Genomic DNA, 72,089 nt, shown 5'->3' on the forward strand with positions numbered 1-72,089 from the left:
TCTCTTCTCTGGTTCAGCTCGCCTCTGGTCCGGGTCTTTCTGCTCCGGCTCCGCTTGCTTGGGTGATCTCTGACATCCGGAATAGGGCTCACCCGAACCCATCTTCCGGTCTTCTCGAGCGTGCTTCCCTCCGGCTTCTCGTCCCTCGGAATTACCGCGTGTCCCTTCTCGTCCACCAGCGTACTCATCCGCAGACTTCGTCCCTCGGTCGCACCCCGTGCCGACCTTCGCGCTAGCTGCGTCTCTTGCTCCCCGAGCAATCTTCCGCTCCGGCTTTCGTACCTCGGAACCACCGCGCGCACTTCCTTCTCGTCCGCCGGTGTACTCTTCCGCAGCACCTCGTCCCTCGGACGCACAGCGTGCCGTCCTTCTCGCTAGCTGCGTCTTCCGCTCGAGTACCTGTGCTCCTAAGCTCCTGCACACTTAGACACAAGGTTAGAAACAACGCAGGACCTAACTTAACTTGTTGATCACACCAAAACAAACTTGGGGTTCCAACAGGTAAAATGTGTCAAATTTGTGTGTGTGTGGATCAATAAAAAATCTCCAAACCCTTTTTATTGCTTTGTTTATACTTTTTTCGTTTTGTGGGATGCCGAGAATTCATTACTTGTATCCTATTCTTTGTAATAGATATACAAACAAAGAGAATACAAGGGAAGGATGTCAAACTATAACTCTTTTGTTTAGATTGACAGGAAGTTGTGGACAAACAAAAAGAGAGAAAAGATTATAGGGGAATAATTGATTGAGCAAATAGAACTTCTTCTATTAACTTAAACTTATAACTTAGAGAAATTATTCAAACAAATTTAAATTTCAAATTATATTATAGAGTAAGTTCCATTAGTAGTTTACTATGATAAATGAGATTGAGAAATGAGAACAAATTGTTTATTTATTGAAATAAAAACATTTCATAATTTTTTGGTTTGAATTTTATGGTATTTTATACATCATATGCGAAAAAGTCATGTCTTTCTATTAAAGACAAAAGTTGAGAAAAAGATTCTATCATATATTAAAATAATATTTTAAATTTCCACAAAAGATAATTTTTTATTTTAATACTTATTCCTAGTTAGTTAACAATTATAATGCTTAGATTCATATGTTTAATTCTGATAGTTAAGGTCAAATGATCATTCATCAATTTTTTTTTATTTTCATTAGATAGGAGGTATTTCTATGATCAAATGGCAATAGAATTTTGTATTTTCCAACGAGAAGATAGAATATAGGTGTGAGTCAAGTAAATCAATAGATAGTGTTGATAATACTAGACATACAGATATAAAAAAATTCCTAGTTGGAATCGTATTAATAATTATAGTTTTAATAATGTTGATTATTTTATTAATATCAGGAATATTTAGAGGTTCATCTTTGATGACATTTTTTTGTTAGGGATAGTAATGGTGATCATTACTCTATAATTTTTTATATTACAATACCAACCAAGTTTTATCCTACTAGATAAGGTCGACTATATGAATCCTTTTATGTCATTGAACTCTATCTTCTACTATATCATCATCTATATTTAAATAAATTTTATTTTATTTTATTATTGCTAACCAAGTCTTTTTTGGTCTTCCTCTTCCTCGTTTGATATGTGTATTTGTCATAGTTTCAATAACCTAATTGGAGTATTTATTGGTCTTCTAAGTACATATTCATACCATCTTAAATGTGTCTCTCAGAATTTTCTTTCAATAGATGTAACTCTGACTTTCTTTCTAATGCTCTCATTTCTTATTTTGTCCATTCTCGTATGTTCACACATCTACCTTAACATCCTCATTTCTACAACTCTCATCTTCTACTCATGTGGTAAAGTTATAGCCCAATATTTAGTTCCATATAACATAGCAAGTCTATTTACGGTTTTATATAACTTTCTTATACGTTTTAAAGGTATTTTACAGTCACATAAAACATCTGACATACTTCTCCATTTCAATCATTCTGCTTATATCCTATGTAAGACATCACTCTCAATCTTTCCATCGTTTTACAAAAATGATCCTAAATATTTAAAGCTTTTTGTTCCAGATAACTCGTCATCTCCTATCTGAATAATTGTCCGATTACATCTAATATTGTTAAACTCAAATTCTATATATTCTGTCTTTATTCTATAAACCTAAAACATTTCCCTTCTAGTATTTTATAAGATTGACAATGATAGTTCCTTTATGAGTGAACTACAAATTATTGTTTCTAGTTATTTGAATAGGGGGTCTAAGTCTAAGAAAATGAAATCATTCATCTAATGATACTGAATTCAATTGGGAAAAGGAAGGACATTATTAGTAGCATTGATAGTTATTTTTGTTTTAAAGTCAATATTAATAGTTCTATTTTGTGTAGTACCAACAATTACAGTAAAAGTTATATCACCAACATGATACGGGCTGATGCTTGTTTCAAATTAGCGTTGGTACTGGTTTGTAGAAACCAACATTATCTTAGTGTTGGTTTATACAAATCAACACCACCTTACATGTATTAGAGAGAAAAGAGTTGGTTGCATGCAAGAGAGAGAGAGTTGCATGCTGATGTGAGGAAAAAAAAATCAATTTTAGTCACGTCAGATCATCCAAGTTAGATATTATCCACTGTTTCTTACGTTAGAATATGCAGAGTATCATTCTTATGTGTCTAATATATATATAATATTTATGAATAAAATTATAAATTATTTATAAACAATGTTTATGAACAAGTGAACTATTTTCGTTAATAAAATTATTATCATGATAAAGAAATAAATAAAATAAAGAAACAAATTTATATTATAAACTCACTAACTAATTAAACAAATTTAAAATTATAAATTTTTCAACAATTAAACTCAAACTAATAAAAAAAAAAATCAAATTTGAATATATATATTTTTTCAACCGCTTGAATTTATTTTAGATTCGGCCTAATTTAACTTAATTATTTTATCAAACAAAGCTTTAAAATATTCATGTATGATGTTTTATAGCACCCATAGGTTGGTATAGTTAGTACATGCATTAGTAGTTGCTTTAATAAATTTTGATAAAAAAAATATCTCATTAGGTGTCTGACCTTTCCTATGCAAAAGGTCGTTGCACTAGGACAAAGTTCCCCATTATTTACCCCTTCCAAAAAGTATATATATATATATGCAACAATTTTTATCTTTTTCTTTTTAAATTAAAATAAAATTCTATCTTCTATTTTCTTTAATTGCATGCAACAATTTAGCACCACAACTTAAATATACCTGCCACCATTGTGGTATATTTTTAAAGACCAACACCAAGGATATTAGGTATTAGTCTTTGAGATCAACACCACCTCCATAGCAGTGGCTAGTGTGTGTATATATATATACACAATACAAAAGTGTTGCATTAAATAAAATGATATCAGTTAAAATATCCAAGTCAATTTTCCTAAACATTGAATATATCTTAAATTTTAAATAAATTTTTTTTTCATCAATTATTCTATTTATTCCCTAAATTAAGATTTCATAAATAATATTTTTCTAAATTTAAGGAATGTAATTCATTTTTTAAACATTCAAATATCATTTAATTTAGGATATTTTATTCCCTAAATTAAGATTTCATAAATTATATTTTTCTAAATTTAGGGAATGTAATTCATTTTTAAATATTAAAATATTATTTAATTTAGGAAAGAGAAAAAATTAAGAGAAAAAATTGACTAATAAAAAAAAATAGAACGATCGAGTTATAAAAAAATATATTATATAGGAAGAGAGAAAAAATAATAAAAAAAGTGGAAGAAAAATTAAAATAATAAAAATTTTAAGATAATTGATGTAATGTACAGTAAAAAAAAATGATGATCTAAATTTAATAAAGTGGATGGTTTAGATATTATAAGAAAATTGGTGTGAATTTCATTTTTAAAATATTAAAATAATATCTTATATTTAAAAAATATCTTTATTCTAATACTATTATAATATTATTATAACATGCACATGATAGCGGCTATAACATATAAATTTTAACAGCTGCAACATAACTCAACTTAATACAAATTAGTACATCATTATTATATTAAAATATTTTAAGCTTGTTAAAATGATTCAAAATCAAAATTATTTCAACTTGAATAGAATCACTTTAAAATTATTATAATAGTTATATAGTAGTCATTACAAAGTATAACATTTATATATATAATTGCTAACGATTATTATATAGTTGGTAACTTGGTATAGATATATAATAGCTTTAAATTAATTTTAATTAAGGTAAAATAATTTTAATTACGTTTATTTATTTATTTTGACAAAATTAAAATAAAAAGATTTTGATATAAAAGTGCTCAACACATAATATTTTTAATAAAATAAAAAAAAAATATTGACACAGTAGATATTTTTAGCATGAGAAATATATTAGGTTATTATTTTAACTTTTAATTTTTTTAAAAAAGACGATTCTGATAATTAGTGACACTCTTTTATTTCTTTTCCTTTATTTAACTCATGAAAAATTTATAATTTCATTTTCAGAATATATAAATTAAAATTTAGAAATGGGAAAAGTCACAGAATATATAATCATTATACATTTTCAGCTCGAGGTACTTTAGATTAAAAAACATGTGAGGGGCTAAATGAAATTTGTCGCCAAATAGCTATTGAGTTCGCCCTAACCCCCTTCCCGCAATATCGACGCGTCGCTGTTTCTCCGTCCTCTACCTCACTCTGCTCCTTTCCCCCTAAACTTCTCCTCTCCCTCTTCGATCTCTTTGGTCTCAGGTAAAGAAACAGCAGATCGGTCGACTTTGGATCACAACTCTTCGACGATCAGTTACTGGAGGTTTTCACAGAAACAAGTATAGCCAATTTCAGGTTGTCATTTCGCAGCTCCTTGAGTTTTTTTTTTTCTTCCTGTTACTTTGTAATTCGTTGATTGTTAGAAGAGGAATGATCTCATTTCGGAGTGTTTTACATTTATTAATTTTTTTGTTTTGTATGATGATGCCCTTTGGCATAGCTTGACAATCTCTTTACAATTCCGAGAAAAAAGGCTTGATAGTGACCCAATTTCCAATTTTGATGAAGAGCTTGTTGTGGTTCTTGTAGACGTGTGATACCAGCAGAGTAATTAACTACATTGAGAAGACAGATATTAGCATTGCGATGGCTGCAAAAGTTGATCCAACAAATACTGAACCACGCCGAGCACAAACTAGTGGAACTATGCCCACTTCGTCTACTGTTTCAGCAAGCAGTCCTAAGGTTTCCTTTTTTGGTGCAAAATCTGGATTTGTGATACCAAAAAATAAACACTCTGGTTCATTGGTTCCTATCTTTCGAGCTGGGGGAAAATCAGATGGTAGTTCTGCTAAAGAAGAAACAGCCAAATCAGTTCAAAGAAAAACCAAATGGGGTCCTGATCCTACACTGGATGCCGCCGTCAGAAAAGGAAGGGTGCTAGCATATCAGGTATGGTGTGACTGAGATAATTGATTGTAACCCTTAGTTGCTTGATTTTAACTTTTTGATTTTTGTTTTTTTCATCCTTATTGTGAAAATATTAGAAATTTTACTATTATATATCTCTATTTGGTTTAAAGTGATACCAGGCACAGTCTCATGTACATGAGATGCTATTTGAGTCCTGCCACAATGTAAATACATGCAAACATAATGATTCCACATGTCAAAAAAATTCTCAACTATTTCAGCAGGAGACTTTCATTTTCCCTCTAGCTACTAGATGGAAGTTTCTCATAAGAAGCTTCAAATTCCAGGTTACATTAAGTGATATTACTTCCTGAGCAGATTCGTTTGGAGCAAATTACCGAGCAACTGAAATCTGGAGTTCTGGAAACCACAGATGATCAAAGTCCTTCCTCAATAAAGCAAGATTTGGATGATGATTCTGGCAGCCACACCAATGGCAAGGAGGTAGAATACATGATATTGTTTTAAGGAAAATAATTTTGATTATTTCTAAGCATATTTTACTTATTCTCTTCATAGACATGTTCAGGCTATGCTATTAAAAATCTCTCACTATTTTACATGTATACTGATTATTGTGTCCCTGTACCTTTCTAGTTACCTCTCCTGGGAAGTGATAACTACATTCATTACTAATTGGTTTAACCTTCAACATTAATATGCAGTCTTCAAAGATACAACGTTTGAAGTTGGAAAGGCGAGAAGTTATTGGTAATTATCTTCTGTTTCTCAGCTTATTTCTTTCCCATATGCTCTTGTGTCTGAGGAATTGCATTTTCATTGTAAGTGGCCTCTATAAATTTGAAATACTGAATTTATAGGTGAAATTCTTCGGTTGAATCCTTCCTACAAACCTCCATCTGATTACAAACCATTGTTGAAAGAGACTGATATTCCCATTCCTGTAAGTTTATTATATGGTTCTGTCATCTGCTTTCTTTGTTTACCATGCTGCATATTCACTGTTCTAGGCATTTGTGTGGATAGCTTCTGTGTTTTATATGACCAACAATACTTTTATCAACTTGCACCTTTTTCAAAAAGTTGTTTTATGGGGTTAGATTCTTAAATTTAATGTTTTGATTTGCATTTCGTGTAAATATTCTATAAATCCTTTGTAGTATCACTTTTGGATTTTAGTTGGTAAAAGTTATGGTGAACTAGAGGAAGACTTTTAATATAGCAAATTTTGACGGACAAAATAATATTGGGTTAGCCTTGTTGTGGACAATCTTTAAACCCCTCAAACATAAAATTTTGCATGGTGCCAAGAGTGCCTATTATTAGTGGTGTCAATGGGTTGTGCCTCGGCTGGGCATGACACAAGCCCGTTAGGCTTGTTTGCTTTTTGTGTTGTGCCATTGTGCCATTTCCCCGGACCCTGGGCCAATTTGAACATCAACTCCTTTCCAGGGATCCCAACCCATTCAATGAGTGGAGTTTGTTGGATCTTCCATGGACACAGATACAAAATAGGTTGAGATCCTTACTTGCAAATCCTAGAGCATCTAACATTTTCAGCCTCAGAGCTAGAGAGTCGTGGTTATCCAATACCAAAACCATGGCCTTCCATTATATCTTAATATAAATTTTAAAAATTATTAATTGTCTATATGATAAAAAATACTCTTCTAAATAAATGCATTAGTAAAAATTTTAAATTAATATCCTACCTCGACACAAAGAGTTACGCTATCAGGGTACTGGTATGCTTACAACGTTGATGGTGACCTCGTGAGGAATTAGGGAGATTATTATACAACAACAACAACAACAACAATCAAGCCTTTTCCCACTAGGTGGGGTCGGCTGTATGAATCCTTTTACGCCATTGAGCCCTATCTCCTATTATATCATCATCTATATTTAAATAAATTTTATCTTGTTTTATTGTTGCTAACCAAGTCTTTTTTTGTCGTCCTCTTCCTCGTTTGATATGCATGTTTATCAGAGTTTCACATCGTCTAACTGGAGCATTTATTGGTCGTCTAAATAAATTAGGGAGATTATTATAAAATAGATAATATAAAAAGGGTAGTTCGCTGCTCGAACTCTCATCAATGTGGGGTCCTGGATAAGGATCTATTGTACGCGATCTTACTTTGCTTTGCAAGAGATTGTTTTCAAGACTTAAACATGTGACCTAGGTCACATGGCAACAATTTTACCATTGTGCCAAGGCTTCCTTTCATAAAATAGATAATATAATAATAAAAAATAAAGAGATTGGTAAAGATCAGGGATTTAGAGAATGAGAATGAAGAGAATGCAAGCTGTGAGTTGAGAGATTGACAATGAGAATTGTGAATTGTTTATAAGGGGTGGGATTATCTATAGGGAAAGTTTAGAAATTTTTTTTGAGGTAAAATAGTAATTTTAATCTTAATTTGACCCAAATACCCGCAAACTAACTAACCTTTATTTTGAAAATTTGGGAGTCTTCTAGTCAAATCACATTTTTTGACTGTGTAAAGAAGTGGGGCAGTCCTTCTAGACTACGCCCGGTACAGCTTCATGCTGTACTCAGCACGGAACACACGACGTGCAGGCCAAGCAGCAACTGTCCAGTTTGACCCATGGGCTAGGCCTGGCCTGTCCCAGCACGAGCCAGTCTTTGGTGCGCCATGGCAGGCACAACCCATGTCATTCTAGGTCTTGTTGTGGGCTACACGAACCTGTTTGCCACCCCTACCTATTATTACTATTTTAAGATGTACTGGATAATTAAGTTTTCATTTGTTAGAGAATAGCAATTCCGTGATCTGTCTCCATTACTTGTTATCTTTTGTGTTTTTGCATGTTCTTTCTTATGGTGATTGAAGATCAGTGCACATCCAGGATATAATGTTATTCAGCTACTACTGGGGCCTGAAAGCAATACCCAGAAGCGACTAGAAGAAGTATGAATTACGTTATGGTGATTCTTTTGAGCAGTGTTCTAAACATTGATATAATATTTGCTATCTTTTTATCTTTTTTCCTTTTCTTTTGTGCACCACAGGAGACAGGAACTAAAATACGAGTTTATGGAACAAAAAAAGACACAAGAGATAAGGTGATTACAATAATGACATTTTACTAGCAATTGAACTTAATAAATTGGTTTGCTAACCTAGCCATAATATGTTATACTACATATATTTTTTCAGTGTTGATATGGTTCCTTTTTTCCAGGCTATAAAATCTTTAGATTCTTGCTTTTCCTGTGTACCTTTCATAATTTGTTATAGCAACTTAGCTTTGGTATTTGAATTGTCTGTGCATCTTTATTTTGATTCGTAGTTTGATATTTTAGCAGTCATCCATGCTACTCTGCTATCTTCTCTAGTTTTGTGATTGGCATGGCAGGGTCCCCTCGGGACGGTCTAGTGGCTAGCGCATGAGGTACTGTCATCAGGTCTGAGATTCAAATCTCGGCATAGCCGAGGTAAATGCCTCTGTCATGCACTAGTCGTTATTCGAAGGTTAGTAGCCACCCGTGATTTACCTTCTCCGTGTTAGCGGATGGGTTGGCGGGGGTGCGTTGGGGGCGAGCGTAGTCGCCTTTTGCCATCGTGATTGGCATGGCAGATTTTTTCTTTGTTCTTGTCATCCAAAGAATATTCAAAACTTTCTTCTAGTTAATCTTAGTGTGATTTTGGTAGGAAATACTTGTGGAACTAAACCTACAACACCAAATACATAATAACTGTAATACCTTTAAGCTTGAGCATCAATACTATCTATGTTATGTCCAGTTTGTTATATCAGGTAGAGAAGATCCTATAAAAAAAATATAAACTAGATAGGATAAAAGTGAAACAAAGCTTTGGACAGAGTACACTCGCATCAATTCCTTCAATCTTAGATCTAGGCATTGGCAAAGAAGGAAAACAAAGAGAGAAGATGGGGAAGGGATGATTATGTCTCTCAAGTGGTTTCTTCCTAAGAAGTGCATAGTATGCAATAAATTGAAGAAAATGAAAAGGAAAGCACTCCAGGGCCTTGGATCAAAAGATGAATTTACAACTTGACCATTTACTGAAAATAGCAAATTTTGAAAACAATACTTTTCCTAAGAGACGAGGAAGACAATATACTCTTCAAGGTTAAGCAGTGCACATGCAACACGCAAATAGAACATAGTTGATCTTTGAAAAAGAAAGGAGAGGAGGAAAAGAAGAAACAAACACAAATAGATCTGCACTCAGCTTTGGACAGCAGACATAGAAAGTAGAGAAGAAATTAAAAGCCAAGCTAGATAGAGAACCGTAAACAATGGGACACGGAGGAGGCATTGGATGCCCCGCACGGAGAATAAATTAGAGGGAGAGCGAAAATGGACTGGGAAGACTAGTTCTGCTGGTTTAAAATGACAACATTCATGTGTTTAAAGGCAGGATGGCATGAAGACCAGTGAGGAAGCTTTCTGCTTGGAGGAGGAAGAAGAACAGGGACACAAGGAGTGGCAGGATCTCTTGGATCTCTCAGATCTGATCTGATCTGATTTGAGAGCTGTGATCTAAAAGGGGTGAAGAAATAACCTTTATTCACTAATAAGTGGAAGAGAAGAAAGCCATTGCTAAGGCCAAACTGCTAAGAAGGTTCTGATCTGCTGGACCCTAAGATAAGTGAGAGATTTGGAAGTAAAAGAGCTTGGTGTCTTGGGAGGTCACAGCATAAAAGCAGGCTGTTTCTGGAAATAGGTAGCAATGGATGAAGAGCAGTCAGCAGATGTGACCGGTCGGAATAAGAAGGTTCGACCTCTGTAGTCTTGGGATGCAGATTTGGTTGAGAGATGACACATATCTTCAGGCAGAACTATAGAAGCCTGCTTAGAAGCTGGTTTAATGGATTGGTTTAATGATGAAGAGAGAAGACATTGATACCACAGAAGATAAGGAAATTCTACGTTATTTGAACTCAGGTGCAGATCCAAGTAGTTAACACAACTATTTCTATTTTTCTTTTACATGTGATCGATAGAAATATTGAATCTTAACTGTGAGTGTTAATGCCCGACCCATATCTGACATGTGTAGGGAACGGAAAATTAATATGATCTTGTACATAAATATAAATAATACCTGATACTGGTATATACTCATGATAAAACTCCAAAACATAAAATGTCAATGTAGCCATGTTGGACTAAACCCTGAACATCTAACACCTAAGAACTCTAATACCTTTAGAACAACTTTAATTCCCTTCTAAGCGGTGTTCTTTGTTTCTATTCAAGTATATGACAGTTGATCTAGTCTGCCACAGTTCAAACTATACATTCCTTGAAAATTTTGGTGAATTATGATGAGGGATTAAGGTTCAAGTGTACCATTTTTCTAGGGCTGTATTTGTTTCATTTTTTTTAGTTGATAGATGCCGTCTATATGATTTCAGCATGAAGTTACTTATTCTGTCAAAACTGAAGCTCTGGATGCGTATGAGGAGCTGCACGTTAAAATTTCTGCAGACACATACGAGAAAATCGATACAGCAGTTGCCCTACTTGAATTGCTACTCACTCCTGTATCTGTGAGTCTACTGCCTTAATTTTGTTTTGAGCTCTTGTATTTCTTTTTCTGATTTCTTTGTATGATCCATAGGTGCTTATTCTGCACTTTAATTCTTTTTCTAGGGTATTGCTGCAACAAGTTCCTCAAGTTTGACTTCACCCATTAATGGAGACAGTACAAAAACAAACTTGAAAGAAACAGCTTCAAGCTCAATGGTTTTGGGGACGGTTGATGCTAATCAAGGTATCAGACGCCCTCCTATGTTGTTGCCTACACAACCGAATGCACTGCAATATCAACGTTTTGCGGCTCCTTGGCCTCTTGTTGGCGCACCTAATGCCCAACAACAACCAATTTCCGGCTTTATGCCTTCTTTGCCCAACACTAATGCTCATTTTTCTGCACTTCCAATCGGTCCTTTCGGTGCACCATCCATGGCTGTACCTTCTACCCCTCAATTACCTGGAGGCATGCAGCAGAATCAGAATCAACCTCCACACCTACACCATTCAGGCCAGCAGCCTCCACCTTATCTTAATATGCTTACCCACATGCCTCCATTTACTACTCAACCTACTGGAGCATTGCCTGCTCCGACTCAACTGTTATCGTCGCAACCAGTGCCTGCAGTTCCTAGCGCAGCATTTCCTGGTAGGCCTTTGTCTGCATTACCTCCTGCAGGCAACTCCGGATGGTCTCAGGTTGTTCCATTGGTTCAGAGGCCATTGTTGCAACCCCAAGCCCTACCCATGAGGCCTGTAGCGGTTGTTTCTTCACCAGCTGTTGCTCCAGTTCCAAATGCTCCTGCTAGCATTGCCAGTGGGACTATCACTTTACCTTCACCAGTTAGGCATTTGGCAACACAGTTTCCTCCTGCTCCATTTCCTTCGCAACCGGGTGCCAGTTTTACCTCAATCACGCAGGCTGGACCAGTTTCAATACCTTCACCTGTTCCATTCTCTTCAGGTGCACCATTGCCAACTACACCAAGTGCGGCATCCTCATTTATGCCTCCCATGTTACCTCGACCAGTGTCTATGCTGCCAGGACCACCAGCTCCAATGCCACATCAAATTCCTCTTCCATCTGCTCCCGCCCAATCATCAAGACCGGCTCAGCTGCTCGGCTCACCTGCAACACCAGAAACTCAACCACCAGTTGTAGCACCCAGACCTCCGCGTCCAATCTCTGGCGATTTTACATATCAACCTCCTGGTGCGCAAAATCTTGCTCCTTTGGCATCTCCGAGGCCCAATATTCATCATGTCCAACAGATGACTCTTCCAGTCAGTGCTTTGCCTCAGCCTCCATCTTTTAGGCCAGCTTTACACAACTCCATCAACCTTCAAGCCTTCCCTAGCCAAGCAAACCCAACTCAAATTCCAATGCGCCCACCGCCTCCCCCAGTTTCTCCCTTCCCAGTTGATCGGACTATAGCAAGGCCACCTCCAAGCCTTACAGTCCGACCAAATCCAATGGCTCCCAGTTTTCCGCCAGGACCACCCCAACCACCTAATCTTCCAGGCCAATCTGTTCCTTTCGTGCAGACATCTCCGAGCCAGTTGCATCCTCCAAACAGGCCTCATCCTATGATTCCAGTTCAGCAGTTGGGTGGCAAACCGCCTGGTTATGTCGCTGGCATGCCATCAAATGCCGGAGGGAGTCAAATTTATGACCCTTTCTCACCGACAGCGATCTCAACTGCACCCAGAAAAGCAGAGGACAATGCCGTATCCGCAAGGAAACCTGAGGCAGACTCGGAGTACGAGGACCTAATGGCATCAGTTGGTGTGAAGTGATTCCACCTACTGCCGAGCAAAAGACTACCGAGAGGAAGAGCGAAATCTGTTAACCAAAATCGACATCACTGGATGACCTTTGGAATCAAGTGCATTTGGAGAGGTAGATGTTAAGTCTAGGATGAGCACTACTGTTGTTGCAGGCCATTTTTTCAGCGAGACAAGTTTTGTATATTGTTACTAAAATGCTGGCACATAGGTGCTCAAGTAACTGTGTTTCAATTCACAATCGAATAATGATAGAGTTAACTGCTTGTATATCGTGTTGGAACGATATACATTGCTACCAAAGACATCCGGCGCACCATTGCCGAGCGACAAAAGAGGAACGCCAGAAAAGAAGACGTCCCCGTTGAACAGGAAGAGCAACCGGATCAAGGAGCAAGAAGCGTTCGAAGATAGCCCCCACGGGCTGGATCAGCTGGTTAGGTGTCTGTAGCTGTCGTGGGGTCGAAGATCGTCAGTTGCACTCGAGGATAAAATCTTGATTTTTTGTGTCAAAAATTTCTTTGACCCTCAGTCATCTATCTTGGAATCTTGTGGGGCCGGGGTCAGGGGTGCTAGGTGGAGGTTCTACTTTTTTGCCAAGAAGCGTTCGAAGATGCTTCCACGGGCTGGATCAGCTGAAAGGATGTCTGACGCTTCAACGCAAGTTCAGGGGTCGAGGGTCGTCAGTTGCACACGGACATAATATCTGTGGGGCCAGATCTAAGGGACCCTTCCAGCTGATCGAATCCGGCAACTGATCGGCGACTTCTCCGCCATCTCCACGAGCCCCAGAGAAGAACCCGGCGTCTAGAATCAGGAGGATCCACCGCTTTTGAGGTTTGAAGGACCGCCGGGCCATCTGAAGGCGGTGCGATTGGTGATGGACGGTGGCGACCAGGAATCGACGGTGCGATTAGGGTTTCAGATCGCAGCTGCATTCTGTTTCTGGGGTCCGAGGCGAAGATGCGAGAGACCTCGATGGGCCGCTTTATTTAAGCCTGCTTATCAATGGGCCCGATTCGTTGGATGAAATCATGATCGTTAGTTATTTTATGGACGGATGATAATGCCATTCTACCGCTTACTTGCCACGAACCATTATTTTTGGGTCCGTTAGATTTAGGATTAACATCTATGTCCAAACAGCATACATCTTTTTTCCTTCTTCAGTAGCCGTAGGGTTCATTTTTTTACACTTTAGCCACTTATAGAACCTCGGTGAATACTAAAACATGATCCGAGTTAAACAGCGGATCTGAACTGCTAAAGAACTTTGACCGATTGCTTTAAACCCGCGCTCGACCAGTTCGCCGTCATTCCGCATCCGATCAGAGATGGCTGCGATCACCGCCCTCGCCGTTCTGCCGGCTTCTTCCCAGTCCTCTCTCTTCCTCCGCCGCCTCCCCTTCGCACTCTCTGCTAAAGCCTCCTGCTACCCCTCGCCTCGGGCTTGCTCCGCCTCCCGATCCGCCGCCATCTTCTCCCCCATTCCGCGCTCGTCGATTCCCCGACCCTGGACGCGTCTCGCCGCGGCCGAGCCTGACGAAGCAAAAATCGAGGTGGAGGTGGAAATTGATGGAGGAGGAGGCGCCGATGGGTCCGATCGCGGCTCGGATGATGGCGCAGGTGGGGGGAACGGTAAGAGCGGAGGCGGGGATTCCGAGGAGAGCGAAGAGGGGGGAGCGGATAAGGAGAAGGGGGAGAAACCGAGTGGGTTGTTAATGTCGCAGAAGATCACGCTGGCATATGCGGCCCTCGTTGGAGGTAATTTCATCTGATCGTTTTTGTCTAAGAAAGTGTAATCTGCGAAAGTGAATAGTTGTATGCAGGAGCTACATATCCTAAAATCTAGCATATTACAACCAGAATTTCTTTTCGATTTGTTCTATAATAGACTCAGCTTATTAGTGGAACCTCGTCTTCTATTTGCGGCATTTTGTTGTCTTTAAATCTTTCTCGTTCAGTTTTTTCTTGCAGGTGTCCATTGATTTACCAAAATAAATGCTATAGTTTATAAGTCAGATTTACTCTAGCAGTAAAGTATAGTCATGAGATTTGGATCAGTTAATGATTTGGTCCGAGTCCTAGGTCACTATGTCTATCAATATGCAACTATTCCAAACTGATATCAGTTGGTTATTTGAGTTTGTGTGCGTGCATGTTCTTTGTTTCGTTCTCTGCTCTATTGCAATTTGTTTCCATGAATTGTATGAGACTGGTGAGGAGTTTTGTTCCTATTAGGCAGGTTGATTCCCAGTTATAGAGAAATGTAACACTGCAATATTTAAGATACATATAGCATATAACTCGAAAGTTAATTGAGGTGTAAATGCAACCTTGACTATTCTAGCTACATATATATTTTTGGCGCATAGAGCTGCTACATAAAACGAAAAATTGTTACTTGGGTTTTGCTACATAGTATTTTTGTCACTTTGGAAGGTAGTTGCATTTACAATATTCCTAGGGCATCAAATGGGTGAATAAAATTGTCAATGCCGGTTCTGATCGTGGATGAAAAAGATTGAGGGCTATGTTAGGCATGGACAATCAGTGTTCTATTGTCTAAATCTGTATCTGACCCCAAATATTTGGGACAAACATAGCTTGATGATGAGGATGATTAAATGGTGAGAATGAAATAAATGTTCTTCACCTCCTCTAAGTTAGGACTAATCTACTTGATCATGTATATCCTACTTAGTTTAGTTAGTTAGTCAAGATGAATTTTACTGAAACTATGGTCACTAACAAAAAAATTGTGAGCTTTGTCTAAGCTCAATTTCTGTGACAACTAGAGAAAAGAATGGGGACAAAGAGAAGGGGAAAGGAACCTGCTGGCATGTCTATAGATTCTTTCCCAATAAAGTACCTTCTCATATTAATTGCTCTAGGCATTTATCCAGTGTATGACCACATTACATTTGCCTAATGTTGCATAAGTCTTATGTTGCCTGATCAATCCTTAGCTTGTTAAAGTTTAAATCAATAGTGATTTATTTGATCTAGTTGGGACTTAATAAACATATTTTGTTCTCTCTTTCTCGAACATATTGAAGGGGAGCCTTGGCGCAACTGTAAAGTTGTTGCCATGTGACCAAAAGGTCACGGGTTCGAATCCTGAAAATAGCCTCTTGCAAAAAGCAGGGTAAGACTACGTACAATGGATCCTTCCCCGGGATCCCGTATGGCAGGAGCTTTGTGCACCGGGCTGTCCTTTTTTTTTTTTTCTTGAACATATTGTTATGGGTTGAAGAATTTATTTCTTTGCCTTTTTACCAGAAAACTTATTCTCTGGATTGCCTAGGCCAACATGTAAAACTTTATTTTGGAGTAGCATATGCTTGTATTTACTACATACGTTATTAATAGACCGATTGCATCAGGTTTGGTGTTACCTGATCCATCATTTGAAACCTTGGAGCTATTTTTTTTATAAACTTTCCAGATATTATTCAAGTGATCAATGGTGATCTTAAAACTACGAGTAATTGTTGAAGAGACCATCTCTATTTTGTGTCCAACTCTTCTATCTTAAGAATGTGTTGACACTAGTTGAATGGAGAGGAATGAGAGGAGAAGAGAGAAAGAGAGAAAAATCCTCGATCCCTCATTTACCTCAGCTTCGTTGAGGGAGATAAAAGGAGAGGGGAAATTGCTCTCATCGTCATCTTCCTGGTTTGCTTGCCTTGCCCTCAAAATTGGCCCACCATCCAGATGCGGAAACCCCACAGCCGCACTGAGCTCCCCCACTACCAGTGGAACCTCTTCGCGTGACTGCACAAGCTCCTTGCCATGATTATGTGGAATTGGTTCTGTCCACCCAGTTTTGGATGGATGCGATTTGGAGCCAAATCGCTTGTGCAGAATCCGAAACAATACAGATGTGATTTGGAGGCAAATTGCTTCTACGGGATTCGTGGCAACTTCTTTGTTCATAAAATTTGATAAGCTAAACAGAGGAAAGCACTTCATAATCTATGCTTTCTGTTCTTCTATTTTCAAATCGACGGGGTAAACACAACATAAGGAAAATACTCTTTGGGGGAACCATGGAAAAGCTACATCATTCGTGCAATATATGGCTGCTAATCTCCACTCTACTATGGTTGCTCTCCTGATAAAACTAATCTATTGGGGATTTTTATCAGACTTGGATCACTATCTTGTTTCTAGCTGGCCCTACTTTTTTTTTTGAGATTTCTTAGGTTCTTACAAAAAATGTTGTTTGTTCTTGTAAATGCCACCACTTTTATTGCTGATATATATTTTCAAAAGGGTACACTCCCCTTGGAAATATCTTCAATGCAAAACTGAGGGTAATCTTGCTTTTGTAAATTGCTCTAGATGTCCTCCATTCGTATTAGTATATTCCCAACATCGCCTGGAGATGGTTCTTGTAATTGGTGGATCCTGTTGATTGTTTATAATTGTGGCGTGGGTAATATTATCCAAGTAACTTGCAAGTTATAATTGTTCATACTATTCAAAATAGTGTATCGCCATTGGAGCTTCCTATATTTTAGCGCACGCTTAGATCCTCTCTTAACTTTTAAAGAAGTATTTTGTCCATCAGCATGTCTAATCATTCTTAATGGTATATGATTCGACATTCCATCTTGGATGTGATTAGATATGTAGTATGGAGATCCTTTGATGGAAGCATTTAAAGAATTATGGACTTGTTTGGCATGAGAGTTTTTTTTCCAGATCCTGAGATTTCATGGCAAACATAGGCAATCTTTCTTTGGCTATTATGGCTAATTAGATTTGATGGGTTAATATTTTCCCTCGGAAGATGAGATTGATAACCATTCAAACATCCAATAGCTGGACATTATAGTCCTAGAAACTAATAAATGACATTGTATTAATTATGTCTCAGATCCTTGCAGTGTTTGGAACTAATAATTTTTTTATTTTTATTTTTATAAAATATACTATACTAGCTCGCATAACATTGCTTGGGTTTCATTATATTCTCATCTTACTGAATTGTATAAGATCAGTAACAGGCATTGATGATGTTTCTTTTTGTTTTTAATGACACCCTCTCAGTTGGTGGAATCATGGGATATGTTAAAGGTGGCAGTCAGAAGTCGTTGGCTGCAGGAGGGATCTCGGCCTTGCTACTGTATTTCGTGTACACACAACTTCCAGTGAGGCCAGCTTTCGCTTCATCTCTCGGTCTAGGTATGACAACAACATCAGTCAATATTCCTCCTCATGTCTCCACTACACTAATGCTTTCTTTCCTCTATTGAATGCCTCCTCCACATCCAGGTCTATCTGCAGCTCTCCTCGTAGTCATGGGTTCTCGCTTCAGGAGGTCCGGGAAGATCTTTCCAGCAGGTGTTGTATCTCTTATCTCATTGATCATGGTTGCTGGCTATTCTCATGGAATTCTCCGTAGCTCGCATATCTAATGTCTCGATATGAGTTTGAATTGTAGAAACTCTTCTTTTCTGGTTCCTGTAGACTCGACTGAGCATGTCTTGTGGACATCTAACTTTGATGCTTGGCAGATATTTTCTTCTGCAAATTGTACCTTTTCCACCTTCCATCCCATGGAATAATCGAGTTCCATAGGATAAGAGATAGGGTAGAATAATAGACCGGCTTGTTTATGATAATGATTCCGTGAAATTATAAGGCCCTCTGAAGAGAAATATCACCTTTCCGTGTATCACTTTTATGCCTTCCTATCTCCTGATATCACCGTTCCTTTATGCTTTTCCATTGATACCATCACTACTGCTAGGTTAGCAATCCTGAGGATGATGCAATAGCTTCCTTCTTTTTTTCTCTCATCTTTTTTGTGACAATTACATACGTCTCATTCTTCTTTCTTCCTTTTCCTGCTTCTTTTGTCCCCATTTGCAGTTGATTCACATTGAAGTTAAACCATTTTCATACTTCAGCATTAAGGTCAGTAGCTACACAAACTCTTTTCCTTTTCATTAGACTAGTGTGTTGTTTTTCTCTTACACCAGTAAGTGAACACCGCACTTCCTTTTGTTTTTATTTTATTTTATGATTTTCTTGATCCCTGCATTTGCTTTCACGTTTTGGCTTCCCCTTGGGAAGTGTTCCCCCTATGAAAGGGTGGCAATTGGCAATGATAAGATGCCAAGAATCAGGACCATCTTATCTTGCTGAGGGAATCCATTTGGGACTCCACCTTCCATCCTACTTTATCCTTAGTGAGTCACAGAAGGAGAGTCTTGTGGAGAACTCGAAATGTCACATCTCAAATTTGGTGCAGTGATTCTGACTCTAATTCAGCTCCTACTGCTTCAGCAATTATTAAAGTAGTTGATTTAATTAAGGGACAGTCTTGTGCCTCTGTAATTCCTCGTGCATCCATTCCACCATTTGGCTCTAGACTTTGCTCTGTCTATTCTTCCCCTCCTATGAAAAAGGAAGCATCTTTGCTGAGATCATCCAGTTCCCACTATAAAGTCCCCTTCTTGCCTTTGCTCTCTTCTCTGTCCTCCTTTCTCAAGAACACACAGTTCTATGAGCATCTCTATAGAGTACTGCTACTCCAAGCTTGAGCTGGTCCGGTGTCTTAAGGAGGCTGCCCTCTTCTTTGCTCTCCTCCTCAAGTGGCTGCTCCTCCCCAGCCACGCCTGGTGGTTGCCGTCTCCTTCTCCCTCCACCTACTTGGAGGACACAGCCGCTGCGGCCGAGGCCAGAGCCCGCTACCGCGCCGCAGCGGCGAGGGCCGCCCTCCGTGTCACAACCTATGAGGACCTCGTGGAGACGGCGGAGGAGGTGAGGTCTGCTGGCGTCGGGGTCGGAGTCACGTGCGCGGTGTGCCTGAGTGAGATGGCAGCGAGGGACGTCGTGTGGGAGCTGACTAACTGCCGGCATGTGTTCCACAAAGGCTGCTTGGACCGGTGGCTCGACCACGACGAGCACCTCAGCTGCCCTCTCTGCCGCACTGCCCTTCTCCCCGCCCAGCAGTCGCCGCCCCTGCCTCCGGCAGAGCCCAGCTGGGCCGTCGAGCGCCTGCTCTACTTCTTCGGGGATGACCATCTCCTCGCGCCTCCTCCATAGCTCCAACTCATTTTTTTTTTTTATTATTCAGAAACTTATTTTCTCATTTTTACATTAAGCTGTACCGAAATTCCCAAAGTATAGGAGAGGTTTTCCACATATTTATTTTAGATTTTCTCATAATAAAAATACATAACGATAGTCTTCCTGTGCTATAGTGAGCTTTGCTGATATACAGCGTTTATTGTTCCTGATGTGAAAATACTGATGCTGAATTTCAATTATATACAAATATGTCTGAAATTTCTCTAAAAGTTATCGGCACGCTTAAACATTGACGATTAGTATCGAGAGCAACAAGTTAATCAATTTTAAATTTAATAAATTATTTTAATTGAGGCTAAAATTAGGCCACAGGATATTAGTACACGTGATATTATTACCCTCGGGCATGATGTTGTAGTAAGAGATAGAATGCTTTCCTAAGCAGCGAAGATTTCTTGGATTTATTTAGGTTAGAACGTGAGGTTGAACTGTCCATCTCAGAATTAGTCACGCCGTAAAAGTTAAATATCCGAAAAAAAGGAATAGCTTGCTTAATGGGCCAGGCTAATTAAGACCCAACTTGAATTGGGACATGGCCTAATTTGAGCATCGGCCGAGGGTAGTAGTTGGATCGTGCTCAAGCTTTATGCTCCATTTTTATTTATTTATATTTTTTTAAATAAAATTTTAAAATTATTGTTAAAGATTAAAAAATAGTTAAGATTTTTAGAAAAACTAGGTATCCATCATTAAAACCAATTCTTTAAGTAACATCAGTGACTAATGTACTATCTAGGAGTGACTAATGTATTATCTCTAACGTTATGATGTTAGTTGTCACTTAGATATCCATTATTCGATTTCTAATTATGATGTATTTATAAGATTTTTTTTTGCTTTATCTTTCTAGATAGTAAAAGTACATTCTAAAGGTATCATTAAAGTGATAATTTCACCTTTTCCTACCTAAATCAAATTCAAAAAATTAACAAAATTCTATCAAATCCATCTACATACTTGAATATGAAAAATCCCATACCCGATCAATTGATTATTTAATTGAATCTAAAAAATTTCTTTATACTCTTTTCATATTGGATCCTCCATGGGTTAAGAGTAAAATGTCATAACTAGCCAGGGCTCCTACCTCTCGGGTGGTATTATAATTGACATTGAGACTAATCTAGCCAGGGCTCCTACCTCTCGGGTGGCATTAGAAATGACATTAAGACTAATATCCGTCAATTTGGTTCCAATCTTAAAACCTTCTAGAACTTGACCTAGATTGACTAAGGACATGTTTTTCGGAACTTGACAAACCTCCATGAATGTAACAAGGTAAACAAGCAATTTGGAACTTGATTTCATCTACTAAGGCACCACAAAGATCTACAAAGAGGCGAGCTAGAGATGATGTAAATTGCTAGTTTAGCAACACAAAGATCATTCATTGAATGTTCGCAAGTAGATATAGTACCTAGTGTCTTACTGTCATCCAAATTTTACCAGTTGTAATACGTCGGTCGCAGAAAACCCGACTTCATAGTACACTCCCGTGCAATATAATCATGGAATCAGGAACCGGCAATCATACCGAAGCAGCTATTTCAAATGCATCATACTTTACATGACCACACAGATTCACTTTCGCATCCTCCATATCACTTCACTCTGAGACGGCTGAATCCCCTGTGCCACCACCATCCATAGCAACCAGAGCTGAAACAGCTTTCTGATCATTGACATCTTGCATGGTCTGATCATTTTCATCTGAATTTGTTACAACTTCCGTGCCCGTGGAATTAGAAAGAAGAGGAACATCAATTGTGTTTTCAACACCAACATCGTCCATCATTTTCTCTTCAATGACTTGAGATATTTCTCCAGTGACCTCCAAGTAATTGTTGGCAGGTGCCTGCTCATTATCGTTCTCTTCAATTATGACTTGAGATGCTCCTCCAGTGACCTCCAAGTAGTTGTTGGCAGGTGCCTGCTCATTATCGCGCATACTATCCGTTTCTGCTATTGTTTCCACAGTCAATTGGCTTGTTTCGGTAGGAGGAGCAGACACCTCAACGGAAGTGCCGGCTTCAGTAATATCAGCATTGAGCTGATCTTTCTTGTCTGGCAGTTCATCCATAACATCAATATCTGTTGCCTTGTCTTCTTCAAGAGCACGGTTCCTAGCAGCTTCTTCCTCGAGAGCTCGAGCCCTAGCAGCATTTTCTTCTTCAAGCTGCAGTCGCATTTTGTGTTCCTCCAATAACCTTGCTTCTTCCTCAAGAGCTCGAGCCCTAGCAGCATTTTCTTCTTCAAGCTGCAGTCGCATTTTGTGTTCCTCCAATAACCTTTTTACTCGATCATGCTCAGCTAATAGACCAGCATATCTACTTTGCAAACTTTCTTCCAGTGTTTTTTGCTTGTTGACTTCTTCGACTAAACTGTTAACTCTTAAGGTGGATGCCAGTAGCTCCTGCTTTTGTAAGACTTTAAAGCACTCCAGTTCTGTTGCAGCAGTGTCCATTTGCTTGAATGTAGCTTCGGTCTGAGACCACAACTTTTCGGCCCTTGTCTGCTCAATTCAGGAACAAATGGAATTATTATTTTAACTTGGAAAATAAAATGAAACAAATAAATGATAAAAAGTGTCCGGAAAAAAAAACTAGATCTCCATAAATAGTTCTTAACATTCACAAATTCTTATCTTTCCACCTAGATATTTGACCACAAATTACTTCAGAAATAATTGCCAGCAGGATCTTGGCATAATTAGAAAAAACAATAATAGAAAGGCACAAAAAAGTATCCAAGTAGATGCGGCAAAACAAGCATTGTCAAGAAAGCCAAATTGAAGATTTTGGCATACCTGGTATCCATGCGTGAGAACTTTAATTTTCTGTTCGAGACGTGTGGCTCGCTTCGCTTCTTCATCCACTCTTTTCTTCACCATGTCAAATTCATTTTGCAAGGAAGCAAGTTTCTCACTGTTACCAGCAACACTTGCAAGACCAAAGGTGCTACGAGCAGGAAAGAACATGAGATCTTCTTGGCATGCATCTCGGGCTTTGACAAAATCATCAAAAGATTCACTCTCATGACCCATTGCCAAACGGAGGAACTGAATTTCTTCCTTTATCAAAGAATCAGCCTGCAAAAATGTTACCAACAACAATTTTGAAAACAATGATATGCATGCTTCTAAAAATTGAGGCAAAAAGAAAACATACGACAATGACCAAGTAAACTGCTACACAAATTGGTCTGGAACAAAAAGCAAAACTAAAAAAAGGAATGTCAAGCATGCTATCATTATCAGTTCCACAGAATAGGGAGGGTCGAATTCCATGCAAGAAAATCAAAATGTGTCAGCAAATCGACCACTGCCTCCTTCAGCTTTCTTATTTGGAACCCAACCTGAGACCAATAGATGTTTATTTATGGAAAAAGATGCTAACATGAATGGTCAAAAGATTTATAATTAAGGGTATAAAGCCAGTAGCTAATGCAACAAATCATCCTAATTGCTGGACCTTGCATGAGCAAAAACTAATTCATTCAGGATCAAAAAAATACTACAGGGAAATCCCCTGATGAGAATCAGGGCTGGGTTGTCAGCTGTTATATTCAGAGGTACAGCAGTGATTCCAAGCGATTTGTTGTTTTACTTTTCCTTTGAATATTTAGAATGCATATTCATTATCATCATGCTTTTGTACCAACTTACCATAGAAAAATGTCTAAACAGAATATTGTATCAAAAATATAAAAAAGTTCAGTTTGATAGCGACATTAAAATGGAAGCAAAACAGTTATCTTGAACTATTTTTTAATTGAAGGAAACAATTCCCAATTTAACATCCCTAACTAAATCAAGTTTAGAAATTTTATATCAGGTTACCAGGGGAAAAAGGAAATAAAAAGAATAAAAGCATTAGCACACCTCCTTCAGCTGATCTTCCTCAAAATCTTCGAGTTCAGGAACTACAGATAATTTACCATTTGACATTCGTTTGGTCCCTTTCTTTTTCTTCTCATCTGATTTCTCAGAGATTGGATACTTAGCATTGTCATGTTCTAATAAAGCAAGAAGTTCTCTATTTATCATTTCATCAGCCTGCTCAAATGGAGTAGGAGGGACAAAGGAGCTCCTGTCCTCATCCCCCCTCATAAGCGACTTCTTAATAATCTCTAGAGAAGCAGCAGGTGGTCTAGGAAGTTCTCTCTGAAGTACTTTAGATCTCTTCCTGAGTAAGGCCTCCAGCCTTGCCTGTTCCTGTGCCCTCTCCCTGGCTATTCTGTCAGACATGTCCTCTTCAATTTTCTCCTCAGCCTCTTCAGTCTCCTCAGGAATGGGTTGAATTCCTATCTGATACTCGTCCTTAGCTTGTGGCAGGTTGGTTAGCCCATAACGTAAATTTCTTTTCAATTCAGCCTGCTGATGAAGCTCAAGTTTAGAAGTATCTCGCACATCAAGGTCTTCATTTATGTGAAGTTCATCCCTGAATGGTGTCCCCTTTGGTGTCATACTAAAAGAATATCCATCTCTAGGAGTCATGCCAAATCTGGGGGTAACACCAGGCCCAGGAGTAGCTGATGGAGTGGCTGATGGAGTAGCCATTGGATTTGGAGTCTGAATTTCCCTTTTCCTTGGTGTGACACCAGAGAAATCGGACGGATGCAACACAGGATTCTCCCCACCCAAAAGTGGTGTCTGAGACTCTCTCAGTCTTGCAAGATTTTCAGCTTCCATCATAACTGCATCACCTTTTCCACCAGGTGTTCTCTGTGGGGTGCGCAAGGGTGTGATTCCTAGTCTTGGAGTCTGAGAATAATTTGCAAGGAGTGCTCGCGTAGCACTACTACCTTCAGCAAGTTCCTCATTGGCTAACAAAAGATCACTTGCATAACCCATTTTTGCAATTTCCTCCAACTCCTGATCCAAAATTTGTGGTGCTGGAAGCATCAGTTTAGACCTTTTCCTAACTGCTTCTGGATCATTAAGTTTGTTGGCTTGCAAAATTGCAGCAGGGGTATCCTGTCTTTGTGCTATCTTGTTTTTAGCAATATCTTGTTTCCTTAACTGTGCTTCAACATCAGCTCTCCTTCTTCCTTCAAGCTCCTCGATGGTGGTTGGATATTTGGGTTGCTCTGCTGACCTATCTTCACCTGAAACATCAAAGAATCCTGGGGGAGGTCTCTTCTCAAAGGGTATTTCTAAATTATAGTCAATTCCTTTCCTTTTTCTCTTCCTATGCCTGTTATAAATTCCAGCTGCCTTCAGTTCTCTTCTTTTCTGCAAAGATGCAAGCCTCCTTGCCTCCTCAAGCTGTTTCTCCCTTGCCTTTCTTTTGGCCTTCTTGCCTCTAGTATTAGCTAACCGAGCACGTGCTTCTGAAAGCATTTCCTTTTCATCCTCATCCATATCCACAGGATCAGGTCGTGCAGGTTTTGACTCAGGGTTTGGGTCTATCTCTCCTGGGCGCAATTTTCGTGGGTCATCACCTGGTTCATAGTTCTCGTCTTTTGCACAAGCTGCATCAAGTAGCTTTTCATAGCGTTCAAGACACTGGGATGGTGTTCGACCCACAATTGGAGCAATTGTTCTCCATTGAGTAGGCATGAGCTTGGCAAGATGAAGCAGTTTCTCATCCTCTTCCCTTGTCCACTCTGTCTGAAAAATCAAAAGGAGCTTCAATTGATAGTTTTTCAATAGAGCAAAGTAATTAAATCAAAATTAAAATTTACAAAATGACAAACAAATTACAATATTGATTATTGATTAGTGATTATCAGAAATGCATAATTTTTTCCCATGGAAAGCAAAAAATCTATATTAGTACTCAAAGTTACAAATGCTGAAGGTGGTTCATTAATTTTTTTCTACAAGTGGGATTAAAGTTCTTTTTGATGAAAAAAAAAATACATTATGCAAGCTCCTTTGTACTAAAGCCTTGCTACATTTTGGTGCTCCAAGATCCAATTTTCATATTGCTTGTTGAAATATGGTACTTGGATTTTCCATTTACCCCTTCACCCATGTCAAACATTTGATACTATGACACCTACATTCTAGGTGAACAATTAGCACCTCTATTGATCACAAGTAAAAAGATGTAGAAAAATCCTTGTAGGCACTTAGATTAATACAATTGTAACAGATCCATATCCAAGTTCAAGTAACATAATCACTGAATACACCCAACCATTAGAAAAAGCATTTTACACTACTTTTTTCAAATATGGTCTAGTCAATGGCAGAGCCATATTAGAGGGAGTGGCAATGGACAATATGCTTAAAACAATAAAAGATAAATTGATAGCAATGGTATTTATATATTTTGGCACCATAGTTATTGAGACAAAAATTACAGAATGGTTCGTCATCAATATTTCCTTTAATATCACCATGCATTTCATTCTTGTATCACTTTTTCCTTTTATGGTATATGATTTGACCCCACTTGAAATAAATGTTGGTTCCACCATATGACAAATTGACATAGACCAAAGAATTATAAATTGGTAATACCATGACAATCTTTGAAAATAATCCACAGTGCTATGTCAAGGTGATGTGAGGCGTTAAGTAAACCAAATGTACAAAATATTACAGTATTGTATTTTCGATTGATTAAGCAAAGAAGCATAATTTTGATATTGAATGTTTGGGTATTCAAGGGCAATCTTACATGCAATTTTTAACCTAGAGGGTGCGTATGTGTAATTAGGCTCTAGGATGAGGAGCTCCATGTAATCTATCAAAAATAATGAATAATAAAAGGTAGAGGATAATTCATTGTACTTTGTTGAATCAAAATTTCAATTAGCAGACATGAATTTAAGCTACTTGGTACAAGAACTAGTAGCAAATTGCTAGAATGCTACCATGAAACAATAAGAAGTCACGATTTGTTAGCAAATTGCTAGAATGTACAACCGTGAAAATGTACATACCCACAATCCCACTAGTATAATATATAAGGCTTATAAAGCCAGCAATCAAGAGGATTCAAGTCTATACAAAAGAAGGGTTTATTTGTTAGGAGATACTTTTCTTTTCAAACCGTTAAACCATTGAAAGATGAACATTATTCATTCCAACAACAATAGGTTGTCATGTTTTGCCTAGGTTTCTAACATAAGCAACAGAGTAAGGGAAAAAATAACATAGAACTTGAAAATTACCTTCTTGATAGATGGATCGAGCCACTCATACCATCTAGCCTTGCATTGCTTGGCAGACTTACGAACAAGGAGGGAAGATATCCTAGCCCACTGATTCTTCCCATACTTCATAACCGCAGCTTTCAGGATCTCATCCTCAGTGTTCTTCCACACGCCACCCTTTATCATAATCCTCATCTTGGCTGTTTCTGATGTAGCCTCTTCTTCCTAGCAACTTCTCCTACATTCGACAGATAGACATGGGAATAGTGTAGATATAAAAACTGAACCAGAAATCGAATCAAATCAGGAAAACCTAGGAGGCGAGAGGTTATTCTAAATTTTAACATGAGCACAAGAAAGCGCGTTGTTATTCTAAATTTTAACATGAGAAAACGTCCGATCTAAAGGCCTGACGAACCTGATGCTACGGCGCCTATACGTTCCCGATTTCCTCGTCTGGAACGGCAAACAGAGCCTTTCTCACGGGTTGAACGAGGAACGTGAATAACAGGAAACCCTAGGAGGCGCGATGTTGAGAAGGTAGAAGTAACGAGGGCTGCGGCGGAGGAGGATAGAACCGCTGCGTGTCGCACTGAACCGCCGACGGAACCATTTAATATTATTGGATACCATCTGGGTCCCTCCTGTAAGAGTCACCACTCTGAGGGGTAACTTTGTGGGTGCCGATTGGATTCAAGAATAATTTCTAATAATAAGAGAGCCTTTATATTGAGAATATATATATATAATATTTTATCTTATTTTTTAATATAACAGATCGCATCTTCCCATCTGGTAATTCGGATTTGAATATCTGAAACTCAATCCGACCCAACGGAGTAATTTCGATTGGAAATTACTGGATTCACTCTTTTTTTTTTTTTTTTTTAATACGAATTTATTATAACTGGGTCGGATTCAAATAGAATTTGATCTTGTCCGAACGCTGAGTCGATGGACGCTGGGGGCGTGGCGCTCTCCGCTGTCTTCGACTGGCTGAACGAATCTCCGGCGAACCTGCAAGGAAGTCGAGCCGGGAAGGGGTTCCCGGCGACGACCTTCCGACGCTCAAGTCAGGCAAGAGGAAAACGATGAAGTGACTCCAAAGATGAGGGATCGCGTACCTCGGGTGAAGTTTGTGGGCTCTTATATAGAGCTCTAGGGAGGCTTGTGCACACCTGTCGAGGCGTACACGTGTCCTTTACCATACCTCAGTATGGGCTTACCAGAGGAGCATGTCTGACACCATACTGCTACAGTCCGAACACCTCTCTAATGGGACAGCAGAACCTTCCGTCGTAGGATTCTGCGTATGGCCTGGTCGTCGAGCATGCCTGTTGTCAGAAGATGATGTTCCCCAATGTACCCTTGTCCTTGTCTCTTTTTTCCCCAAGCCGAGCGTCCAACCGCTCGACAAGCACATCACTTCCGACCGGGCGTACGTATCGGTCCGACCGGGAAGATTCTCGGTCGCGTGCTCGGCTGAGACTGTTCCTTCACAGCATTGCTGCTTTACGCCTCGGCCGAGCGGGCTACCCTGTTCACCATGAGCGTCGGAAACCCGACTCCCCGTCGGGTTGTCTTTGATTCCGCCCGGACCCGTTCGATCGGTTGACCCGACCTTTCTCTGATCGGTTGGACCTCATGCTGACCCTTTTGACTTCTAACCTCTACGTGTCATTAGCTCCCCACAAAGGGGGTCCCCCGTCCTTACTGCCGGATCACTTGCCTCACCTTTAAGTCTAGTCGAAGGAGGCGATTAGTCCGACTGACTGGACCGCCAGTCGCGCCGAGCGACTTCTCTGTGAAACTATCCTTCGCTCGACCCCCACGGGGGTAGCTATGACCTTAGTCAACGCTAACATTCCTCGGATCTCTTCGAAATTTGCGCTAATCTTCGACATTAAGACCGGGCATGCGCTCTGTGACTCGTCAAGGCGCTCATTAAATGCACTCCAGTGGGCGAATGTCACGTGGCGCTGCTGCCGTCATCGTACGGCGGCGGCGTCGCGGGCGACGAGACCGAGGCGGTTTGAAATGGACGGCCCGATAGAGTCCTTGATTTTTGCGACCTGCATCCGACGGCTGAGGCCGTTCGGGCCCAACCCTATAAAGCTTTCGCCTTCTTCCTCTGTCGCATTCCTGCTTTCGCGTGCCCAGAAGTTTTCCCTGCCATTCCTGCTCCGGTGATCCTGCTACTGCTTCTTCCGGCGACCTCTCGCATTCTTCCTTCGATCTTCGTCTGCTTTCGTAAGGTCCTTCTGCCATCTTCTTTTCATTTCTTGTTTTTCCTCGTGCTTTTTTCTTCTCTTCGCGTTCTCGTCTCCTGGTTACAATTCAGTCCCCTTTCTTAAACTTTTTGCCCTTTCGTACATCTCTTGCTCCTTTTCTCGCTCGGCTTATGGCCAGCTCTTCTCAACCTTAAGACCCAGCCCTCGGCCCGTAGTATACCACCATGGAGTCGCGCTTCGATCGGCGCGATGCTGATATTCTGATGGACAATTTTGACATCTCCTCTGACTTTGAACTTATCTTACCCTCCCCCTCCGCTCGGCCACACAAACCGCCGCGCGGAGCTATCTGTTTTTTCCGCGACCAGTTCATAGCCGGTCTGCGCTTTCCTCTTCATCCCTTTATCATAGAAGTCTATAATTTTTTCGACATTCCACTCGGAAGCTTAGTCCCTAACACCTTCCGCCTTCTATGTGGCGTTGTTATCTTGTTCAGAATCCACAACATTCCCCTCCGACCGGAGGTCTTCTACTATTTTTATTATCCTAAACAGTTCGAGCTGGGTACTTACATGTTCCAGGCTCGACCCGGTTTAGTCTTCTTTAATAAACTGCCCTCTTCCAATAAACATTGGAAAGAGTACTACTTCTATCTTCTTCTTCCCGAACGGGCCCCTTTCCGAACCCAGTGGCAGGTCGGACCGCCAACCTCCCCTGAGCTAAAGAGGTTCAAGACCCGACCGGACTATCTTCACGCTGCCAACATGCTAGCCGGTTTGAAGTTCGACATCAACAAGTTCTTACCTGAAGGGGTGATGTACATATTTGGCCTAAGTCCGATTCGGACTCCCCTCCCGAGCAGCTTCGGTAATAATTTTACTTTTGTATTCGCCTTGATTGCTAACTAATTTTCTCCTTTTTCCTTTGCAGCAGACATTGTCATGGAGTCCGTGATAGCTGGAATTTTGAAGAGGAAAGCGACGGCGCTCGAGGCCGCAGCTACCAAGGAGATGGAGTTGCGTGGCATTGAGCCGGTCGGCTCACACGAAGGGGAGAGCGAGACGCACGAGGAGTCGGCCGCTCAAGCCTCTCCCCGGGATGTGGCAAGAGGCGCCACCCCCAGCAGGGGACCAACAGTCCAGGAGGAAGGCTCCGCTCAGGAGGAAGAGCGCCCTCTCCGACAAAAGAGGCGCCGAACGGAGACACCACTTCGATCGGCCACTTCCGCGGTCCAGCCGTCCGAATGGACCACCGCCGATTCTCGCGGCAAAGCCCCAGCGGTTGAGGCGATCTCATCCGATCGGACCCCATCTCAACTGGACGCGTCCGCGGACCCCCTCGAGGCCATACCTGTTAGCGCCCTTCTGCCCTCTCCCCGTCGAGTCCAACGCTCGGCCATTTTGTCCCAGTTTTCTACACCGACCTCCGATCCTTCCCCAGCTTCCGCTCAGACGATCCCCGGTCGGCGTCGTACCATCAGGGTCTCCCTGCATCTCCCCACCGAAGAGTTGATGCCCGAGTCCGATCGGCCAACCGCGCCTGAGCACATGATCACCATGAAGGGGCCCCTAGCCGAGATGTGAGTCGACGCTCGGGCACGTGTCGCGATGATTCCACTCGGCAATCTGGCCAACAGCCATATGCAGCAGGCCATTGGGGTAACTATGTTTTCTTGGAAGTCTTCTACGCTCTTTCTCCGATCGGCTATTAATGATTTTATTTATGTCAGAGATGGGTAGAAGAGATCGCTGTCTCCAACCGTCTGGCCATGGTGGACGAAGAGTTAAAGAGGCTGAAGGCTTCGGGCGGCCCGTCCGGCTCCCAAGGCCCCTCATACGCCGAACTGCAGAAAGAGCTCAAGAAGGCCCAAGATTTGTTGGAGGCGGAATGGAAGAAAACGGTCGATCAGGCCTATACTCTAGCAGAACTTGGAAGACAGGCGAAGACACTCGAGCGGAAAATTAGTCTTGCCACCGATCGGAAGAAGACGGCTATCGCCGATCTGGAGAAGAAAAACGTAGAGGCCCGGGGCCTGGAGCAACGAGTCAAAGAGCTGATGGAGTAGCTGGACGGTGAGAAGGCGAGCCGCTCGGCCGAGACGATTAAACATAAGGATGAACTGAAGACTTTACAGGAGTCTCTCAAAGCTTCCCAAGCTACCTTCAAGGAGTACCAGGAGGCTGAGCCCGGCCGAGTCGCAGCCCTGAGGCTGAAGCACATCCGCTCGACCGAATTTTCAGAAAAAGTGTGCGAGCGGATGTATACTGCCTTTGAACTTGCCATCACCGCCACGACGGACTATCTGAAGTCCAAAGGTCAGCTCCCTGACTCCGCCAGCATCCCGGCCCAAGACTATGCGGCGCTCCTTAGCACCATCCCTAAGGACCTTTATGATTTTCTGGAATATAAGTCTTTATGTAATTCGGCCGCTCGACCACAAACCTCCCTTTTTGTAATTCGGCCGCTCGACCTTGATTTTTCTGATTTCAATGAAAAATTTCTGTGTTGTGCAACTTCGTTTTTACTTTGTATGCTTGTGGGTGATTGGTCCGGGCCTATGATACACAACTCGGCCAACTAGGCCTCCCGAGCGGGCGTAGGTGGCAAATGACTTGTCACTACTTTCCCTTGCCGCTCCTCTTCAAGCGTCTTTCGTTCCGGCCGGAGGGTTTATAGTCGCCGATCCGACTCTCGATATTTAGTGTCGGAGCTCGACGGTCTTCCGGCCGGAGGGTTTATAGTCGCCGGTCCGACTCTCGATATTTAGCGTCGGAGCTCGACGGTCTTCCGGCCGGGGGGTTTATAGTCGCCGGTTCGACTCTCGATATTTAACGTCGGAGCTCGACGGTCTTCCGGCCGGGGGGTTTATAGTCGCCGGTCCGACTCTCAATATTTAACGTCGAAGCTCGACGGTCTTCTGGCCGGGGGGTTTATAGTCACCGGTTCGACTCTCGATATTTAACGTCGGAGCTCGACGGTCTTCCGGCCGGGGGGTTTATAGTCACCGGTTCGACTCTCGATATTTAACGTCGGAGCTCGACGGTCTTTCGACCGGGGGGTTTATAGTCGCCGGTCCGACTCTCGATATTTAACGTCAGAGCTCGACGGTCTTCCAGCCGGGGGGTTTATAGTCGCCGGTCCGACTCTCGATATTTATCGTCGGAGCTCGACGATCTTCCGGCCGGGGGGTTTATAGTCGCCGGTTCGACTCTCGATATTTAACGTCGGAACTCGACGGTCTTCAAGGCTAATTTCAACACGGATGATATACGCCCTGCCGAGCGGCGAATAATGCCAAATGTGTTTCATCACTTTGCTTCCTGCATTAAAAGGACACAGGCGACCAAGACATACATAAAATGAATTACATCGGCGCCCCTCTCACCCAGCTCGGTACGACTGGAGATGATTTGCGCTCCACGGTCGATCCAGCTGTCGTCCGTCTTGTCCGCTCGGATGCAGGTGCGTTCCCACAGATGGCGCCAATTTGATCCTGTCCGAACGCTGAGTCGATGGACGCTGGGGACGTGGCGCTCTCTGCTGTCTGCGACTGGCTGAACGAATCTCTAGCGAACCTGCAAGGAAGTCGAGCCGGGAAGGGGTTCCCGGCGACGACCCTCCGACGCTCAAGTCAGGCAAGAGGAAAACGATGAAGTGACTCCAAAGATGAGGGATCGCGTACCTCCGGTGAAGTTTGTGGGCTTTTATATAGAGCTCTAGGGAGGCTTGTGCATACATGTCGAGGCGTACACGTGTCCTTTACCATACCTCAGTATGGGCTTACCAGAGGAGCATGCCTGACACCATACTGCTACAGTCCGAGCACCTCTCTGATGGGACAGCAGCACCTTCCGTTGTAGGATTCTGCGTATGGCCTGGTCGTCGAGCATGCCTGTTGTCAGAAGATGATGTTTCCCAATGTCCCCTTGTCCTTGTCTCTTTTTTCCCCGAGCCGAGCGTCCAACCGCTCGGCAGGCACATCACTTCCGACCGGGTGTAGATATCGGTCCGACCGGGAAGATTCCCGATCGCGTGCTCGGATGAGACTATTCCTTCACAGCATTGCTGCTTTACGCCTCGGCCGAGCGGGCTACCCGCTCGGCCCGGCGACCCTGTTCACCATGAGCGTCTGAAACCCGACTCCTCGTCGGGTTGTCTTTGATTCCGTCCGGACCCGTTCGGCCGGTTGACCCGACCCTTCTCCGATCGACTGGACCTCATGCTGACTCTTTTGACTTCTGACCTTTACGTGTCATTGGCTCCCCACAAAGGGGGTCTCCCGTCCTTACTGTCGGATCAGGAGTTTTCCTATTTTAAATCACAGCTACCCTTTTATTATTATTATTTATAAATTAAATCTAATTTATTGGTATTCTTATTTTTTAATTCATACGAAATAAATATTGTTTATACATGATTTTTAACATCACGGAAAACACATGTTTAATATACGAAATAAATATTGTTCATCATTTTATATTATTTTATTTATTTATAATTTATTTTTGATTTAATTTGAATTAAATTAAAAAAATTATAACGGCTAGTTAACTGCCATTATTAAAAAAAATAATAATAATTTTAATATTTTAAAATTTATTTATTTAATATAATATAATTTTAAGATAATTAAGTGGATTGTGGGACCATGAATAATGAGTATTAACGTTAAAAGAAATGTGGGTGAAAGAGATAGGTGGTGGATGCTATAACATAGATACATTATGGATGCTCTTAGAAATAATGTTAAACTATTTTTTTTAACACAATTTGGTTATGGATGAGACAATAATTATTAGTGCTTTGATTGATAAACTCCCCCCTCCTTGGAAAGACTTCAAGAGAGATCTCAAACATAAAAAAAAGAAGAGATCTTACTTGAAAAAATTCTAGCTAATTCTGTTCGTATTGAAGAAGAATTGAGAAAGAAAGAAACGCCTCAATCAAAGGAGGAGGATGATAAAGGCAAGGAGCCAATCACCAAGGTGAATGTCATAGAGGAAAGACAAAAGAGCAAATTCAAGAAGAATGCTTTCTATTATAAGGACAACGATAAAATCAAGAAAAATAAAGGCAAGTGCTATCATTGCAAGGAGGGACATTACAAGTATGAGTGTCGTCTTCTCAAGAAGAATGTAAATGCTCCAACTTCCATAACAAAGGCAATGATAAGAAGACACTTGTAGCCATAATCACTAAAATCAACATGGTTGATGAAAAATTCACTTTGTGGGTTGACTCGGGAGTCACATGACACATATAAAAGAATAAGGGCTTCTTCAAGTCCTTGAAGGAAATTGAAGATCCAAACTCCGTTGTCTATATGGGAAACTCCTCAACAGTATCCATCAAGGACATAGGGGCGATAGATCTAAAATTTACTTTAGGAAAAGTTGTAACTTTAACCAATGTGTTGTTTGTTCCCGAAGTTAGGAAAATCTTATATCAGATAGTCTTTTAAATAAGTTTGGATTGAAACTAGTTTTTGAGGCTGATAAGTTTGTACTTTCCTAGGGTGGGATGTTTGTTGGAAAGGGTTATCTTTGTAATGACATGTTTAAGCTAAATGTTATGTCTATTAATAAAAATACATCCTTTGTTTACTTACTTAGTCTTCAAGTTTAGGAGGAAACAAATATTTTGCAACATTTATAAATGATTGCACAAGATTTTGTTATGTTTATTTATTACACTTTCAAGTCTTGCAAATGTTCAAGTCTTATAAAAAAGAAGTTGAACTTGCAAGTGACATCTCTATAAAAAGTCCAAGGACTAATAGAGATGGAGAATATTATGATAAAGATTTCTTTGAATCGACCAGTATCAAACATGAGTTGACTGCACCTTATACACCATAATAAAATGATGTGACTGAAAGAAAAAATAATGTTATTGAAATGATTAATTCGATGATGACTAATCTGTTGGGCGTTATACTTGGCAAACGAAAGGGTTCGTCCCTTTCGCTGCCGCAAACGGCAGTTTGCTAGAAACGCCAAGGAGACGAAGGGGCGTCCTTTCCCCTTTGTCTTCCTCAGCCTTCTTATAAAAGGCGTCCAAGGCAATCAGAGAGGGCAGAGGTTGATGCGAAGGTAATCAGCGAGTAGAGGCGTGAGGTGATCAGTGAGTAAAGAGAAAACAGCTAGGGACGGGATTTGGTTTGTGGAAGAGTCCGAGAAGGTTCCGTGTGGTGATCTTCTCGGCGACAGCAGTAGCGACGTCTCCGGCGGTTCATCGGCGACTTCATCGACCGGCGTCTTCGGTTGCGATTCTTCGGGAGATCAATGTGAGTGTTTATGGTTTCCGCATTATTATTTTAATTACTTCGTTTAAGTTTTCATGCTCTCAAAACTACCAACATTGGTATCGGAGCATGTATAGTTTTGACAGCATGAAAAAACGATGCCGAAAAGCTCGTGTTTTTTCTTCTTCTGTTGCGAAGAAGAAGATGAACAGTGAATTGAATCGATTGAAATTTCGTTTCAATCGATTCAAAAATCGCGAACAGCGTGTATTTTTTGTTTGAATCGATTGTTCAATCGATTCAAATATTTGAATCGATTGAATAAAGAATTGAATCGATTCAATTGACGGCACAGTGCTTTGTTGAATCGATTCGTCAATCGATTAAAAATCATGCACAGTAATATTTTCGATATTTGAATCATTCATTTCAAAATCTGAATCGATTAAAGATCGAATGAAAAAGGAATGAACATTGCTTATATTTGACGAAGCACAGTGCGGCATGCAAATTTTTTTATTTTTGAATCGATTAAATATATAAAATAAAAAAAACGTGTAAGAAAAAAAAAAGGCATGCACACCTTCTTTTTTTTTCGGAACAGTAGATATATTTGATTAAATATTTTTATTAATTAATTAAATACATATAGTAAATGTGTTATTAATTAATAAATAAATATTTAATTAAATTATGGTTCAATTTATAGAAAATAGAACCCTACTAACTTGATCAATCAAACCCAGGTCTAGTTTAAATTATTAATTGATTTAGGCAGACCAATTTGATTCAATGATACCTAAAGCTGGTTTAAATTATTTGTTGGTTTAACCAGTCCGGTTTATTATTGAATTAATTGGGTATTCTTGATTACAAAAGTTGGGCTGATCAAATATTACCGGATTAGTTCCGTTGTGTCAAATTTGATCAGAAACATTGGATTTGTTCTAATGAGTCAGACTTAATTCAATGGGCAATTGAATAAATCAAACGGACCTGAGTTTGATTAATAAGTCTGTGATTGACTCAAATGGGCTTAAACGAAAACAGAACATAGGTCCAATTAGATTAGTTCTAATGAGGACAATATATTAAGCTTAAGATTCGGATTTATGATCGACCAATCCAATGTGTCAGTCACATAAGACTCCCCAAAATAAGGAAATTTATTTTTCTTAATTGCTTGTGTATACTGTATATTTTGTTCTATATGTGGGAATTGAATTTGACCGATTTTGTACTAGTCAGTCGGTTTTGTACTGACATCATGTTTTTCAATTCCAAATACAAAGAACGATATACACGATGACTGATCGCTATGAACGACAACATGAGCTGTGGGAGGAGATCAAGAAGCTGGAATATGACCCGGATCACGGAGTCGGTAGGCTTATTGGTCGGCTCGATTGGTTGTTCTGGAATCTCGAGCAAGAAGGGTATCCCGTTTAGGAAACAGAAAGAAGATTTTCTCTGGTTTATTCATTATCGGAACATCTGAGGCAGATAACATTCCAACTTTGGGATGATTCTGATGGGCACATCTCATACTCAGAGATGTGCAGACAGCTACTTCATCTACAATGGGGTCCTGATGAATCTGAAGAGGATCCAGAAATAGAATCTGAAGATTTAGAGGAGGATCCAAATCCTGTAGAATCTGAAGATGATCATGAAATGAACCTTGAAGAATTTGAAGAGGATCCAGAAATGGATCCTGAAGATTCTGAGGAAGATCCAGATGGATTCCGAGGACGATCCAGAGATGGATCCTGAGGAGGATCTAGAGATGGATCCCGAAGGATCAGAGGAGGATCCTCAGGAGTGTGTAGAAGATCCAGAGATGGATCTGATGGATACATCTGAGGCTGATCCACCTATCATAGAATCTGGGAGAAACGAGATGCAATTACCCACTGCTCTAGTATTTATCCTAGTGGGAGTAGTGCTAGCTTATCTAGTTTATTAGTGTTCTGTTACTGTCGTTATGTACGAACAGTGTTAGCTCATCTAGTTTTTGAGTCATGTAATAATTTTTGTTGGTTTGTACGAACAGAATTATATAATAAAAGTTATGTTATATGTTAACTAACTTGGAAATGATTAGTTCATTTCATGATATGATTAGTTCATATAAATATGATTCGTTCATATAAAATGATTTGTTCATTAGTTGGGATATGTGTAATATAATTGATCTGTGTTGATTAGATTAGAACATACAAATGATGAGTGGAAACAATGTTATCACTTGATTTTGTAAACTAACTCTAATTTATACTGAGTCAATAAATAGTTGCACATATATGAATTACACTGAAATAATAAATAATTTGTTTATTTATATAGATCATGGCAACTAAAAACATCATAGCTGAACTCAATAAGGGTGAGAAATTATATGGGGATAACTACAAAATCTGGCACCTCAAGATACAATATGCTCTTGAGGAACAAGAAGTTCTGGAGGCTGTAAACCAAATCATGGAGGAACCGGTTGATGGTTCCACAGCACAGCACAGACGTGACCTTGATGCCTATAAGACGTGGAAAAGGAAGGACTCCATTGCTAAGGGTATATTGATTAGTTCAATGGTGGATGACCTGGTATTTGAGTATGAGCCATTACCATCGGCTCATGCTGTCTGGGTAGCCCTTAGAGAGAAGTATAGTGGAGTCAGTCTGAGTAAGCTCCGTCAGCTAACTATCAAGTTTGATAGTTGTAAGAAGCGCTCGAATGTTACCATGGCCCAACATCTCAGGGAGATGGGTAACATGATTCGAGAGCTGAAGACTGCAGGTTATACGTTGACCGATGAACAACAGGTTCAGGCAGTTATCCGTTCCCTTCCTGATTCTTGGGAAACGATGAAACAGAACCTGACCCATAGTGAGAGTATCAAGACTTTCACTGATGTCTCACGCCATGTGGAACTTGAGGCGGAGAGGATTGAATCCGCAAGGATTTCGGGTCAAGCTTTTGTAGCTGAAGGTTCTGGTTCCAAGAATAAGAACAAGTGGTTCAAGAAAGGAAAGGGGAAAGGAAAGGAGGTTAATGCTGTTGCTGCGAAAAACCAAATCAAGAAGAAAGGAAAGAAAAATGGACAAAAACCTAGGAGCAAGTTGACCTGCTTCAACTGTGGCAAGAAGGGTCATTTTGCTCGGGATTGTACTAAGCCTAAAAAGGTAAATCCATTTTTGTCTTCTTTCCACGAGCAATATGTTGCAAGTACAGTGTTGTTAGTTGATTCGTATCCTTTGTGGATTGTAGATTCAGGAGCAATGAACCACGTAGCTCGTGATCGAGCTACATATGTGGAGTACCGTCGCGTACCAGCTGGCAACAAATGGATATATGTAGGAAACAATGCAAGAATAGAAGTCAAAGGAATTGGCACTTGCAAGCTCAACCTACGTGGTGGAGGCACCTTGTTTCTACATGATGTCCTGTACGCTCCTGAGATTCGACGGAATCTGATTTCCGTTATTTGTCTTCTTGATTTAGGTTACAATGTAAATTTTTATAGTCGTTGTGTGGAACTTCGAATTAACTCTGTGTTAATTGGATATGGTTATGTAACAAATGGTTTTATGGTTCTTGATGTAGAACCAAATAATAATAGTTGTTTTTCAAACATTGCTCTTAATAGTAATGCTGATGTTAATGATGAAATTTGGCATGCTAGATTGGGACATATAGGACAATAACGAATGAATAGATTAGCTAAGGAGGGCCTATTAGGCACTCATGCTAAGATTAACTTGTCTATATGTGAGCATTGTCTTGCTGGAAAGACGATTAGGAAACTATTTGGTAAGGCTATTAGGGCTGAATCACCATTGCAATTAATTCATTCGGATATTTGTGGTCCGATGAATATGAAGGATAGAAATGGGAGTTCTTATTTCATTACATTTATCGATGACTTCACACATTTTGGTCATGTGTATTTGATTTCTCACAAATCTGAAGCATTGGATTGCTTTATTCGTTACTTGAACGAAGTTGAGAATCAATTGGAACGTAAGGTTAAAACCTTGCGCACTGACCGTGGAGGAGAATATTTGTCTGATCAGTTCAAGACAATGTGTAATGAGAAAGGGATTATTAGACATCTTACTATCCCTGGAACTCCACAGCAAAATGGGGTTGCTGAAAGAAGAAATAGGACTCTTCTTGAAATGGTTAGGTCTATGATGGCGCAGGCTAATTTGCCAATCTCCTATTGGGGAGATGCATTACTAGTAGCAACCTATATACTTAACAAAGTGCCTTCAAAGTCAGTTCCATCTACCCCACATGAACGTTGGACAGGCAGAAAACTGGATTTGAATAATCTGAGACCTTGGGGGTCAACTGCCTACGTTCATGATAAGACTCACGAATATGGAAAACTAGGACCCAGAGGTAAGAAGTGTATCTTTATAAGGTACTCTGAGACCTCTAAGGGTTATGTTTTTATTGGTGAGCGACAAGATGGAATCATCTCTGAAATAGAGTCAAGAGATGCTACTTTTCTAGAAACTGAGTTCCCAACACGAGGTGAAGTTGATAAGACAATTCCTCTATATGAGATAGAGGAGGAGGATAATGTTCCTTTATCAACAAATCAGGAGATGCCTGAATCTAGTCAACCGAGTGGGAGTAATTTGCCACTGAATGAGTCAGTTTCTCAACAGTCTAACCTTCGAAGAAGTAGTCATCAGATTATTCCTCGAAGAAGGTTTGATATTGAGAATGAGGCATTAATGGTTCTCCCAGTTGACGATGAGGAACCTCGAATAGTTGAGGAAGCTATGAGCAGCTCAGTTAGAAAAGAATGGAAAGTTGCAATGGATGAAGAAATGGAGTCAATGAGAAAGAATCAAGTTTGGGATTTAGTCGATCTTCCTCTAGGCCGAAGGGCTATTGGGAATAAGTGGATTCTCAAAGTAAAGAGGAAAGCAGATGGATCAATAATCGATACAAAGCTCGATTAGTTGCAAAAGGATATACCCAAATGAAGGGCATTGACTTTAAAGATACATTCTCCCCAGTTGTGAAGTTTGTGTCAATACGTGTCATCCTAGCTATAGTAGCACAATATGACATGGAATTACATCAGATGGGTGTAAAAATGGCTTTCCTTAATGGTAATCTTGACGAAGAAATCTATATGGTATAACCAGAAGGTTATGTTGCTGAAGGCCAAGAGAAAAGAGTATGTAGACTTCGGAAGTCTATATATGGGCTAAAGCAAGCGGCAAGACAATGGAACATAAGATTTAATGAAGTAATATTATCTTATGGTTTCGAAATGATCAATGAGGATCATTGTGTTTACCTAAGAAAGGAAAAAGGAAAGCTTGTCAATTTATCATTATATGTTGATGATATGCTAATAGCTGGAAGTGACATAAAGAGTGTGATAGAAGTCAAAAGCTGTCTTGAGCAAAAGTATGTATCCCAAGACTCCAGAGGAAATAGCGGAAATGAAGAAGAAACCATATGCCAGTGCTATTGGTAGTTTAATGTACACTATGTTGTGTACTTGTCCCGATATAAGTTATATTGTTGGCTTAGTTAGTCGTTTCCAGTCAAACCCAGGATCGAGACACTGGAAAGCGGTGAAGAGGATATTCAGATATTTTAAAGGAACAGCTGATTATTGCCTCTGTTTCCAAGGATCATATATGAGCCTAAGTGGCTACTCAGATGCAGATTGGGCAGGGGACCTTGATGACAGAAAATCCACATCTGGCTATGTCTTCTTGTTGAATGATGGCGCCATCTCATGGAATAGCAAGAAGCATGCTTGTGTAGCCTTGTTGACAATGGAAGCTGAGTATGTGGCTTGTGCAGCGGCTGTGCAAGAGGTTGTCTGGCTAAGAAGGTTCTTGAAGCATCTGAGGATTGCTGAGGATAGTGGGAGTCCTGTTACTGTGTATTGTGACAGTCAAGCTGCGATAGTTTTTTTCAAGGATCCCAAATATCACAGCAAAGGCAAGCATATAGAAATTAAGTATAATTTTGTAAGAGATATTGTTGACAAGAACAAAGTGATTCTTGAGTACATCCCTACACGGAATATGCTTGCTGATCCTTTTACTAAGCCATTGACTAAAGAGTCATTTCATGGGCATATGAAGTTTTTGGGACTTCGGAGAATGTAACAATTGTAAAGACATTTTGATAAATGAAAAATTCCATGATCTATTCAGTGTATATGTCTTGGTTACATTCGAATAAAAGTCTCGATAAGCATGTTGGCAGATTGAGATTGGTCCACTCACATGGACAATCATCTCTATTTGTTAAGTACGAATAGAGGTAAGACCGTTACTTATGGGACAACTTTTGTAGCTGTGAATAGAGACATACTCATAAGTTAAGGTCGCCTTGATATTAGTGTCAAGATGAGATCATTTGTGTAATGATTGGAGTAAATGCACCCACCATTTACTGAATCTGCTTGAAGCCAAATTAGAATTCATATGTTGAATTCAGGATTAGACATTGGGAATGTCTAGATCGAAATCTGTACGATGTTAAATTTAGGAAAAACATGCGCTCTTTTTAGTAAAGAGAATAACATCATAGCATGTGATTCATACCACATGTGCTATGGCGACAAGAAGGGTTGTAGGAGAATGGATCCCTGCTTCTCTACTATGTGAGACCCTTGAGATTATAAGTTAATCTCGATTTTACCCTAAGTGACTATTTAGCTGTCTAAGCATGTTTCCTATTGGCTATGGATGATTCGGTCTATGGAGCATAACTAGGAAAGCAACTGATTAGAATGAATGGATTCTAGCTAAAAAGGAAGATAAAGATTGATTTACATCTGCGACATTTATTCACTGGTACCGGTTACATTTTTAGTTCAGTACATAAAATGTAATTGTGAATAATTTGTTTGATTGGAGGTGTTGAACATGCTCTTGACATATGGTCAACATGAGGGATTAGAGATGTTCATGATGATGTAAATAATTTAATCTGGGGTAAAGGCAAGCCATTTATGTCTATGATTCGTTCTATGGACATATATGTCTCTGATTTATTCTATGGAGCAGCTAAGTAAGGTGTGACAATCTTCTTAGCAATTGAATGCTCACTGTGCTTGCTGTCGCACGAACCATTTTCCCTAATGTATGGAATGGATGTTCTGATCTGGTCTTCGTGACTTGATTCTCATAAAGTCTGTGTGACTTATTTGGTCTTTGTGACTAAATTTTGCTCTGGTCTTCGTGCCTTGATCCTCATAAAGTCTCGTGACTTATTTGGTCTTTGTGACTAATTTCGCTCCAGTCTTCGTAACTTGATCACCTTGTAGTCTATATGACTGACATGGTCTATGTGACCATATGGATTGACTTGGACGAGTGGGAGATGTTGGGCGTTATACTTGGCAGACGAAAGGGTTCGTCCCTTTCGCTGCCACAAACGGCAGTTTGCTGGAAACGCCAAGGAGACGAAGGGGCGTCCTTTCCCCTTCGTCTTCCTCAGCCTTCTTATAAAAGGCGTCCAAGGCAATCAAAGAGGGCAGAGGTTGATGCGAAGGTAATCAGCGAGTAGAGGCGTGAGGTGATCAGTGAGCAAAGAGAGAACGGCTAGGGACGGGATTTGGTTTGTGGAAGAGTCCGAGAAGGTTCCGTGTGGTGATCTTCTTGGCGACAGCAGCAGCGACGTCTCCGATGGTTCATCGGCGACTTCATCGACCTGCGTCTTCGGTTGCGGTTCTTCGGGAGATCAATGTGAGTGTTTATGGTTTCCGCATTATTATTTTAATTACTTCATTTAAGTTTTCATGCTCTCAAAACTACCAACATAATCTTAGTCAAAGATTTTAGAGTGAAGTTATACTTACAACTTGTTATATACTCAATAGAAAACCAAATAAAAGAAGTTCAATAACCTATTATGAACTTTGGCACAAAAGGAAATCTAACCTTAACACTTGAGAGTGTGGAGCTGTAGAGCCATTGTGAGGCTTCTTGAACCCAAAATAAAATTAAGAGAAAGAGATGTAGGGTGCATCTTTATAAGCTATACACAAAAAAGCAAAACCTATAGATTCATGGTAATTGAATATAATAATTCTATAGGAATCAACACTATCATAGTATCAAGAGATACAATCTTTAATGATTCCAAGAACAGCCTTCTTTTTTAATAGAGAAGATGATCCTAGATAGAAGTTGACACCAGAGAAATCGGACGGGTGCAACACAGGATTCTCCCCACCCAAAAGTGATGTCTGAGACTCAGTCTTGCAAGATTTTCAGCTTCCATCATAACTGCATCACCTTTTCCACCAGGAGTTCTGTGGGGTGCGCAAGGGAGTGATTCCTAGTCTTGGAGTCTGAGAATAATTTGCAAGGAGTGCTCGGGTAGCACTACTACCTTCAGCAAGTTCCTCATTGGCTAACAAAAGATTACTTGCATAACCCATTTTTACAATTTCCTCCAACTCCTGATCCAAAATTTGTGGTGCTGGAAGCACCAGTTTAGACCTTTTCCTAACTACTTCTGGATCATTAAGTTTGTTGGCTTGCAAAATTGCAGTAGGGGTATCCTGTCTTTGTGCTATCTTGTTTTTAGCAATATCTTGTTTCCTTAACTGTGCTTCAACATCAGCTCTCCTTCTTCCTTCAAGCTCCTCGATGGTGGTTGGATATTTGGGTTGTCCTTGTTGGAGTGTATACTAAAAGCCTAGCTTTTGTAAACATTTATTTATTAAAATAAAAGAATCACATTGATCAATATCTGCATTTATTTATTAAATATAATTGTTCAATTAATTTATATAGTAGACAACATGAAGTGTGGTGTCACACTCAGAAGATTATGTTGTCGGTTCTCTATAAATTATAAACAGTTGCTCACGACTAAGATAGAAAGGAACAAACTATCAGTATAGTCTTAGTGTAATTAAGTATTAGTTTATCTTGACTAATAAATTACACTGATACACTTTAAGTGTATTGAGTAGGATCATTTAAGTATGTTCTTTTTGTACTGACTTAGTAAAAGAACTAGACCTTAGTTATTATGGAAGTGTGTGCTCTTAATCCTAATATAATAACAAGCACATATATTTAATATTTATTTCTTTGACTTATCAAAGGGTGAGGTTTAGCTCGATAAATCAATATGCCCGATAAGTTGAGAAATGATATTACTTATAGTGTGTGTTGTTGATTATAGAAGGAATCCGTGTCCTAATTATCTAGGTTGAGAATGTCCCCAAGAGGAACTCATAAGGATTGCCATGTTAAACCCTGCAGGTGGACCTAGTCCGACATGACAATAAAGTTGAGTGGTACTACTCTTGGAGCTAGATATTAATTAAGTGAGTTGTCAGTAACTTACTTAATTAGTGGACATTCGTAATCTTAAACACAGGGAGACTAACACACTCATGATAAGAAGGAGCCCATAAAGTAATTTGGGATTGGTGCGGTAGTGCGGTAATAACTCTCTAGTGGAATGAGTTATTATCGATGAACTTGAGTTGTGTGTTCGGGGCGAACACGGGATACTCAAGCTCATCGGAAAGCCAAAACCAATTTCTCCTCTAGGTCTCTGTCGTAGCCTCATTATAGCCTCAAGTCCACCCAAATGTAAGGTTCTTCTTGGTGTCCAAGAAGGGGATCGGACCATTGCTTGGTGACCAAGCAATGGCCGGCCACATCCTCTTATAGGGGTCGGCCCTATAGCTTGGTGACCAAGCTTGTAGGGGCCGGCCAATATTAATTCAAATAGGAGGGTTGTTTTGAATTTTTAAAATCTTCTCTTTGTAGAAAACTATAAGTTTTAAAAGAGAGATTTTAATTTTTAAAACTTTCCTTATTTGAATTTGGCCACATGTTTTAATAGAGAGTTTTAAAAGTTTTAAAACTTTCCTTTTTTAACCATCCTCATGGTTTAAGGAAAAAAAGGGAGATAAGTTTTAAAAATTAAAATTTTCTATCATCATGTTAAAAAAAGAAAATTTTATAATAGAGTTTTTAAATTTTAAAACATGGTTTTAATTTTTAGAAATTTTCCTTTTTTAACTCCTACTTTAGAAAAGAGAGCTTGTAGAATTTTATAAGAATTTTTCTTGTAAAATTTTATATAAAAAGTATTTATTTCTTTCTCTTGTGGGGGTCGGCCAACCTTGCTTAGTGCCCAAGCAAGGTGGCCGGCCATATTAAAATAATAAAATCATCATCCAATTAATTTTGGTGATTGATTCAATCAAGAGGAAAGAAAAGGAAAAATAAAAGGGAAAAAGAAAAACTCTTGGATGATTTTATTTTTTGTAAAAAAATTTTCCTTATTTGCCTTGGGCAAGTAATATAAAAGAAGGGGTGAGGGGGCTTCATGAGACACAACTCTTATTCTTTTGCTTGGGTGATCTCTTGGTGGCCGGCCCTCTCCCTTCTCCCTTTCCCTTTGCTCTCTTCTCTTGTGTTTGGAATTCTTACAAAAAGAAATAACTAGCATGATGCGGAAAACAATTGCTAATTATACCGTCTCTTTGTAAACTAATGACCTCGAGATCTTCTGCCGTATTCCTCGCCTCACCTTGGACGTCGTGTGGGCGACTAGGGGCGTCAATTCGGGTGGGTCGGGTCGGGTTGAGTTTTTTTTTATTTTTTTAAACCCAAACCAAACCCGACCCGAACCCGAGTTCAACCCAAAACACCTCAACCCGAACCCGAACTCGACCAACCCAATCAACCTGAACCCAACCCATATAACGCGAAAATCCTATACAAAACGACTTTTTTGGGTTATTTTCCCTATAATTCTTCACTTTTATCTCAATACTCCATCATTATCATACAAACATAATATTAATATACATAAAAACATCTAAATTTTTAAAATAAAATTTGATTTAACCCCAAAAAACCCACAAAACCCTATATTTAAGTCAACCCGGGTCAACCCGAACCCGACCCGACCCAACCCGAAACTTTTTTACTCTCCAACCCTCCAACCCGAACCCGACCCGAACCCGAAAATGCCCAACCCGAACCTGATTTTTTTTGGGTCAACCCGGGTTGGGTCGTCGGGTCGGGTTCATTTTTGACAACCCTATGGGCGACGATCCTCCAAGATGAACACTACCCAAAAGCTTTCTTCCTCTTTCTTTAAAATCCGGCCACCACCACCACCAAGGAGAAGTGAGCAAAGGGAAAGGGAGAAGAGAGAGGGTCGACCACACCAAGAGAGACTCCTCCAAGAGAATAAGAATTGTGTCTCATGAAGCCTCCTCACCCCTTCTTTTATAATACTTGCCCAAGGCAAATAAGGGGAGAATTTTTATAAAAATTAAAATCTTCCAAGAGTATTTCCTTGTCTTTTTTATTTTTCCTTTTCTTTCCTCTTGATTGAATTAATCACCAAATTAATTGGATGATGATTTTATTTTTTTGTTTTGGCCGGCCACATTGCTGGGGCACCAAGCAAGGGTGGTCGACCCCTATAAGAGGAAGGAAATAATTTTTTTATAAAATATTATAAGAAGAAAAACTCTTATAAAATTTTACAAACTCTCTTTCCTAAAGTAGGAGTTAAAAAAGGAAAGTTCTAAAAATTAAAACCATGTTTTAAAATTTAAAACTTCTCTTCAAAATTTCTTTTTTTAACATGAATAGAAAATTTTAATTTTTAAAACTTCTCTTCCTTTTTTTCTAAAACCATGAGGATGGTTTTAAAAGGAAAGTTTTAAAATTTTTAAAACTCTCTATTAAAACATGTGACCTAATTCAAATAAGGAAAGTTTTAAAAATTAAAATCTCTCTTTTAAAACTTATAGTTTTCTACAAAGAGAATATTTTAAAAATTCAAAACAGCCCTCCTTGTTTGAATTATTGTGGCCGGCCCCTACTAGCTTGGTCACCAAGCAATAGGGTCGGCCCCTATAGAAGAGGATGTGGCCAGCCTTTGCTTGGTCACCAAGCATTGAACCGGCCCCCTTCTTGGACACCAAGATGAGCTTATATTTGGATGGACTTGATGCTATAATGAGGCTACAACAGGGGCCTAGAGGAGAAATTGGTTTTGGCCTTCCGATGAGCTTGAGTATCCCATGTTCGCCCCGAACACACAACTTAAGTTCATCGATAATAACTCATTCCACTATAGAGTTATTATCGCACTACCGCATCAATCCCAAATTATATTATGGGCTTCTTCTTATCATGAGTGTGTTAGTCTCCCTGTGTTTAAGATAACGAATGTCCACTGATTAAGTAAGTTACTGACAACTCACTTAATTAATATCTAGCTCCAAGAGTAGTATCACTCAACTTCATTGTCATGTCGGACTAAGTCCACCTGCAGGGTTTAACATGACAACCCTTATAAGCTCCTCTTAGGGACATTCTCAACCTAGATAACTAGGACACAGATTCCTTCTATAATCAACAACACACACTATAAGTAATATCATTTCCCAACTTATCGGACATATTGATTTATCGAGCTAAACCTCACCCTTTGATAAATCAAAGAAATAAATATTAAATATATGTGCTTGTTATTATATTAGGATTAAGAGCACACACTTCCATAATAACTAAGATCTAGTTCTTGTATTAAGTCAGTACAAAAAGAACTTACCTAAAATGGTCCTACTCAATACACTTAAAGTGTACCAGTGTAATTTATTAATCAAGATAAACTAATACTTAATTACAGTACGACTATTTCGATAGTTGTTCCTTTCCATCTTAGTCGTGAGCAACTGTTTATAACTTATAAAGAACCGACAACATGATCTTCTGTGTGTCACACCACACACCATGTTATCTACTTATATAAATTAATTGAACAATTACATTTAACAAATAAATATAGATATTGACCAATGTGATTCTTTTATTTCAAAAATAAATATTTACAAAAGCTAGACTTTTAGTATACACTCCAACAATCTCCCACTTATACTAAAAGACTAAGCTGTCATATCTGTTGTCATACATTTGATTCTCATCCTCTCCACATGCCGATTAAAAGCTTTCGCCGGAAGGGCCTTAGTGAAAGGATCTGCCAGGTTATCTACTGATGCAATCTTGGCGACGACAACTTCTCCTCGCTTGACGATGTCTCGTATTAGGTGGCACTTGCGCTCTATATGTTTACTTGCCTTATGAGCTCGTGGTTCCTTCGAGTTTGCAACTGCACCGCTATTATCACAATAAATTGTGATGATCTTGGACAAACCAGGAATCACATCTAAGTCCATTAGAAAGTTCCTGAGTCATACAGCTTCTTTGGCTGCCTCAGAGGCTGCCACATACTCAGCTTCCATAGTTGAGTCCGAGACGCATTTCTGCTTAACACTCTTCCATGCAATAGCTCCACCTCCTAGAGTAAACACATAGCTTGACGTAGACTTACTATTATCCCTACCTAATTGGAAATCTGAATCCATGTAACCCACAGGGAGCAAATCATCTGCTTGGTAAACTAGCATATAATCTCTAGTCCTTTTCAGGTACTTTAATATATGTTTTATAGCAGTCCAATGTCCTTGTCCAGGATTACTCTAATATCTGTTAACCATGCCCACGGTAAAACAGATATCAGGTCTCGTACACAGCATTGCATACATAAGGCTTCCTACAGCCGAAGCATAAGGAACTGCCTTCATATCCTCCATCTCCTTTGATGTCTTTGGAGACATCTCTTTAGATAAAGCTACTCCATGCCTAAAAGGTAAGAAACCTTTCTTGGAGTTCTGCATGCTAAAACGAGCAAGGATCGTGTCTATATATGAAACTTGAGATAGGCACAACAATTTTTTCTTGCAATCCCTTATAACTTTGATCCCAAGAATGTGTGCACATTCTCCTAAGTCCTTCATATCAAATTGTTTGGACAACCATACCCTTACGTCCGATAATACCTTGACATTATTGCCAATTAACAAAATATCATCTACATATAGTACAAGAAATACCACCACGTTTCCGTTACACTTCTTGTATACACAAGACTCATCCGGACACTGAATAAATCCATATGATTAGATTACTTCATTAAACCGGATGTTCCAAGATCTTGAAGCTTGCTTCAGTCCATAAATGGACCGATTGAGCTTGCACACTAGATGCTCTTTGCCTTTTTCAATGAATCCCTCTGGTTGTTTCATATGGATGTTTTTTTCAAGACTTCCGTTAAGGAATGCTGTCTTGACATCCATTTGCCAAATCTCATAATCCATATGAGCGGCAATGGATAAGAGTATCCGGATAGACTTTAGCATAGCTACCGGCGAAAAAGTCTCCTCATAATCGATTCCCTCTTTCTGAGTGTACCCTTTCGCAACAAGCCTTGCTTTGAAGGTTTCTGCCTTCCCGTCTGTCCCTCTTTTCCTTTTGTAGATCCACTTGCATCCAACGGTTTTTACACTATCAGGTAGTTCTACAAGCTCCTAGACTTTATTAGAATACATAGACTCTATTTCAGAATCCATTGCTTTTTGCCAAGATACTGCATCTATATCTTGGAGTGTTTTGTCATATGTCCGGGGATCAGGTTCATGTTTACCCGGGATCAAGTCCGAAGACTCTCCCAAAAACATGAATCTCTTAGGTTGCCTTACAACCCTCCCACTACGACGAGGCACTGTCTCTGGTTGTGTATCCTGTGAGACACGTGTTACAGTTTCTAGTGGTACTTCATCTTGTACTGTTGATACTAAAGTAGACGTGTCCTCTCTTATTTCTTCTAGAACTATTTCACTCATGGGCTTATGGTTCATTACATAATCTTCTTCTAAAAATCGAGCATTGGTGCTAACAATGATCTTCTGATTTTTAGGATTATAAAACAAATCACCTTTCGTTTCCTTAGGATATCCCACAAACAGGCAGACTTCTGTACGTGATTCCAACTTGTCAATATCTCCCTTCAGCACATGTGCTGGACTACCCCATATCCGGATATGATTCAGACGAGGCTTACACCCATTTCATAATTCCATGGGAGTAGAAGGAAATGTTTTAGAATGTACCATATTCAGAATGTACACTGCTGTTTCCAGAGCATATCCCCAAAATGAATTTGGTAATTCTGAATAACTCATCATCGATCTAACCATTTCCATAAGAGTCTTATTTCTTCGTTCTGCCACACCATTTTATTGGAGTGTACCAAGTGCAGACAATTGGGATTGAATCCCGACTTCTGATAAGTAATTCCTAAACTCTCCAAAGAGATATTCGCCACCACGGTTAGACCGTAGTGTCTTGATACTTTTACCAAGACGTTTCTCCACATCAACCCTATATTCTTTGAACTTATCAAAGCATTCAGACTTGCGGCGCATCAGGTAAATGTATCCGTATCTTGAATAATCGTCTATAAAGGAGACGAAGTATTCATACCACCTCTTGCCTGGATAGACATAGGACCACACAAATCAGAATGAATCAGTTCTAACGCATCTTTGGCTCTATAACCCTTGGCCTTAAAAGGTCTCTTGGTCATTTTACCTTCCAAGCAAAATTCACATGTTGGAAAGTTTTCCAACTCTAATGAACCCAAGAGTCCATCGGCTACAAGCCTTTGAATCCTATTTAAGTTAATATGACCAAGCCTTAGATGCCAAAGATACGTTTGGTTTATTTCCGAAGGTTCTTTTCTCTTATTAGAGTTAGAAGATGTGTTATTAATTTTCATATTTTGCTTTGTGGGAGAAATTGGATTTAAAGTATATAAATTGTCAACCAATGCACCAGAATAGATAATCACCTTATTTCTCTTTATAACCACATTGTTACTAAAGGAAACAGAATATCCATCCAAATACAGTTTAGAAACTGAAATTAAATTCTTTCTAAAATTGGGTACATAAAGATAATTTCTTAAAATCAAAATTTCTATTCCTATCAAAAGATAAGTAGACGTCTCCCATAGCCGCCACTTTAGTAGCATTGCCCATGTAGACGGTAATCTCTCCATCAAATAGTCGTCGGGTTTCCTGAAACCCCTGCAAAGAATTGCAGACATGATCAGTGGCTCCCGTATCTACACACCAGGTGCTAGTAGATAACACTGCTAAATATGTTTCAACTACTAGTGCATGAGATATACCTTTATTGTTCTGATTCCTACGAGGACAGTCCGCCTTCCAATGTCCTGACTGCTTGCAGATGAAGCACTTGCCCTTCGGCTTCTTCATTCCAGCTTTTTGTCCCTGAGGTTTATTCACTCTCTTTGCTAAAAAGACATGTTTCTTCTTCTTGCCTTTCGGTTTAGAAGTAGAACCATTTTCAACATAGTGAATCTGAGAACTTTGATGAAATATACCTTATGCTGCCTGTAGTTCTGTCAGAAGTTCCGCCAATGTATACTCTCTTTTGTTCATGTTATAGTTCAGGCGGAACTGCTCAAAACTTCTGGGTAGCATTTGGAGAATTATATCGACCTGGGTTTCCCCATCGATTTCTCCTCCAAGAACTTGTATTTCGTTCAGATAGACGATTATTTTGAGGATATGATCCCTTACGGGTGTTCCCTCAGACATGGTGGTTGTCATTAGCTTTCTCATTGCCTCTTGTCTAGCAGTCCGACTCTGGTGCCCAAAGAGTTTTTTGAGATTGTTCATTATATCATAAGTTGTTGGTAAATCTTGATGCTGATGTTGCAATACATTTGACATTGATACCAAAATGTAACACCTCGCCATCTCATCAGCTTTTACCCATTTCTTATGATACTCAATCTCCTCTGGGGTAGAGTCACCGTCAGGTGCATCAGGGCAAGCCCAGTCAATACAAACTTATAGCTTTCAGCAGTAAGAATAATGTCCAGGTTCCTTTTCCAATCAATATAGTTGGGACCAGTAAGTTTATTTTCTTTCAGTATAATGGTCAGTGGGTTGAAAGTCATCCTAAGAATCGCAAAAAAAACTTTGGTCAAGACTCTAAATTTAGAATAATATTGATTCCTCAAACAATACTATTTTAAATTAACCAACACCTCAAATCACCGTGAATATTGCATGCCACGTTAGTGTGGACGTATACAAATTCAATATTTGTAAGAGGAGGGTGTGACATATTAATTTTATTATCTTGTCATCCTAACTTTATGATAAATAAAATTAATAGTTGGTTTCACTTTGGTCACACAAAACAATAGCAGTGACTCCGTTGGGGAGGATACTATTGAATGCGTCTAAGTGCATACCATTACTTGATACTAAGTCCATTAAATAGGATTGTGCCCCTTCAGTTGGAGAAGATCACACGCTCCTAAATAATTTCCTATAACCATTCATAAAAGAAGTTTGATCTAGTGATCCGCAACAAACCCATCCGTTGTGGAGGGAGGCACTCAGAGCCAACACGCAAGTTTGTTGCATCACTTACAAACCAGTAATGGAGACCATGGGATTTATTAAAATCCCTCTCTCACTTAGTTATTTAAAATGAGGATTTTAACCTATGCTAGCATACATCACATGCATATAAACATCAAGTAAATAAAAGCAATAAATTTAGAAATTAATTTTTCAACTATTATGACATTTTCCATCACTGTCTTCAGTATGCTCCAACCCTAGCTGCTGCCATCTTTAGCCACAGTCATCGGGTCGAGTTGTCGCATCTATCTTGCTTCTTATTCCGCTGTGCCTCTGGTCCTCCAATAGCACCACGCCTCGCAAAGATACGATCCGCGACAAATATAGAATTTTACATATATCGATCCTATATTCCATAAAGGAATGTACATGTATTCTAGATCGAAAAAATAAAATTCCAAAAATAATACAGCTCCTACTGTATTTGATACATACAATCATGCACACAAAATAATGCCCTTGACATGTCCAAGGGTCCAATCACACACAATATCTAAATGTCATAATAGTTGAAGCCTACAACCACAAAGTTAGCACATTCTACTATTATCCTGCCTAAATTATGTATGACATGTGCATAATTAATTTGAAAACCAAAACACACAGAGGCAAACCCTAGCTCTGATACCAATTGTTGGTTAGTCCTAGGAAAACGTACCAGTTTCACTGTACAAAAATTTTTGTACAAGTGTCAAACCTTTCCTTAAATAACCTATTGTGTTCTTTAGAAGTTAAATTAGGAATCGCAGACGGAACTTAATATCATTGATTCAAAATTTAACTTATCTGTCTTAATAGTTTAGATTTGAATCGCAAGCGGAACTTAACACTATTGATTCAAATCCACCTATGTTATTAATTCCATTAAATATTAATTTCTAAAATTGGCTTCTAGGACTGCATGGTGAGGCACATGGCCTTCTTGGATATGGGAGCAACCACCACCGCCTAGACAAAGCCTTTTAAGGAAAGCTAATATTTAATTTCCTTAAATAACTCTAGGTTAACCAAAAAGAACAATCGAATCACAAATTCGAAAACAAAGAAAACACAAATTCGAAAAACTAATTCGAAATACTAGATCTAATGCCTCTTGTGTTTGGAATTCTTACAAAAAGAAATAACTAGCATGATGCGGAAAACAATTGCTAATTATACCTTCTCTTTGTAAACTAATGACCTCGAGATCTTCTGCCGTATTCCTCGCCTCGCCTTGGACGTCGTGTGAGCGACGATCCTCCAAGATGAACACCACCCAAAAGCTTTATTCCTCTTCCTCTAAAATCTGGCCACCACCACCACCAAGGAGAAGTGAGCAAAGGGAAAGGGAGAAGAGAGAGGGTCGGCCACACCAAGAGAGACTCCTCCAAGAGAATAAGAATTGTGTCTCATGAAGCCTCCTCACCCCTTCTTTTATAATACTTGCCCAATGCAAATAAGGGAAGAATTTTTACAAAAATTAAAATCTTCCAAGAGTTTTTCCTTTTCCCTTTTATTTTTCCTTTTCTTTTCTCTTGATTGAATCAATCACCAAATTAGTTGGATGATGATTTTATTTTTTGTTTTGGCCGGCCACATTGCTTGGGCACCAAGCAAGGGTGGCCGACCCCTATAAGAGGAAGGAAATAATTTTTTTTATAAAATATTACAAGAAGAAAAACTCTTATAAAATTTTACAAGCTCTCTTTCCTAAAGTAGGAGTTAAAAAAAGAAAGTTCTAAAAATTAAAACCATATTTTAAAATTTAAAACTTCTCTTCAAAAATTTCTTTTTTTAACATTAATAGAAAATTTTAATTTTTAAAACTTCTCTTCCTTTGTTTCTAAAACCATGAGGATGGTTAAAAAAAGAAAGTTTTAAAACTTTTAAAACTCTCTATTAAAACATGTGACCTAATTCAAATAAGGAAAGTTTTAAAAATTAAAATCTCTCTTTTAAAACTTATAGTTTTCTACAAAGAGAATATTTTAAAAATTCAAAAACAACCCTCCTTGTTTGAATTATTGTGGTCGGCCCCTACTAGCTTAGTCACCAAGCAATAGGGTCGGCCCCTATAGAAGAGGATGTGACAAGCCTTTGCTTGGTCACCAAGCATTGAACCGGCCCCCTTCTTGGACACCAAGATGAGCTTATATTTGGATGGACTTGATGCTATAATGAGGCTACGACAGGAACCTAGAGGAGAAATTGGTTTTGGCCTTCCGATGAGCTTGAGTATCTCATGTTCGCCCCGAACACACAACTTAAGTTCATCGATAATAACTCATTCCACTATAGAGTTATTATCGCACTACCGCACCAATCCCAAATTATATTATGGGCTTCTTCTTATCATGAGTGTGTTAGTCTCCCTGTGTTTAAGATAACGAATGTCCACTAATTAAGTAAGTTACTGACAACTCACTTAATTAATATCTAGCTCCAAGAGTAGTACCACTCAACTTCATTGTCATGTCGGACTAAGTCCACCTGCAGGGTTTAACATGGCAACCCTTATAAGCTCCTCTTAGGGACATTCTCAACCTAGATAACTAGGACACAGATTCCTTCTATAATCAACAACACACACTATAAGTAATATCATTTCCCAACTTATCGGACATATTGATTTATCGAGCTAAACCTCACCCTTTGATAAATCAAAGAAATAAATATTAAATATATGTATTTGTTATTATATTAGGATTAAGAGCACACACTTCCATAATAACTAAGGTCTAGTTTTTTTATTAAGTCAGTACAAAAAGAACTTACCTAAAATGGTCCTACTTAATACACTTAGAGTGTACCAGTGTAATTTATTAATCAAGATAAACTAATACTTAATTATACTACTACTATTCCGATGGTTTGTTCCTTTCCATCTTAGTCGTGAGCAACTGTTTATAATTTATAAAGAACCGACAACATGATCTTCTGTGTGTAACACCACACACCATGTTATCTACTTATATAAATTAATTGAACAATTACATTTAACAAATAAATGTAGATATTGACCAATGTGATTCTTTTATTTCAAAAATAAATGTTTACAAAAGCTAGGCTTTTATTATACACTCCAACATGGATGACATTCGACCCACAATTAGAGCAATTGTTCTCCATTGAGTAGGCATGAGCTTGGCAAGATGAAGCAGTTTCTCATCCTCTTCCCTTGTCCACTCTGTCTGAAAAATCAAAAGGAACTTCAATTGATAGTTTTTTCAATAGAGCATAGTTGTCAACCAGCAAAGATAAGAAAAAGATATATATACCCCTGCGATTCAGCGGGAAAAAAACTAAAAAATTACTTAAAGTAGTTGAAAATTAACTAAAGTAAAAAAAATTACTGTAGGTTGAGAGTGTCATTCCATTGATCGATTACTCTTTACAATGAAAAAAACAAAACGTGGGAAAGAGGAGTCTGGTTGGGAGCATAAGACGAGGAGAACGACTCGTTATGGTTTGGAGCATAGGACGAGGAGAACGGATTTTTGCAATAGATATATTTCGATAAAAAATTTGTAATCAAACATATTCTGGCTTTGTGGGTTTAGGGATTATACAATTAGTCAGTGCAATGACTCTCTCAAGCTACAGGAATTTTTTACTTTAGTTAATTTTCAACTGCTTCAGATAATTTTTTACTTTTTCCCCGCTAAAACGCATGAATATATATGTCTTTTTCTTATCTTTATCGGTTGATTGCTATCGCCGACCAATAAGGGACTTTTTTTTTTGTTACTTTATTTATGTTTTTTTTTTTAATAAATTCTAGTACTATCCATCCGATTCCTATCCGATGAGCGGCTAGCATGTCAAGGATAGTAAAATTACATCAAATACGAAGGTAACAATAGAAAGCCTCTAACAAATGGAAATAAGGTAAAAAGTAGGAGATGAACATCGAACCGATAAATCATATATATATTCTGAGATAAATTCTCATTACCATAACAAAAATGTAGTAGCAAAGTGGTCACTGATGCATATTAGATGACAATGCAATTAGCTAAAATTAACAAAGATCAGGACTTCGTTCGCCATCTCTGAGCATAGATAACATCAACCAAAATAATTCATAGTTCAAAAAGTGGAACCATTGAAGCCAAAGAAAGAGAGAAGATTGTATCAGTTGAAATTACAGATATCGAAAAATTTGTCCAAGCTTATCAAGAAAAAGTAATCAATAACATATTAATGAGATACAAAAAAAAACATTAAAACAGTAATATTCTTTTCGCCCGGCTTATCAAGAAAAATTAAACTAGTGCTAAAATCAACAACTACTACAAGAAAAAATAATAATACTGACGGAATTACCGGTTGAATTAATATTTCATTAGTATTTACCGACGGAACACAAATTCCATCAGTATAATTTAGTTTACCGACGGAATATTAATTCCATTGGTAAACAATATTCCGTTGATAAATCCATTTTTTAGGACATTGATTCCTTTCTGTTTCATGCACACTCGTTCCTCTCCTCCCCTCTGACGGAACTACGACGGAATATTCCGTGATAATGTTGATTTTTTTATAGTGAACATATAATAAGATCGGACAACAAAACATCAAAACAATAATATTCTTTTTACCTAACTTATCAAGAAAAATTAACAAAACAGTAATATTCTTTTCACCCACCTTATCAAGAAAAATTAAATTAATGATAGAATATTTCAACAACATATTAATGAGATCGGACAACAAAGCATCAAAACAGCAATTTTCTTTTCGCCCAGCTTATCAAGAAAAATTAAACTAATGCTAGAACAACATATTAATGAGATCGAACAACAAAGCATCAAAACAATAATATTCTTTTCGTTCAAATCAGGAGATACCGACTTGTGGCTCCTCGGGAACAACAGTGATGCGATTGGTGCAACCCACGAGGAGCTGCCGATCAAGAGAAATGGGCTAGGGATCGAGAAGACACAGATGGGAAGGTCCGGCTAAGAGATCGCTGCAGAGAACGGATGAACAAGAGAGGATGAGGAAGGGGGAGGATATAGGGCTAGGGCTTCGGCGATTCAACCTCGAGTCTTCTTCTCAGCGTGGTTACGGACGACAATGGAAATGGAAGGGCACGACGAATTCGAAATGACTATAAAATCTATTTTAAATTGTGGAAGACTAAATAAATAAAAATAAAATTAGTTTATAGTATATTTGTATTATGAATTACAACAATATTTATTTAATCGTATTTCTTACCGATATATGTAAAACATTATCAAATAAATAGAGATTATTAAATTTTTTTTAATATATTAGTATTATTAATGGCCGTTATTGGGCAAAAGAAGGGCAATTACATTGCATTTCTCAATAAGAATTAGTAAAATAAATCAACTCAATGAGAAAGTCACAAGATGATTAAACTATAAACTGCACCAAAACCATAATTTACAACCAAATAACTCCTAATAAATAAGGAGTAAACATAAAAATAAATATCACAAGCTTCATTTTCACGAAATATTGTGTTGATAAAAGTTAACTGTCCAATGCAGAAATAAACAAAATTAGTAAAAAATTATACCTTAAGAACGAAGGGGAGCTTTAGCTCAACGGATAATTTGTTGTTGTGTGATGTCACGAGTTCAAATTTTGAAAACATGTTACAAAAAATAGGATAAGACTGTGTCCAATGGATCCTTACATCAGATATTGCATGGTGGAAGTTTTATGCACCGGACTACTCTTTTTTTATACTTAAGAACGAATTAACAAGCAATGTAGTAATAGTTGTTGACCGGTCGATCAAAATTAATATCTATTTAACTGCAGTTGTATTGCGACCTAAAAAATAAAACAAATACTATATCTAATCTATCAATGTGCTAATGTGTTGTGATATAAGAAAATACACAAATAACTCATAATCTACCAATGTCCTGAGTTCTAACTGATGCCGTGCTGGCAAAAATATGAAGCAAATAATAAATAACATCATTTAATTTCTCTATCCAACTTTATCTACCTGCTGAACGAGTGTTGGCTGCTGCTGGGTTGTGGATTTTTGGGATGCTGCCTATGACTATAAAAAGCAATGAATCAACCGGTGACGTTATTCAAGCGGGGAGGTGCGTGCGTGAGGTGAAGACGAGGTGGAAGAGATCGAGCAAGAGTGTGTGAGGTGTAGGACAGAAATAAATACTAACTTTAAAAATGTCACAATATAAGAATATAAGTATAAAAATGTCAATAAAAATCCTATTTTAATGACATTTATATATGTCTTGTTATTATCATAATAAGAACACATTATATGTTACATAAACTCATTTATTTTGATATTTATAAGTGTCCTATAAACTTTTATAAGGATAGTAAAAGTTATTAATAATCATAATTTATAAGATCATTTTAAAATGTCACCTTAAATAATCTATAATGACATTAATAATTGTCATTTATAATAATTTATAAAGACATTAAAAATTATCACTACAAGAATAATTATTTAGAATATATAACATGAATTCAAAATTTATACATTATCACGATACATCAATCATTTAGAATAAAATACAATTAAAAGTGCTAATATGAAATTTTTATTCATCTAACACTAACTTGAGTCAAATTAAAAATTACAATACTAATGATAAGTCATTTACATCCAAAACTTACTACACACTACACTCAAACTATTAAATTTTAGACTAACAAAGCCTTGTGAAATAAAAACACAATTAGTCGGACCATCTTCAACCATCATATTGTAAACAAAATCCGTGTACCTGTCATCTATAAATACAATGCATATATTTGTATTAGTGAAATAAAACAATGAAAATAAAAAGTTAATAAAATAATTCAAAACATTGGATATCATACCAAATGAGAAAAATGCAAAGTATCAATCCACCTAATAGTAGTCTTCGTTTACTGTTAACTTCAAATACATTTCTTATTTGTTTATAATTATAATACCACAATAAATATAATAAATTAATAATATTTCAATGAAAAGTTAAAAGCATACCAAATGATATGGCCAAGCTATCATTCCTCCAAGTGTATCCTCAAACCTCTATAAAAAATCATAAGGTCTAATTAAACTCTCTTCTTGTTCTAGGACAACTATACTTGTACTTCACACCAATTTGGTCCTAGTGTCTGTCTTCTTACTGTAGTATTTGGATCCATGCTATGAAGCACTCCTTTTGCCATAATTTTTGTTGAATCAAATAAACTTTTGATCAAGACATAACATCCAATCTACATGAAAATGTAAAAGAGAATAAAAGTTTAAAGATGTGTGGAATATATAATAAAAAAAAAAAGAAATTAAACAACCCTTACCCATAAAGATGGACGAGAAGGAATAGAAGTTTGTGGATTACTACTTGATGATGTGTGTTTATTATTATTGCAATTTAAAATAGGATTTTGGTTTGTTTGATAAGAAATCTTTGCTTCTAACATTGCAATATGTTGACCTTGATTTTTAACTTGTTCATCCATTTTTTCTAATTTTGTCTTCGGTTCCATCACTAGTCGATTGCATATGCCACAACTAGGAGCTTCTCCCCATAAATCAGATGGACTAACACCATCACCAAGCATACGTACTTGTCCAGGTCTATCTGGTCCGATAATATGAGCAAATATATCATTTTGACTGACTGGATCATTAGAATATTCAGGAAGTTGATTTGCTAGTTCATTCATTGCAACCTTCACAGACATATGACATGTTGATACTTATTTAACACATAATGATAATTAAAACAAAGCACTTTAAATTAATAAATTGAAGAGTATAAAGTAGTTTACCAATCTTTCTGCTACAACATTACTTGAGGGACTTCCATTGGCATGACTAAAGCAAGCCTGAAATAATTCGACTCGTGTTGGAGGGTGCCCCTTTTCTTTTTCCTAAAAATATATTTAGTTATTAGTTTCTACATTCAAATGCACATAAAATTATAACACGAATAAGAAGAATTATCAATTTATATTGCACTTAGCAAAAGATGTCCTTCGAGTAGTCTGATTCATTATCTTTTGTTTTCTAGCAGCTTTATTTTTTTCACTCCTTTCCTGATATATTATTTACACTCAATAAACAAAATTAAAGTCTACATAACATTTGAATCAAATTATAATCTAAATAAAAAGATATTGTCTACCTTTGATTTTTCTGTGTTTCAAAATGCAACTAGTCTCATATATTGTTCTGCATGAGCTCTTTCATCTATCTGTTGTAATAGAACTTGAATTGATAACTCTGGATCATAGTACTTTTTTTTAGTTCAGATTTCCAGTTTCTCCATTTTTTTACTATTGATTGTAGTGTCCAATTTTCAGTTCTTGGAGAAAGGTAGTATTTTTCCTAAAAAAATAGACAAATTATCTTTGTATAAAGTAAAAGTCTTAAACATGAAAATTACACAAAAGTAATTTAGTTACCTTTATAATATTTAACATGTCTTTTTTTTATCCGTTGTATAATAGAGTTGTATAACTAGTTAAATTTGGGAGGAAATATATCACAAGTAACATGGTATAATTATGAGAAGTTTTAATTAAAATGATGCTATAGTTTTTTTTAATATTGAGAACACAATTAAATACTTTATCATATATTCACTCAAGTCATAAATTCAAGAAGATCTTATATATCAAAATTTCTATAGCTATTAATAACTTAAATAATAACTTTGCATGAAGTATGTTGGTACCATTGGCTTGATCATATAAAAAAATTAATTAGACACATGCATGCATAGTGTCTCCATTGGCTAATGATTTGATAAAAAAATTAATCGGGGCGCATGCATGCAGAAGCCTGAGTCATTCATCGCTGCCTTGTGAGCAATCACTACTCAGCAAGGCAGCAACGCGGAGAAAAGATTTCTTGGACCACTTTTTATGATCTAAGGAATGTGTCATTCGTATTTACGGTGGGATCGTGACTGTAATCCGACCGCAAATCTTTGTGATTCTTTCCTGGGTTCATCGTCCACATCAGGTTATAGTTTTTGTTCGGAGTGGACGACCGGAGGCCGCCCGGGAGGACACCCTCACTTGGCGCCAAGTAACCTGATCACTTATCCACCACCGGAGGCCTCCGGGGCGGCCTCCGGCCGCCCGTTCCGAACAAAAACTATAATCTGTTGGAGACGATAAACCCAGAAAGGGATCGCAACCATTTGCGGCCGGATCGCGGCCACGATCCCGTCGCAAATACGAGTGGCACGTCCCTGGATCACAAAAAAATGGTCCAGGAGATCTGTGCACGTTGCTACAGTTGTTCGTCGGGCAGTGATGCGTTCATGACTGCTACCCTGCCTATCAACATGGTCGCACTCGAATCGACTGCACACCAAGCAGCGACTCGTTGCCTGGCGAAGCAATGGCCGCCTCGCATGAGACCGCTTGTGAACCTGCCACACAAGAAGCGGCTGCTCGTTGCCTGCCAAGGCAACGGCTGCCTCACGAGCTGCCGACGCTCGTTCCTTCGCTGCCATCTTTCGAGCGCGCGGCTGACGCTCTGTGCCTCCTCGTCGGCGAGGGAATATTTTCTTTTTTGCTGAAGAAGAAATAAATTGTTGAAGTTACCTTTCCGCAAAGAAATCCTTGCTTGTTGCAGAGAGAAAGGAGACGATGCTGCGATCCAGAGAGAAAGGAAGCAACGCTGTAGTGTAGGGAGGAAGAAGACGGCCGGCGTGCAGAATTTGTCACTATAAAGGGTCTAATTAGATATTTTAGTTTTAAAGTTAATCTGTTTTAAAAAGTGCCATTAAAATATATTTATAATTACATTTTTAAATAAATGCCATTAAGAAAATGTAGGAATTTTTTTTCCCCTGTAGTGGCGGTGCACTCCTGATGTCGCTACTCTCACATTGACACTCTTGTCTGATTTTATTTATTATATGTTTCATATTTTTACTAGCAACACATTTATTTATTATTACATTTTAGCAATATTGATAGATTAGAATTATTTATTTATTTATTTTAGTTCACAACACATTTAACACATTAATAAATTAGATAAAATATTTTATTTTAATTTTTTTATGTCACGATATAATTACAATTTCTATCTATCCATTATATGAATGAATATTAATTTTAATCAGACGGATCAACAACCATTATTATATTGCTAGTTAATTTGTTCTTAAGGTATAACTTTTTACTAATTTTGTTTATTTCTGCAATTGAAGGTAAGTTTTTTTAACCTAATATTTTATGAAAATGAAGATTGTAATATTTATTTTTATGTTTACTTTTATTCATCGGGAGTTATTTGGTTGTATAAATTGTGTGATGTGGTTTTGGTGCAGTTAATAGTTTAATCTCTTGCCACCAACTCAAGAAATAAAGGAAACAATGGATCGCAAAGGACAAAAATTAAACCCCTAATCAATTGGTACCTGCTACAAGGAACCAAGAACGAACAGCTAAAGATCATCACAGATCCAGAGAAAATTTGAGAGATGCGAATAACAATAACGAGCAAATTTGGGAGATGAAGGTGGTTTTGCATATACCTCTCTCATGGTTACATCTATGACAGCAACAGGATCACTTGATGTTGTGGTTATGCGATCGTAGGGATGCATGGGTAACCGGCCGTCATCATCGTCTTATCCCTCATTGATATCCTCTTTAATGGTGAGATTGTCAATTCTCTAAGATAGAGATAGTAAAAGGTGACGATAGAAAGCCTCTAACAAATGCAAATAAGGAAACAGAGTAGGAGATGAGCATCGAACCAGAATTAGCATAACAGAATGTAGTAGCAAAGTGGTTACCGATACATATATTAGATGAGTGCAATTAGCTAAAATAACCAAACCACCACGTTATGCGGTTACGACTTATGCATCATTAACAAAGATCAGGGTTTTTAGCCATCTCTAACCAAAATAATTCATAGTTCAAAAAGTGGAACCATTGAAGCCAAAAAAAGAACCCTGCAAAGAGAGAAGAATGTGTCAGTTGAAGTTACGGATATGAACCAGAATAAGATTTATTCAGTCTACTAGCAAGTTCGTTCATGACGAATGACGATAAGTTCAATTTTTGAAGTAGGCAACGATGCAAACGCTAGAAAATGCAAATGCCACCAGCATACCTGCACGTCATAGAACTTGATGTAGAATCTGGAACTTTCAACAGAGAGTTTTGCTTCAAGAATTTCAGAAAGTGCAGAACTTAGCTTGGCATTCACGCTGGGCCCTAGAGCTCCTATTGATATAACTTCGCCATAGGCAGCTGGTTCTTCACTTCCACCAAATGCAATAGGCACTCCACCATTAATCAAAATCATCACGTACTGAGCTTCAGAAAAGTGAAAATTAAAGGAAATAACAATGACTACTAAATAACTTTGTAGAATTATATCATACTATGCAATATTCATATTGATGAATGAACTAGAAATTGACACTTAAAAGCAAGATCGCGGCTCTAATATAAGATGTCACTAACTTTGCATCTGTAGAAAATGAAATCCACAAGTCAGCGAGACCTAGAACTACATTGAAATGAATGGCGGGGGACCACCAACTGCTCGGCTACCAAAATGCTCCTTTGATTATTTTGGATGAACACAACTAGAAGAATTACACCATTTACACCCAGGTATTCTATCAGCCTGGTGATGGGTTATGTTGGAAGAAGTACAAAGATTTGTTTCATCTAAAAGATGTTTGAGCAATGGATATAAACCTCAGTGACAACTGATATTGGTGTCAGTCAATGCATCAACAAGCTTTAAGAGTGATACATGTCCCACAACTTGAAAGAGATGATGTATCAGCAGATGAGATAGTCCCTTTACTACCAGCCATCAATGACAAGTTGTTCTAATTATCCCGTCATGAACATGCCTTATTCATTAAACAATACCTATCTCAAAGTTGTTGATAGTGAAATGCAATATCAGCATGACAAAACTTTTGGCCTTTAATAATTGTTCCCCTACTCAGCCTTACTTGGGCATTGAAGGAGGCTTGCCAAAGAACTCATTCAGCCAAGCTTTTGTAGATCCTAATTGGGCATATGAAGCAAGGCAGCTCAGAAGGGAAGCAGTCTGTACAGCTATCGTTTGATTGAACGAGAGCACAGACGCAAGGTAATCAGTGCAGATATAGTTTGGACCAGCTTTGTTATGCATCACTGGAAAGTGGGGCGATTTGGCTGAGAAGAAACTCAAACTTCAAATTACACAAGGACTCATTCTTGTGTATGGCCAAAGTTTCTCTAACTACAGGGACTTCATTTAACACAGATCAAAATTTGACCCATATCATCATTTACAAGCATATCTTTTCAAAGCTAACACAACACTGAAATGCAAGCCAAAGGTTTATTCTAATGTCCATGATAGTAAATTTATCAATACATATTTGAACTGAGAATGACTATGTTTCAAAGAAACCACATTACCATGAGAAATGAATAAAGAGCGAAGAGGAACCTTTTAACTTCAAATGTTTCCGTGGGCCAAAGTACTAAATAAAAGGACAAATAAGCTCATCTGAGGGTAGTTCAATTGGTCTCGAGCAGGTGAGCAAGGCCATTCATATGAACATAGTTTGGATGTGTGAAAATCAATCAGTTTATCAGCAGTTCATGGTCAACCTCTCTTCATTCTGATATAGAACCAAAGTCTCTCCAACTACATAAGCTCAGAAGAGACCAACACATCACCATTCAAGCATTTCTTGCTAAGATCTTATGCCTTAGCCCATGCTACAGAACAAGTTATGAACTTTAACAGTACGCGATAGAATTGCTGACTTGCTATGTTAGAGAGACGTTTAATTGCCATGAAAAATGTACGCATCAGTCGAAAAGGAAACTTTGGAGCCTAAACGCCCCCCAAAAGGTGCAAAACAATACGAAAACCCTGGGAATCTACAACGAAGTCCTCCAGAAAGCCAGGCACTGGGAAATTTCTCCGAACACTTGGTAGCACCGAGAGTGGCATGGACTTCTGACCGTCTCGAGCTTCCCCAATAAGACCAAACAAGCAGTACGCTTCGAAGGTATTATAGATCAAACGGATAGAGTGGGAGAATTTCATGGAACAGTCGGTAGCGGGAAAACAAAAACAAAAAAAAAAAAAGTGAGATGAAGGTTCTCACGGACTCAGGCTTGCCGAGGATCTTGGCGACGGTTCTGGTGCAGTCCTTGAGGATGTCGGAGGCGACCACGGCGTCGACGGGCACGTTGGTGGAGAGGCTCAAGGTCGGCATCGCGAATCCAGCGGCCGGACAGCGATCGCGAGGGCTGGAGGAGCCAAAAACCGTGCGGCGTGGGAGTTGGAGTAGAGATTGCAATCGGGAGGAGCGAACGGAGATGATAAGAACTAGATAGTACTAAAATTTATAAAAAAAATAAAATAAAATAAAATAATAAATAATAAATAATTTAAATACGCCTCCAAAATACTTTGGATTTTAAAATTCCCAAATTATTATTTTATTATGAATATGCTATTTTTCAGGATGAAATTATATAAGAACAGATTTAACTATCGTAGTTTTAAAATGATATTATTTTGTATAAAATATCTCTAAAATAAAATAAGGGGCTATTTTAAAAATCAAATTATAAGCAGGGACATGGGACAAAAAATAAAATATTAATGAAATAAACTAAAAGAATTTTATACTCTAATAAAAGTTAAATAAATAATAATAAATTTAGATGATAAAATAAATATAAAAATTTAAATTTAAATTAATTAATTTTTGTTACCAAAACTTTCATTAGAAATAATATCATCCACATAAATACAATTACATGGCCAAATAAAAAATATTGATTAAATTATTATTATATTAAAAAAGTGGTTTCCTTATGATGATAAAAAAAAAGAGAAATGATATATTGCGGGAATAAAAAGCAAGAAAAGCTCAAGGAATGAGGCAACTCATTCCTACGTGGAAAAATAAGTGCACGAAATGTTCGCTCTATGTGATTTCTCTTCCATAAAAGTTGCGCCCTCTCCTCTGATTTCTCTTCCATACAGAACGAACAAAGTCTTACTCACTAAAGGACAACGGGGGAGCGTGTTGATCTCCTCCTTGGAAGGAGGTAAGTGATCCCCAAGACTCCTTTCGTCTTCTCTGTTTCGTCCCTTTCGCCTTCTCTGTCTCGTCCAAAGTTTGGCATTCTATTATCGCCGCCTCTGGAAGCGACAAAGTAAAAAACGACCGAAGTCTTATCTGCTTTTAGCATATTTATGCTGTGTTTTACCGATTTTTAGCGGATTTATACTGTGTTTTGCATATTTGTGATTCTAGATTTTGTTATTCATATGACTCTGATCTAATTTATGTAATTATTTATTTATTTGTAATTCTTACCGCATATATCTTGCTGTGTTTTGTAGATTTATGATTCGAGATTTTATTATTCATGTGACTATGGTCTGATTTATGTTATATTGTTTATTTATTTGTAATTCTTTGCAGCATATTATTTCTTGTAGCTTATAATTTCTCTTCTTTATGCTCTGTATCAAAGTTTGCTAATAACTATTTTGTTTGAATTTAGGCTGTAAAATTGTTATGGAACAAGAACTACTAATTGAGGGTGATTTCCAAGTGTTGGGTGATTCGTCAAGCTCAAACAAAGTTGATACTCTACAAATTGGGATGTGTTTTTCAGCTGAAGAAGAAGCTTACGATTTTTACAAATCCTCTGCCTAGGGTCTTGGTTTTGGTATTTAAAAGATGGGTTTCAAAAAAGGAGATGATGACCAGCTGAAGTATTTTTCATTCGGATCCTCTAAAATGATAAGACTGCTCCTAGGGTGAAATATTCCTTTTATCCTAGACCTTGTAGCAAAACGGATTGCAAAGCAAAAATTAATATTACAGTTCAGAATGATGGATTATGTGTCACTACTAGTATTCAACTTGAATACAATCATGCATTAAGTCTAAGGAAGTCAAGACATTTTAGATGTAATAAAGTGTTAGATTCCCGAACTAAGAGGAAATTAGAGTTAAATGATCAAGTGGGAAAAACTTTGAGTAAGAGTTTTCAATCATTTGTTGTTGAAGCCGGTGGCTATAAAAATTTATTGTTTGATGAGAGAATCACGGAGATTAAGACTTGGGAATGATGATGCAGGAGCCTTGAATAATTACTTTTGTCGTATGCGAAGTAGAAATTCAAATTTCTTTTATTTGAATGACGTTGATAAAGATTCTCGCATAAGAAATATATTTTGAGCTGATGCAAGATCTAGGGTTGCATGTGATTCTTTTTCTAATGTCATTACATTTGATACTATATATCTTACCAATAGTTATGATATATCATTTGCTCCGTTTGTTGGAGTAAATCATCATGGTGAATTCATATTGCTTGGCTATGGTTGATATCTAAAGAAGATTCTAAAATTTTCTTTTGGTTATTTAAATCATGGTTGACATGCATGAGAGGACGAGCTCCACGAGTTATTATTACAGATCAATGCAAAGCCATGGAAATTGCAATTCTTGGGGCATTTCTGGACTCTCATCAACGTTTATGTCTTTGGCATATTATGAAAAAACTTCTAGCCAAGTTTAGTAGTAGAGCTGTTAGACGAGTCAACTCGTAGTGGGGCGGGGCGGGGCGGGGCGGGGCGAGGCGGGCCGACCAGTCAACTTGGCGGGTTGGAAAATTTCTAACCCAACCCAATTCAAGGCGGGTTGCGGGTTTGGCGGGCCAACTCACGGGCCCATCAAATTTTTTTAAAAAAAATATTTTATATCTTCAACGTTTTACTTTTAAAATGTTCATCAATCAAATGTATCCATAAATATGTATTTTAAATATAAATAAACACAAACTGGTACTTATGTTGGATGAAAAGTACTATTTTTATTTTAAAATTATAACAGAGAAAGATAATAAATTGACATAAAACTTAGCTTACATGCGTTTCTCAACCCGCGGGTCAACCCAAGCTCGTCACAGGCCGACCCGCGCGGGTCACGGGCCTAGGTGGGCCAGCCCGCGGCGAGCTTGGGTTTATAAAATTTCAACCCAACCCGCTTAAATTGTTTGGCGGGGTGGGTCAATCTGACGGGCCTAACCCAAATTGACGGCTCTATTTAGTAGTCATGCCAACTATAAGTTGATAAAGAGAAACTTGAAGAATATTGTTTACAATTTTATGACATTTGAAGAATGTAATAGCAATTAGAAAAAATTAATCAAAGAATTTAACTTGGAGAAAAATGATTGGCTGAATTCCTTATATGAAATTCATCATAAGTGGATGCTTGTATATGTGAAAGATACATTTTGGGTAGGGATGTCGACAAGTCAAAAAACTGAAAGTATGAATGCATTTTTTGATGATTATGTTCATTTAAAAATAACTTTGAAGCAGTTTATTAAATAATATGACAATGTTTTGAAAAGCAAGATTAAAAAGCAAGATAATTTTGATTTTACATCATTAAATTCAATCATTCCAGTTATCAGTGACAATCCAATTGAAAAGTAGTTTCAAAGTGTTTACACTAACAAAATATTCAGGTTGTTTCAAGATGAATTGCGAGGTTTGATGTTTTATAACACTACATTTGTGAAGCAAGAAGTGTCAACACTCTTTTTTGAGGTGACGTAAACTATATATGGGAAAGAGGGAGCAACTCCAAAAAACGTTTCTTTTTGGGTAGAATATAGTGAGTTACAATCTCAAATGAAGTGTTTGTGTCGTCTCTTTGAGTTTCGTGGAATTATGTGTAGACATTTGACGTCAGTTCTGGTGAAAAGAAATGTCACTAACTCACTATAGTTTCAGAAAATTATACATTGGAACGATGGTGCAAAGACATTAAACGTGGATATCAAGGAATCACCAATATTTATGATGATTCTTATCATCATGCAGAGAAATGAAAAAGATATAATAATCTTCAACCATTGCTATAGGAAGTGGGGCAACTTGGGTCAAAAAATGATGAGAGGTGCTTTGTTTTGACCGAGATATTGAAAGAAGCAAAAAAGAGGATTATAGATATAAATATTGGTGATTCATTGGATGATTAACAAGACAACAATAAAATACATGAGGAATCAAGAAATGAGAGCAAATAGCTTCATAGTCCTCTAAAAGTAAGATCTCGTGGTCGTCCACCAATTAAACAAAAACAATCCAAAATTGAGCAAATTGTGAAAAAGGCAAAGGCAAAGTCTCAGAAAAAAGTTTGGTTGTATATTTGGTGAAATATGCTTTTGGTATTATGTTTTGATGATAATTAATTTTACTTTTGTTATTTGTTAATATTGAACATAAGTACATCTATCTACAGGATTTTACAGTCGATAAAAAGCAAGATGAGTTATCAAATATGAATTTTCCAAGTATGATCGATGATCAGTCCAGTTAAAATATAAGTTAGACACATAACATTTTTTAAATTTAGAATTTATCACTTTACATTTCATTTGTATATGTACTTAGAGTTGGTAATTTTGGCAAGAAATGGTACTGTTAAGATTATTTTAGAGTCCAATCAAAATTGGAAAAATGATTTTACATTTTATTTGCACATTTCATTGGTACTTTAACATTTCATTTATTTAAGAGTCCAGTCAAAATTGGAAAGCATGATTTTTTGATTTTGCTTCTTGATATGATTACAATTGATAATACTTGTTGTTCTTTTTTATAATGACTATGTATCATTATGGAAATGATATGATGTTAAAACCATACGGGTACTATTTTTCCAATTTATTTTTTTAATAGTTTACTGTTGAGTATATACTTGATAATTCTTTACTGTTGTGTATAGGTACGTCAACCATCTCATCTTGGTTATTTTCCGACAAATAACCTCGAATAATGCTACAGAAGATAGTTATTGGGGACTCAAAAGTGAAATTTTTTGAATTTGTTGATCAGAACTATGGTGGCAAGATTTGGTGTGCAATTGTTGTTTTTGTGGAGGTTTTGTTTGTAAAGATTCTGCCGGTGTATTTGTTTGGTTGTAAGGATTTTAGTGTGGATGTATTGATTTTTGAAATGTGCAGATCTTATGATGATTTTATTTTATGGTGAAAAGTGGATGGGATTTAGTGTATGGCAGAGCATGAAGAGTTTGAATCTAGCCGTATGAATCTAGAAGGCTTCACTACTGTAAAGCATGTCCTCTTGTTAGGCATTCTAAAGTGCCTCATCAATGTTAGCAAGTCACATTTGATAATCAAAATGTCTTGTAGCATACTGTTTTGATAATCAAAATGCTATTTCAATTTGTATAATATCTTTCAGTTTACTCTATTTGAAATTGATTCATTTCCTTGCATGTGTGGTCCTTGCTCAACTCGAAGTTTAGTAGCAAACTGAGTCGATTTGAACCTGATTCATTTCTTCTGCACATGCAGGGCCTGATATTTCAAGTCCTACGTAGGACCTGATATTTCAAGCCTTGCCCACTTCTTCTGCACATGCAAGACCTAATATTTCAGATCCTGTGCACCCTTGTTCACTTAAGTCAGAATTATAAAAGAAGCTGTTCTGGAATTTTACTGAACTCATAGAAAAACTTAGAAATGGAACACCTGAGTTCATGGTTTGCAGAATGCTCTTGCACTTTTTCAAGGTATAGATAAGAATCATCTTGTTTAACACATTAAATTTAACCTTCAAAATTCACATGTTCTTTGAGGACTTTATCTTTTATGGTTTAGATTATTCCTTGACTGGTAATCAAATTATAATAAAGATTATCAACTCAAATCCAAAATATTTCACAAGCGAGCATAAATTAGAAGCTCGTAGTTTCAAATTGCAGACACAAGCAGATGCATTAATAGCGAACATGAATTCATGAAGGTTTCACAAGATTCTCATATAACAATTTTACCTAAATTCCAAACCTCTCAACAAATGAAAAGGTTTCAGAAGAACAGAACTAGTTCACTTTGCATAACAAAACAAGTTACATTAATTAGAATTTCATCAAAATGTCAAGTTACATCATAAAATAAGTTACATCAACTATATTCCCATCGTTACAATCCAGATACATACAATTACAACGATAGCTACTCTATACTTTTTATTCAATGAACATATTTGATCACTAAGCTGCATAGCTACATGATTGTTGTTCACATCATCCAAAATATCATTGTATTCAATTGCACCTTCGTAACTAGTACATTTCTTTAATTCACTAATTTACAATTTTAATTTTTTTGTTATTTCTCTTCAACTCATTAATAATTATCTTACTTCTCTCTGATGGTTCTGGATCTTGCCATAAAAAGAAGCTACATCTCCTTTCCT

The 72,089-nt window shown here is 38.1% G+C and overlaps 5 protein-coding genes across 5 annotated transcripts; 3 read left to right on the top strand and 2 right to left on the bottom strand.

Moving 5' to 3' along the window:
* The first annotated feature begins 4,661 nt into the window (after positions 1–4,661).
* On the top strand, positions 4,662–13,043 carry LOC122007205 (extensin-like). The gene is made up of 9 exons (XM_042563022.1): positions 4,662–4,873; positions 5,108–5,470; positions 5,810–5,935; positions 6,157–6,202; positions 6,313–6,395; positions 8,314–8,391; positions 8,493–8,546; positions 10,871–11,005; positions 11,109–13,043. Exons 2-9 carry the CDS (start codon positions 5,165–5,167, stop codon positions 12,783–12,785), a joined length of 2,505 nt encoding a protein of 834 aa, XP_042418956.1. The 5' UTR covers positions 4,662–4,873; positions 5,108–5,164; the 3' UTR covers positions 12,786–13,043.
* Positions 13,044–14,072: 1,029 nt separating this feature from the next.
* LOC122007206 (protein FATTY ACID EXPORT 2, chloroplastic-like) lies at positions 14,073–18,315 on the top strand. Its single transcript, XM_042563023.1, has 3 exons — positions 14,073–14,537; positions 17,832–17,966; positions 18,057–18,315. Exons 1-3 carry the CDS (start codon positions 14,108–14,110, stop codon positions 18,197–18,199), a joined length of 708 nt encoding a protein of 235 aa, XP_042418957.1. The 5' UTR covers positions 14,073–14,107; the 3' UTR covers positions 18,200–18,315.
* Positions 18,316–19,292: 977 nt separating this feature from the next.
* Positions 19,293–19,835, top strand: LOC122004744 (putative RING-H2 finger protein ATL21C). The gene has a single exon (XM_042559584.1). It carries the CDS (start codon positions 19,293–19,295, stop codon positions 19,833–19,835), a length of 543 nt encoding a protein of 180 aa, XP_042415518.1.
* Positions 19,836–21,231: 1,396 nt separating this feature from the next.
* On the bottom strand, positions 21,232–27,592 carry LOC122007208 (cell division cycle 5-like protein). Its single transcript, XM_042563024.1, has 5 exons — positions 27,406–27,592; positions 27,006–27,225; positions 23,761–25,491; positions 22,687–22,968; positions 21,232–22,392 (listed from the first exon to the last, which is right to left on the bottom strand). Exons 2-5 carry the CDS (start codon positions 27,180–27,182, stop codon positions 21,487–21,489), a joined length of 3,096 nt encoding a protein of 1,031 aa, XP_042418958.1. The 5' UTR covers positions 27,183–27,225; positions 27,406–27,592; the 3' UTR covers positions 21,232–21,486.
* Positions 27,593–63,534: 35,942 nt separating this feature from the next.
* LOC122007209 (macrophage migration inhibitory factor homolog) lies at positions 63,535–66,135 on the bottom strand. Its single transcript, XM_042563025.1, has 3 exons — positions 65,926–66,135; positions 63,909–64,109; positions 63,535–63,747 (listed from the first exon to the last, which is right to left on the bottom strand). The coding sequence occupies exons 1-3, from the start codon at positions 66,034–66,036 to the stop codon at positions 63,712–63,714; spliced, it is 348 nt and encodes a 115-aa protein (XP_042418959.1). The 5' UTR covers positions 66,037–66,135; the 3' UTR covers positions 63,535–63,711.
* Positions 66,136–72,089: the final 5,954 nt, after the last annotated feature.

The sequence above is a fragment of the Zingiber officinale genome, chromosome 7B (assembly GCF_018446385.1).
Source record: "Zingiber officinale cultivar Zhangliang chromosome 7B, Zo_v1.1, whole genome shotgun sequence".
Taxonomy (NCBI): Eukaryota; Viridiplantae; Streptophyta; class Magnoliopsida; order Zingiberales; family Zingiberaceae; genus Zingiber; species Zingiber officinale.

Excerpts from the sequence above, each read along its gene's own strand:
- LOC122007206 (XM_042563023.1), top strand. The coding sequence starts at position 14,108 with ATGGCTGCGATCACCGCCCTCGCCGTTCTGCCGGCTTCTTCCCAGTCC. Across the intron at positions 14,538-17,831 it reads ATATGCGGCCCTCGTTGGAG|TTGGTGGAATCATGGGATAT; the intron begins GTAATTTCATCT and ends ACACCCTCTCAG. Across the intron at positions 17,967-18,056 it reads CGCTTCATCTCTCGGTCTAG|GTCTATCTGCAGCTCTCCTC; the intron begins GTATGACAACAA and ends CTCCACATCCAG.
- LOC122007208 (XM_042563024.1), bottom strand. The coding sequence starts at position 27,182 with ATGAGGATTATGATAAAGGGTGGCGTGTGGAAGAACACTGAGGATGAG. Across the intron at positions 25,492-27,005 it reads TCGATCCATCTATCAAGAAG|ACAGAGTGGACAAGGGAAGA; the intron begins GTAATTTTCAAG and ends TTGATTTTTCAG. Across the intron at positions 22,969-23,760 it reads AGGAAGATCAGCTGAAGGAG|GCTGATTCTTTGATAAAGGA; the intron begins GTGTGCTAATGC and ends ACATTTTTGCAG.
- LOC122007205 (XM_042563022.1), top strand. The coding sequence starts at position 5,165 with ATGGCTGCAAAAGTTGATCCAACAAATACTGAACCACGCCGAGCACAA. Across the intron at positions 5,471-5,809 it reads GAAGGGTGCTAGCATATCAG|ATTCGTTTGGAGCAAATTAC; the intron begins GTATGGTGTGAC and ends CTTCCTGAGCAG. Across the intron at positions 6,396-8,313 it reads AGACTGATATTCCCATTCCT|ATCAGTGCACATCCAGGATA; the intron begins GTAAGTTTATTA and ends TGGTGATTGAAG.
- LOC122004744 (XM_042559584.1), top strand. The coding sequence starts at position 19,293 with ATGAGCATCTCTATAGAGTACTGCTACTCCAAGCTTGAGCTGGTCCGG.
- LOC122007209 (XM_042563025.1), bottom strand. The coding sequence starts at position 66,036 with ATGCCGACCTTGAGCCTCTCCACCAACGTGCCCGTCGACGCCGTGGTC. Across the intron at positions 64,110-65,925 it reads TCCTCGGCAAGCCTGAGTCC|TACGTGATGATTTTGATTAA; the intron begins GTGAGAACCTTC and ends TCTGAAGCTCAG. Across the intron at positions 63,748-63,908 it reads TCAAGTTCTATGACGTGCAG|GGTTCTTTTTTTGGCTTCAA; the intron begins GTATGCTGGTGG and ends CTCTCTTTGCAG.